Below are 72,089 nucleotides of genomic sequence, written 5' to 3'. Positions count from 1 at the left end.
TTTGATTCCTTTTATTTCTTTTTCTTCTTTGGTTGCTGTGGCTAAAACTTCCAAAACTATGTTGAATAATAGTGGTGAGAGTGGACAACCTTGTCTTGTTCCTGATCTTAGTGGAAACGGTTTCAGTTTTTCACCATTGAGGATGATGTTGGCTGTGGGTTTGTCATATATGGCCTTTATTATGTTGAGGTAAGTTCCCTCTATGCCTACTTTCTGGAGGGTTTTTATCATAAATGGGTGTTGAATTTTGTCAAAAGCTTTATCTGCATCTATTGAGGTGATCATATGGTTTCTTTCCTTAAATTTGTTAATATGGTGTATCACACTGATTGATTTGTGTATATTGAAGAATCCTTCATTCCTGGGGTAAAACCCACTTGATCATGGTGTATGATCCTTTTAATGTGCTGTTTGATTCTGTTTGCTGGTAGTTTGTTGAGGATTTTTGCATCTATGTTCATCAGGGATATTGGCCTGTAGTTTTCTTTTTTTGTGACATTTTTGTCTGGTTTTGGTATCAGGGTGATGGTGGCCTCGTAGAATGAGTTTGGGAGTGTTCCCTCTGTGCTATATTTTGGAAAAGTTTGAGAAGGATTGGTGTTACTTCTTCTCTAAATGTTTGATAGAATTCGCCTGTGAAACCATTTGGCCCTGGGTTTTTGTTTGTTGGAAGATTTTTAATCACAGTCTCAATTTCAGTGCTTGTGATTGGTCTGCTTATATTTTCTATTTCTTCCTGGTTCAGTCTTGGAAGGTTTTGCTTTTCTAAGAATTTGTCCATTTCTCCCAGGTTGTCCATTTTATTGACATATAGTTTCTTGTAGTATCTCTCATGATCCTTTGTATTTCTGCAGCGTCAGTTATTACTTCTCCTTTTTCATTTCTATTTCTATTGATTTGAGTAGTCTCTCTTTTTTTCTTGGTGAGTCTGGCTAATGGTTTATCAATTTTGTTTATCTTCTCAACGAAACAGTTTTTAGTTTTATTGATCTTTGCTATTTTTTTCTTCATTTCTTTTTCATTTATTTCTGATCTGATTTTATGATTTCTTTCGTTCTGCTAACTTTGGGGTTTTTTTTGTTCCTCCTTCTCTATTTGCTTTAGGTGTAAGGTTAGGTTGTTTATTTGAGATATTTCTTGTTTCTTGAGGTAGGATTGTATTGTTATAAACTTCCATCTTAGAACTGCTTTTGCTGCATCCCATAGGTTTTGGGTCATCGTGTTTTCATTGTCATTTGTTTCTAGGTATTTTTTAAATTTCCTTCTTGATTTCTTCAGGATTTCTTGGTTATTTTGTAGTGTATTGTTTAGCCTCCATGTGTTTGTATTTTTTACAGATTTCTTCCTGTAATTGGTATCTAGTCTCATAGCGTTGTGTTCGGAAAAGATACTTGATAAGATTTCAATTTCCTTAAATTTACCAAGGCTTGATTTGTGACCCAAGATATGACCTATCCTGGGAATGTTCCATGAGCACTAGAGAAGAGAGTGTATTCTGTTGTTTTCGATGGAATGTCCTATAAATATCAATTAAGTCCATCTTGTTTAATGTATCATTTAAAGCTTGTGTTTAATAACACAAGCTTATTTATTTTCATTTTGCAGGATCTGTCCATTGGTGAAAGTGGGGTGTTAAAGTCCCCTACTGTGATTGTGTTACTGTCGATTTCCCCTTTTATGGCTGTTAACGTTTGCCTTATGGATTGAGGTGCTCTTATATTGGGTGCATAAATATTTACAATTGTTATATCTTCTTCCTGGTTTGATCCCTTGATCATTATGTAGTGCCTTTGTTTGTCTCTTGTAATAGTCTTTATTTTAAAGTTTATATTGTCTGATATGAGAATTGCTACTCCAGCTTTCTTTTGATTTTCTTTGCTTGGAATATCTTTCCCCATCCCCTCCCTTTCAGTCTGTATGTGTCCCTAAGTCTGAAGTGGGTCTCTTGTAGACAGCACATATATGGGTCTTGTTTTTGTACCCATTCAGCCAGTTTATGTCTTTTGGTTGGAGCATTTAATCCATTTACATTTAAGGTAGTTATTGATATGTATTTTCCCATTACCATTTTCTTAATTGTTTTGGGTTTGTTATTGTAGGGCTTTTCCTTTTCTTGTGTTTCCTGCCTAGAGAAGTTCCTTTAACATTTGTTTTAAAGCTGGTCTGGTGGTGCTGAATTCTGTCAGCTTTTCTTGTCCGTAAAGGTTTTAATTTTTCTGAATGAGATCCTTGCTGGGTAGAGTATTCTTGGTTGTAGTTTTTTTCCCTTTCATCACTTTAAATGTGTCCTGCCAGTCCCTTCTGGCTTGCAGAGTTTCTGCTCGAAGATCAGCTGTTAACCTTATGGGCATTCCTTTGTGTGTTATTTGTTGTTTTTCCTTTGCTGCTTTTAATATTTTTTCTTTGTATTTAATTTTTGATAGTTTGTTTAATATGTGTTTTGGCATGTTTTTCCTTGGATTTATCCTGTATGGCACTCTCTGCATTTCCTGGACTTGATTGACTATTTCCTTTCTATATTAGGGAAGTTTTCAACTGTAATGTCTTCAAACATTTTCTCAGTTCCTTTCTTTTTCTCTTCTTCTTCTGGGACCCCTACAATCCGAATGTTGGGGCATTTAATGTTGCCCCAGTGGTCTCTGAGACTGTCCTCAATTCTTTTCATTCTTTTTTCTTTATTCTCTCTGCGGTAGTTATTTCCAATATTTTATCTTCCAGGTCAGTTATATGTTCTTCTGCCTCAGTTATTCTGCTCTTGATTCCATCTAGAGAATTTTTAATGCCATTTCTTGTGTTGTTCATCATTGTTTGTTTGCTCTTTAGTTCTTCTACGTCCTTGTTAAACGTTTCTTGAATTTTTCCATTCAATTTCCATAATTTTGGATCATGGTTACTATCATTACTCTGAATTCTTTTTTCAGGTAGACTGCCTATTTACTCTTCATTTGTTTGGATTGGTGGGTTTTTACCTTGCTCCTTCATCTGCTGTGTGTTTCTCTGTCTTCTCATTTTGCTTAACTTACCATGTTTGGGGTCTCCTTTTCGCAGGCTGCAGGTTCATAGTTTCCATTGTTTTTGGTGTCTGCCCCCAGTGGTTAAGGTTGGTTCAGTGGGTTGTGTAGGCTTCTTTGTTGAGAGGACTGGTGCCTGTGTTCTGGTGGATGAGGCTGGATCTTGTCTTTCTGATGGGCAGGACCACATCCAGTGGTGTGTTTTGGGTGTGTGTGACCTTATTATGATTTTAGGCAGCTTCTCTGCTAATGGGTGGGGTTGTGTTCCTGTCTTGCTAGTTGTTTGGCATAAGGTGTCCCACACTGTAGCTTGCTGGTCGTTGAGTGGAGCTGGGTCTTAGTGTTGAGATGGAGATCTCTGCGAGAAGTTTCGCCATTTGATATTACATGGATCCAAGAGGTCTCTGGTGGACCAATGTCCTGAATTCAGCTCTCTCACCTCAGAAGCACAGGCCTGACACCCAGCCGGAACACCAAGACTCTCTCAGCCACATGGCTCAGAAGAAAAGGGAGAAAAAAAGAAAGGAAGAAATAAAATAAAATAAAGTTATTAAATGAAAAAATTTTAAAAAATTGTTAAAAACAAATGTAATAAACACAGAAAAAAAGGAAGAAAGGAGCAACCAAACCAAAAACAAATCCACCAGTCATAACAAGTTCTAAAAACTATACAAAACAAAAAAAAACTCAAAAAAATACCCAGACAGACAGAACCCTAGGACAAATGGTAAAAGCAAAGCTATCAACACAAAATCACACAAAGGAGCATACACATACACACTCACAAAAAGAGAAAAAGGAAAAAAAAAATCTTTTGGGAAGTCTGAGGTCTCTGCCAGTGTTCCGCGTGTGTTCTGTAGGAGTTGTTCCACATGTAGATGTATTTCCGATGTATGTGTGGGGAGGAAGGTAATCTCCATGTCTCACTCTTCTGCTATCTTGAAAGTCTCCGTCACTTCTCGCTTTTTAAAAACACACTCACATCCATTATTTCATATTATCCTCCCAAGCAACCTTGTAGATTTCAAGGCTCTCCTTCAAGGCTCTGTCCTGAGGATGCCAGGTGGGGACTGTCCAGGCCTCCCCATTTTCCCATGGATGCTCTTGGAGGTGGTGTATGACTGCCTTAGAATCCCTGAGCTTTGTTTTCCTCTCTGACGTGGTTAAATTACTGAACCCACTTCATGGTATCCACTGCAAGAGTGCTGCCTGGGAAGTGGGTGAGCCTCAGTCATTTCTTCAAGGTTTTACCTTGTGGAAATAAATGAAGACCACCCAAATGGGAACAAGCAGAGGCTAGTTATACAGAATTCGCTATTGCAAGTGAGTTAGCCACCATCACTTGAATTTAGCAGAGGTACAAAGACCGGCAGAGGAGAGAAAATATTCAGTATATTTGGCTTTCTCTGGTTGGTCATGAGTTGGGAGCTAGGCAAAAAAATAGGGAAGCTGGCAGTCATCAATCAAGTCTTCACTACTCTGGGCCAGTTGCTACAGAAACTGTGTTTGGCTTCTCAAGCTGGTTGCCGATGAGGTTGTGGGTTCTTTTTCTCTTGTCATATATGGTCTTGGCATATCTATTTTCTCAACCTCTAGAACGTATGTTTTCAGAAACAGATGTAAAAAAAAAATCAAACCTAGCAAAAACAATGCTTTGTACTCTGCTAAAAAGTCACTGGGAACTATTTATATCTAATGGTTGGGCTGCAATCTCTTTATTTCTTCTTTCTTTTTTTTCCATAATGAGTTTGTGAAAAAATAAAAAGTACTTGACTGAGAAAGTGCATTTTATAAATGGCTCCTGTGAAATGGTTTCTCTCATTTTAGTCATGCTTTTGTAGTATACATGGCCTTGAAAAAGTCATTCAGTCTCCAAAATGTATTAACCAGATTGGGGAGTGTATAATCATGTTATTCATATACTTTCATTCTTTAAAATTGCTAGGTCATTGTAATCTCATAGAAATAAGAGTGAGAAAAATATCTAGAAAAAAATACACAGCTAAAAGTCATTAGGGTTTTCAAGGCAGTGTAGAATTTTTAGAGAAGTGATGAATGTAAATCTTTCCCAGACAGGAAATCTTGTATTATATACAGTACAGGGGTAGGATGTGGATGAGCATCTCCATGCGCTGTCAAATGTTGGGAGAGCAAGCAGGAACTGGAAAAGGTTTGCTTCTATCCATCACTTACGTGTTCAGATAGAATACCATTCATTTTGAGTAGAAAGTGTGCCCAAGTTTTAGGGGTCATCTGTGAGAAATGGAGAGGTGATTACTAAGAAAAAAACTGTGTGCTATATAGTATCTTGGATTCCCCCCCCCCTTTTTTTTTTGTCTTGCTCATTTTTACTGGCTTTGCCTTGATGTAAAGGTATATTTAAAATCATTATATAAAACATTCTTTTGCTTCCTTAATCATAGCTTAGACATGACTCTTGATTAAAGTGTTTCTAAGGGTTGACTGCTCTGCACTTCTTATCCTCATCCTCCTCCCTTAGATAAACAGTTACATTACACTATTACAAAATAACAGAAAGTAGCAGTAAAGTTTTTTTTAATTGAAATGATAACCATTGTATTTATTATGTCTGGGTTATTCTTTATATGTGAAGAAAAATGTCATAAGTGATTAGCAATATTTGACAGGTGATGAAAACTCTTATACAAAAATTATTTTTTCTATTGGAAAAAAATTTATTCTCAACAGACAATTAAACTTAGCATGGATTACGTATATTAAGAATATTTTTAACTGAAATTTGAGCAGAGGCAAAGGTTTATTGTGCATTTTTGTATACTAAGAATGTAATTGTACATGTTTACATATATATATATCTTATTGGCAAATTGATTTTACTAATTGGACAATGAAAAATATTAAGGAATGGATAGCTGAAGATAAACTGTGTAACAGATATAAGTTTTCAGTCACTTATATTCTTCCAAATCTTAAATAAAATGAGTGAATTTTGGTCACGGTGGCCATTGTCATTCTTTCCATTATGTTTGATTACAATGGTAGGTAGGAAAAAAAGACATTCTTTTTTTGCTGACTGAAATGTACTGCAGGTATAAAATAAAGGTGCCAAACTTAAGGCCTTTTAGAGCAGAAAACGTTCCAGAGTGAATGCTCCAAATATATATAGACCATTGTATTCAGTGTAAGGATCTAACATTCTTGGTACTTTTGCACTCGGATTGGACTATTGATGAAAAAGGGGAAACCAAAAAAAAAAAAAAAAAAGGACAGCAGTAGAGTAGGAAAGATGCCCACAAAACGAGCAAAATAACAGAAAGAGGCTTGATTCTGAAAAGCCCACAGCCATGGAAAGAGTCAGATTCATGCAGTGACGCTTAATCTGAGCCCTTTCTCTTTGTTTTCGGTTCCTTTCTGGTTCAGCCATTTTGATAAAAATCTTTTTGACTTCTTTTACCTTCCATAGGTTGATAATACTCATTGGCAGAGCTAGACATCAACAATGGACCTGATTTTTGTTGCTTTCTGTTTAACTAGGAGTAATTCTCACCTTGAATGTAGAATATACTTGTCTTATGACAACTTCCAAAACATACCCAGAGATTAATTGTACATGCTTAGGACTTTTAGAAATGAGAGATGTAGTCTCTCTCTATATATCTGACTTTCTGTTATTTTATGTTAGGTGTGAAAATTGAGACCTTGCAGTCACACCAGATTAAACTGGGCAGTTTGCAAAACCAAAACCAAACTGAACATGTATTATTTAGATTGACACTTCAATGTGTATTTCTTTCTTACTCCTGAGTTAATCTTCCAGGCCAGACTGCCTTCTTTATCCACCACTATACAAGTTCCAAATAAACCTGGTCCCTGAGTTCCTTGATTAAATACATCATCTAAGCACCTTGGCCAATAAGATCTGAAAGATCTTTCTGGAGCCTTCTCATCTGCTCCTTGCTGGCTTCATATCTGTGATAAAATGCCACATCCTCAAAGAAGAAATTATGTCCCTTTACACTGTATGCTAGCTCCGGCCTTCACTTATTCGTTTATTCACTCATTAAATCAGTAACTTTCATTAATTGAGGACCTTCTATGTGCTGGGCTCAATTCTAGACACTTGAAGACATGAGTGAACAAAACAAAGATACCTGTGCTCATGGAGCTTAACTCTGGGTGAGGGTACAGAAGAAATAAATAATAAGCCATAAACATTTTAAATAAGCATAATGTCAGAAAGTAAAATACACTATGAAAAAAATAGAGCAAGGGGGGTGAATGAGGACGTGAGGTGGGGCCATGTGTGTACTGCATTCAATAGTTTGACTCACACAGGATTCAGAGAGAGTGTGAGATTGTAGAAAAAACAGGAAAGAGTCAGGGAAGTAGAATTGATAAGACAGAGCAGGCAGAGAAAACAGTAGAAACTCTAAGTTGGAAGCATGACTGGCATATCATAGGAATAGCAAGACAGCTAGATGGAATGGGTCAGGGACAAGAGTTGAAAAGAAAGAAAAATCATGAACTGAAAGGAATCAGCCCATGGACAGCCTTGTAGGTCATTGTCCTGACTTTGGCTTTTGATCTGAAAGATGGGAAACCACTAGAGGGTTTTAAGCAAGGGGTGATGTACTCTAACTTAGATTTTAAAAGGCTTGCTTTGGTTGCTATTTAAGAATTAGTTCTAGTGAGGCAAGGGAGATGCAGGAGAGCTGGGAGGAGGCCATTGTGAGCTCCAGAGGAGACAGAAGACTTGGATCAGGGTATTAGTATTCAAAGTGGTGAAAAGTGGTAAGATTCTGGAAGTATTTTAAAGTAGGGTCAGGAGGATTTCCTGACACACAGAATAGGAAGTGTGAGAGAAAGAGTGGAACCAAAGGATGCCTAATATTTCTTCTTGTCATGAACTGCCAACAACTATCCTAGATCAAGTATCTGTCAGTTATTACCAGGGATGCTAAAAAGTTTTCTACCTGGTCTCCCTGATTCCACTCCTACATTGCTACATCTTATTTTTACTACAGCAGCAAGAGATCTCTTTCCAAAACATAGATTACAAAAATTTGCATTGAATTCTTTTATAAATTAGTAAAAATTATAACACCCTTAACATGAGGTTTAAGGTATAAAAAGACAAATAGGATCCATTTGCCTATCCCTCTGACCTTTAATCTCTCTCCTCCTTGCTCACTATGCTTCAGTCACCATTTGCCTTCTTACTATTTGTTGAACAGGCCAATCTTGTTGATCCTTTCAGATCAGAGCTATTCTCTTTGATGAGAAGGTCTTCCCTCAGAGTTTCTCATGTCACATTTCTTTACATGCCTGTCATTTCCTATGCCACTTCCTCCTCTGAACCTGTGATATTAACTCCCCAAAATTCATGTTCTTTTCTTGCTGGACCCAAGACTTTCTTGATTTCGTAGGATCATGATTTCAGAGCAATGGATCATGAGTAGGAGTGGTAAGCACCATTTCCCATTAAATAGTCCCATGTGGGGTTCTTCAGTCTTTTCACTTTCTCTTCAGCTGGAATGCAACAACCCTGTGGTGAATTTACAAGATACACTGAAGGTGAGAGTGCCTCAGTCAACCTTGATCTCTGAATAACATGGAGAAGTACATCCTTCCTAACCATTTACCTGCACAGTACTATTATGTGAGTGAGAAACACATTTTATTATGTTCGAGAAATTATACTTGCTGGAGTTTCCATTATACTTTTTGGTGTCTATTTACTACAATTAACCTACCAATATTATGCACAATTCAAAATAGTACTTGTTTTGTTATGTTAGTAATTATTATCAGTTTATCTTTTTGTTTGTCTATTGTTGACATATTAGTCTTTGTCTTCCCCTTAGAAATATAACTTCATAAAGGCAGAGACTAAAATATTGGAACTGAAACATTCTGAATATATAAAAACTCCTGAGTCCACAATGATAATCAATACATGAAATACAACCTGGTTTATCATTATTGGAACTGCCTATTCTTCAACATTTTTTTAAAGAAAATTGAAAATAAACATAAAGGGTTAAGCATTTTTATTGATATTCCACTAAGAAGTATATTTCAGGGTAATAAAATAGCCTCAATTGATGAAGAAACATTCTTCTTTACAGAAGATAAATATAGAGGAAATTATAGTATCAGGAAATCTCCATAATGTAATCTTAGGGAAAAAAATGGATTCAGGTAAAAACTGTCAATTTATACCAAAACATGCAATGAAAGGTTGATGGGAAACTTAGCAATATACATAATTATGTCAGGGTATCAATTGGCAGGTTACATGCCGGTAGAAAGGGGAGAATGTATGACTTTACAATGAAAGTATCAAGCTTTCATTACTTTAAACTTGTGACCAAAATTATTTCTCTTTCAATATAATGAGTTATGAGGAATATAGTATTACTTATGAAGTTCTCTTGCCAAAATACTTAATATTATCCTAATAAAGTCTTTAGATATAACTTTATGTGAAACATATTGGATAGATTAGCTAAATAGATGCCATCAGAAGGAAACAATCACAAATCTAAAGTCGAGGATCCTAAAGGACAACTGTCCTAGTCTCTTCAGTAAGTCAATATCATGAGAAAAAGATGTAACTATTCTAGACTAAAAGATAATTAGGACAGGTGTTCCACCTGTATCAATGGAACCTATAGTTCAGACTAAACCAATCACGAAGAACAACTAGAAAATATGAACAACATACCAAAAAGATTGTTGCAGATGTCACAGAGCTACCAATGTGATGAAAAATTGCAGAGCCGTGGGGAAGAAGGAACCTGGCAGCCTAGAGGCTGAGAAGCTAAGTGTAGGTTTTGGTACATTCATGAAAAATCAAAGTTCTTGGCTCACTAATGAGGACAGTCCTTAGGAAACACCTTAGGTTTTTAGGAAGCAACCTTCCCATGAGTAAGAATGAGCTATAAAGGCCAGTCCTTACAATAATTGAAGATGGGTTAAAATTTCTTTCATCTTAATCCTTGACTGGATTAATGTAATCTGAGATTGCTCATGTCATTATTTACCTGTTTGTAGAAAGTAAAACTAAAATTATAACCTTTCTGGAGGAAGATGACATCATGCAGAGCCTTCAATATCTGTGTAAGTATTTCATGTATAATTTCTAATAATAAATTAAAAATAACCAGTTGTACACACACAAAAACATTCAATTTAAGGCATGTAAAAAAACAAACAAAAGCAGTAAACAACCAAAACCTAAAGTGGGCACAGTTTAGTGGGTATAGGTAATTAAGTTATCATACAAGGACTTTTAATGACTATGATCATGTTTCCAAAGTATTAAAAGACAAGATTGAGACTTTCAGCAGAGCCATCAAAGCAATAAAAAGGAGCTGAATGGTAATTATCATACTGAAACAACAATATATAAAATTAATATTTTATATTAATGATAACACATTCATCACAACAGAAAAAACATATTCAACGCAACAGAAAAAAATTGGTGAACTGAAACCTAGGCAAGAAGAAAATTTGAAAAGCAGCATATAAAAACAGCAAAATGAAAGAAAATTTAGAAAAGGGCATGATAAGATCTAAAAAAAAGTATGCTTGTACTCCATGAAGGAGAAATAATAGATAATGGGGCAGGAACAATATTTGAAGACATAATGACTGATAACTGTTCATCAAGCCATTGATTTAAGAATCTGTGTGAATCTCGTAAAGAATATATACAAAGTAAATTACACTTAGGTACACTACAATAAGACTGCTGATGAAATTCAAAGAAAGATATTGAAGATAGAGAATAAAAAGGCATATTATCATCAAAGGGACAACAATAATAAGACAGATAACTGACCTCTTAATAGAAACAATGGAAACAAAAGACATAGAATGATATTCTCCAAGTGGTGAAAAATAAACGTAAACGCCTACCTAAGATTCTACCTTCAATGAAAATATCTTTTTGAAAATAAAGGAATACTTAAGGTATTTTCAGACAAACAAAACTGAAAACTTGCTACAAGCAGTAGACTGCCCTGAATGAATTACTGAGAGTAGTTTTTCAGGCTGAAGGACAATGATCCCAAAAGGAAGTCTGAAGACTAAAGAAGTAATCAATATTGGAGGAAAGAATGTCTATGGGAATAAATCTGAATGGATATTGACTGTACAAAATAATAACAATGTCTTGTGGGGTTTAGAATGTACATCTACAATGAAATTATGCAGCAAAATAGCACATAATTTGTGGGGGGGGGGGCGGATAAAAGGAGTTAAAATGTTCTAAAGTCTTTGCATATCTAAGTGAATATGCAAAGTAATAATTTATACTAGAATGTAATACCTCCAGGATGTATGTCAAATAAATCTCTAAAATAATAATGTAAAAATGTGTAAGAAAAACTCTAATTGAAAGGAAAATTGAGAAATGAATAGACTAGAAATAGAATCTTTAAACCTAATAAATCAGTGTTTTCATTAAATGTAAATGAACTAAATGCATCAAAACAATAATATCATACAAAGTGCTTATTTTTTAATATGCTATTTATAAGAGACACACTTTAAATTTAAGGCTAAATAAAAAGATTGAAAATAAAAGAAATGGAAATATATATACTATGCAACCAAATGAAAGTTGCTGGAGCTGTATTAACATAAAGCATCATTAGAGATAAAGAGGGATTTCACTGTGCTAAAAGTTCAGAAGATAAAATTATTCTAAATATTTATGAAAAATATATGTAAAGCAAAATCTATAGAACTAAAAAGAGACAGATGAAATCCATAATCAAGGTTGGAAATGTGAATACATTTCCTTCAGTAACTGATAGAATAAGCAGACAAAAATCAGTAAGGATATAGAAGATTTGAACAACATGATTAGTAAAATTTAACTGATGTATCTATTACTGCATCCTAAACCTGTAGAGTATATATTCTTTCCAGGGTATTTAGAAGTTCTTCCAAAATTGACCACAAGCTGAGCAATATAGCAGATGTTTAAATGTCATATATTTGGAAAATTACAGTCTATTTTCATAACACAATTGAAATAAATAGAAACCCATAATAAAAGGATAATCAGAAAATACCTATATTTTGGAAAATTAAACAATATACTTTAAAATAACCTATGGGTTAATAAATAAATCACAAGGAAAAATTAGAAAAATATTTGGCCTTATGATAATGAAATCCCTATGTATCAAATTGGTGGAATAAAGCTAATGTCATGCTTAGAGGAAAATATATAGTTTAAATGGAAATGTTAATAAAGAAGACAAACTAAAATGCAGTTAGCTAGGGAGCCATCTCAAAGAGCTAGAAAAAGAATTTAACCCAATGTAGAAAGAAAATGGCAAATATAAGAACTGAAATTAGTAAAATAAAAAAGCAGACTATAGATATGGCAATCAGAGCCAAATGCTATTTCTTTGATAAGACTTATATAGTTGATAAAACTTTGTGAGACTCATCAAGAAAAAAGAAGAGAGGGAATTCCCTGGCTGTCCAGTGGTTAGGATTCCGCACTTTCACTGCTGAGGGCGCCAGTTCACTCCCTGGTCGGGGAACTAAGATCCTGCAGCAAGTTGTGTGGTTCAGTCAAAAAAAAAAAAAAAAAAAGAGAAGAAGAGAGAAAGAATACCTAAATAATCAGTTTGGGAGATGAGAAAAAGGGAATACGACTACAGAGCCTACAAACATACAAAGAGAATATCATGAACAACTCTACGCCAATAGATAAAGTGGATAAATTCCTTACCAAACTTTATGCAAATTAAATGTAAAAATTAGTGTTCCCTATCTGTTAATTAAACTTAATCTGCAACTATAAACCTTTCACAAAGAAATCTTCAGATCCAGATGGCTTCTCTAGGTCTAGATGTTTATTGACTAGGATTAAACATTTTCAATCTTCCATGAATGCTTCCAGAGAATGGAAAAAAGGGGGAACAATTCCTACCTTATTTTATGAGTCTGGTGCAATCTTGATAGCAAAAGATGGCATGAAGACCATAAGAAACAGCAAAGGTCAATATATCCATGAGCATAAATACAAAATTACTAATGAGAATATTTGCAAATTGAACCCAGAAACGTAGATGAAGAATAACATATTTCAAGAAAAGTGAGTCTATCCTAGGAGTCTAAATAATTTTAATATTTGAAAATGTCTAAAAATGATAATTTATTGTATTAATGAAATGAAGAAAAGGAAACATGATTATCACAATATTTGTAGAAAAAGTATTTGCTTAAACTCAACATCTAAAATATTTCTTAGCAAACCAGAAATAAAACGTTGATAATGGATAACAGCAAAACACAGTTAATATTGCAATTAATGATACCTCTTGAAATATTTCATCTGATATCAGGAAGAAAGCAGGATAACTGCATAATTTCAACATTGTGCTGGTGGTCATAATAATGTTGGGGAACATTAAAATTTTTAAAGTATCAGTTTTTTTTTTAAGGTTGATCTATGTATGCAATACACCAGTAGATATTTCCACAGACTTCTTTTGTGTGTGTGCGAAAGACAAAGATCTATTTCTGAAATAAATGTATATGGTTACGGTTATTCAAAGGACCAAGGAAAGCCACGATACTTTGAAAAAGAACAAGAATGAAACTCTCAACATGGTGTTAGGAGATAGGATAGCAGTTACATTTAAAGGGGAGGGTTAGGTATTTGATTGAGCGAGGACAGGCAGGGATACTGGCACTTCTGAGATACGAGTCTATTTCTTGACATGAGTGGCAGTTAAATAGCTGGGTTCAATGAATGGCAATCCATTGACTCTACACTTAAAATGTGTGCATTATTCTGCAAGTATGTTATGTTTCAATTAAAAAAATATGTGCATTGTTAAAAGACATTACACCTGGATGCTATGTGTGTTCCTTGACTTAGTCCTGGTTTGAAAAAGGAACTGCAAAAACATTTTAATTACTATTGGGGGAATTTGAATACAGTTTTTGCATTCAGTGATACTAAGGAATTACTATTAATTTTGTTATATGTAGCAATGGTATTGTAGTTAGATTAAAAATGTTTTTTTTTTACAGTAATACATTTTATGTATAAAAATGGTACTGTGGTTGGACTAAAAATGTTCTTATTATTTATGGTAATAAATATTTTATGCTAAAATATTTAGAGTTGGAAATATGCCTGTAATTTACTTTATAATACTTATATAAAATAATTGATAAAGAAAATATAGCAAAATATTAACTGTTATTGAAATTCATTTATGGTTATATGTTTTTTCATTGTGCTATTCAGCATGCTCTTTTTAGAATGCATGAAAACATTTATTATAATAATAAAAACTAAGTAAGAATATAGACTAGATTACTTCCCTGTAGAATATTTGCCTCATTTGGGTGATTGTTATCTGTTGAATGTATGTGTGAATGAATAAATGAAAGAGTGACTTAGTTAAAACCAAATAAGCAACAGAAATGTAGTTATTTCTGAAAATTGAAATGAAAATCATTAATCCATAAATAGGACTGAGTACTGTTACAGCAAACTTTTTTAACCAAAATGTTGATGAAAAAGAAATGATCCATTCAACTGAATTTTCTCCATAACTAAAGGCTTTATAGTAGCACTTTTTATCTTATAAATTTGATTTTGTTAAATAAATTTTTTTCATGGCTCAGGTTGGTTTTCCTTGGAGTGGGAGGTGGTTCATTATCTGAACATTAATTATCAGACTTTACCTGCACACATAGAAACTGTGTATGATTGAGTCTTGCCCCAACAGTTCCTGGTTATAACCTAGAAATTAGTACTTTTTTTCCTCCGTAAAACCTGATATTTGGTTATTTTTATTTGATTTGCCTTTTTGTTCTAAAATACCGCATAATCGTTGTTGGTGTCAAGTGGAGCGGGGAAATACGTCAATTAATTATTGGTTTCTGGTTATTTGGAGTAACATGACTGTAGTAAAGGAGAGTTTTTTGAACATTGGAGGCACCTTGAGTGGAAGCACCTTGGATGGAAGGAAATTTGTCTAATTCCTCCAGTTCTGACTAAAAAGATACTTTTTTATTGAACTGTAAACTCAATTTCAATACTTTTCAAAATGTTCTCTGTGTGTGTGTGTCTGTGTGTGTGACAAAGTCTGACTTGAGGCCAACTTAGATGTAACTCTTTTTTTTTTAAATTAAATTAATTAATTCATTTATTTTTGGCTGCGTTGGGTCTTCGTTGCTGCGTGCGGGCTTTCTCTAGTTGTGGCGAGCGGGGGCTACTCTTTGTTGCGGTGTGCAGGCTTCTCAGTGCGGTGCCTTCTCTTGTTGCAGAACATGGGCTCTAGGTGCATGGACTTCAGTAGTTGTGGCACGTGGGCTCCAGGAGTTGTGGCTCACGGGCTCTAGAGCGCAGGCTCAGTAGTTGTGGCACACGGGCTTAGTTGCTCTGCAGCATGTGGGATCTTCCCGGACCAGGGCTTGAACCTGTGTCCCCTGCATTGGCAGGTGGGTTCTTAACCACTGTGTCACCAGGGAAGTCCCAATGTAACTCTTATAAAAGTTCAGTAAATAAGAGGAAGGCAGGCAGACACCTAGTTCCTCCAAAGCTTGTAGATGTTGTTGTAGCAGATGCCTTCAAATCTCTACCTATAATTCACACTAGAGGTTTAGGAATTGTTTTAAATTAACATTGAACTCTTTTTCCAATAAGGATAAACGTCCATTAGAATATGATGCTTTCTGTAGGCTGCACTTACTTCCAGACAAGAAGCTTTATACAATATTTACATTCATCCCCGTTCTTGTAATTATACCTTTCCTTGAAGCCATTAGCAGTACTGAGAAAATGATTCTTTCATTGGAATTTGTCTTCTAGCTAAGTCCCAAATTGTTGCCACAGAATAGGCTGCATTCTCTCCCCTCCACTAGCAGCACATTTAGGTCTAAGAATTTAAAGCCTAAGAAATCTTAAACGCTACCCCAATAAACATAATCTTCAGTTTAGAAACTCTTAATTGTCTGTAGTAATGGAGGTTTACATAGCCCAGATAAATTGAAGTGGGGGGAAAAACTGAAGCTTCACTTAGCTTCTGATTGTAACCCTAATTTTCTCATCTTTCTCTCCTCCCTCTAGCTAAATCTCAACATTTTAAAATGAGCAGCAGAATTCAGATGAATTGACCTTTTCTGTCTTCCTTGCTTTCATCATCCTCTTATTGAGTTGGAAGTCAAAACAAATGGAAGTGAGGAGTGGATGCAACAGGGTAAAGTTGTTTCCTACAATGGATAATGGAGATTTCCTTAGTTAATTTACATCAGCATAAAACAAATGTTTTCTCTTTTGTACTATGGTCTAGTCCACTGATCAGTAACACTGATGTGTGTGCGTGCATGTGTGTGTGTGCATGATTTGCTTTCGATATTTTGTCTCGTCAGAGAAAAAGAGAGTAGAACACAAAGTAGTACTGAACATTGTGTCCTTAGCTTCAAGAGTCGTATCCAAACAATGCAATGACATTTCCGTTCCATAATAGATAGAGAGAATCATTATCAGTTATTACCCATCAGGATGATGAGCTGTTTTAATGCCTCATTCATAGCCTTGCAAACAAATATTTATCCTGCACTATTTACATCCTAAGGCAACAGGTGGTATATGGGATTGATTTCTCTGTCTTAATAACAGAACATTTGCAAAGATGATCCCGGAAAATTATCCTGAAATAGCTGATTCATAGTATGTTATTAAAGGCTACAGAGGCAGTTACTGTAAAGACTCTGTGAATAAATTTATGTTTTGTAGGACTCTTCACACATACCTGAAGACATTTTCAAGTATGTGGACAAAGATAGTTATACTTACAGTGATAAGTACAAGTATCCATTTTTGTCTCTGGACCATCCTCTGGTGCCATGCACAAGGCCATGTACCAGTCACTTGGGATAACTTAGTGAACAGTATAGATAAGATCCAAGCTCGATGGAGTAGGGACATTTATAGAAGGCTTAACATGTGCCTAACATTGATCTAAATGTCCTAAATGTATTAACTCATGCCATACTTAGCACAGCCCTATGAGGTAGGTATTAATATTAGACTTATTTTACAGATGAGGAAACGAAGGCAGCAAATGGTTACATACTGTTGTACCCCAGGGCTACAGAAGTGGTGAACCTGGATTCAAACCCTGATAGATGGTCTATGCTCTTTACTATACCATGCTATGTCTCAGTGTGAGCACAATGGGGCTTATATTCTAGTGCGGTGACAACAATATATAAGAAGATAAGTGAAAAAGAAAAATAAATATTTGAAAGAAAATGATACTAATTCTGATCCTTTACAATGTTACCAACTTTGAAAATCATTAGAAGCAGCAAGAGGGATGACCATTTGGCAAAGAGAACTTGAAGGATTGTCTCATACAGTACGGGAAGACAAACCAGGTGATCTCAGGACACTTGCAGTGATTTGATGAGGTGGTTCTCTGCAGACCCTTAAAAGGGGGAGCTCTGGCTACCTCGGGATGAGTGCATTTATCAATCCTTCTGATTTATATCATATTGTATTGCCAGTTTCTCAGGATGCGTAAACTTTAGGAATAAGGGCAGTTCCCTTCTCATTTTTCTTTAAAGGACATCTATGATAAATCCACACTCACCTTCATCTCATCCAGGCACCCCTAAGGCAGGGAGAGGATTGGGTTGCAAACATCTTGGAAAAATGCTTTCTTGGAAAGTTCTGAAAAACAGCCAGGCAGAATTCTAAGTGCTGTGGGAGCCACATTCTGTACTGCATTTGTGTTAGAAATAATAGGTTAAGTAGTACTGTGGTGACACCTAACCCCCAAATCCCAGCATCTTAAAAAAATCAAAAGTTGTACTTTACTTAGTTCCTCAGGGACCCAGGCTGATAGAGATTCCATCATTATGTAACTACACCATGTGAAACAGAATTTACTCGGTCACCTCAACAAGGGAAAAGTTATGACACTTCTATTTTTTGGCTTAGGGGTGACATAGGTCATTCCCCCCTCCACCTGCCATTAGCCAAACCTAGGTGTATGGCCCCTTAAAAAAGAGTAAAGAAACTGGGATGTCAGATGGCAAATTTGGTGAGAACCACTGTCTCTGCTACAGTACACTCCCCTGGCCACCAAATATTCCTTTTCTTCTTTCTTTCTGCACTTATAGCACACACAGCCCTCTCCAAAGGAATCCAGTCAATCCAAAGTCAGTCCAGTCAACATTCTGAGCTCAAAGCCCAGGATCTCTGGGTGTTATGTTGTGCATTGTTTTCTACATCCAGTTTGGAAATAGTGTCTCTAGGTCTAGAGACTGATGAACTCTAAAGACAAGTTATTTTCCCCTTATAGTATAGTGGATACTACAAAGTGGTAATAGAAGGACAAGGCCCACAATAAACATTATTATGTGGGAAGAGGAAGAATGAGTACCACAAAGTAGTCACTGGTACATGTATTTCCAAAGTCCCATTGAACAGATACTGTGAGGACTCCCTGCTCTGTGGGTGAGAAATGTTCCTTAAAGGGGACCTAATTTTGCTTACGTGTCCACTCTTCTTAATGGTCTCTGGTTCTACTGCAGGGATATTGCTTTGTTTCCTTGGCTTCATCTAAAAAGAGCAGAGGGGAAAACGAGCTAGTTGGTTGCTGAGCAGCTTTCTCAACTCTCTGCCTGTTGTATGAAGGTTAAGTTTTGAGCAGTTGCAGGACTTTTTAGTTCAGACTTTTGTGCTTTGTTTGGCAGGTCAATTCTCTCAAACATAATTTTCTTATTTTTATGATTCCAGTCCATTCCAAGTGCTAGTAACAACACTACCATGTTTTCCTAGCCATAATTCTCAGGTCAAATCTATTCTCCTACCTTCCTGCCTTTATGTCTGTCTCTCTTGACATATAGAGAGTTGCCTTGAGTGTGTCAGGATTTCTCTTAATCATATATTTCCCTGAGCTAAAAATTTCAAAAATAGAAAAAATAATCTATGGTTTTTAAAGTTAGGACAACGGTTACCTTGGGGGGTAGGCACACAGGGAAAGTGAGGAGAATTTTTTCAGGTGCAGAATACATTTTATTTCCTGATTTGGTTATGTAGGTCTATTCACCTTTTGAAAATTAATTGAGCTGTATATGATTTGTGCACTTGTATCTATATATGTAAAGTAAATAAAAATTTACTTTAAAAAAGTTACTTTAACTAAAGTAAGTTAATCTTCCTTTACTGATAGACTAACTAATTCAGACCAGCAAATAGAAGATTCAGTCCCTACCACACTGGGAGGGGGTGGGATCTTCCTTACTGGTTCATGAGAATGTTCAGAGGGGCAGCTGAGCAGCCAGGAATGGATATACGCTTTCATTTCTCTTATGTAAATACATAGTAATGGAATGACTGGGACCCATTGTTGATGGATGTTTAACTTTTTAAGAAATTTCCAAACTGTTTTCCAAAGGGACTATACCCATTTAAGCATTCCCAGAAATGATGTATGAGAATTCTACATGGTCCAAATTCATGCCAACATTTTGTATTCTCAGCCTTTCTAATTTTAGCTATTCTAATAGGGTGTAGCGGTATCTCATTGTGGTTTTAATTTGCATTTCCTTAATGACAGACAATATTAAGCTCCTTTTCAAGTACTTATTTGACATCCATATACCTTTATGATGAAATGTCTGTTCAAATCTTTGCCTAGTTTTAATTGGACTTTGGGTTGTTGTTGAGTTTTGTGAGTTCTTTATATATTCTGGTTATAGGCTCTTTATCAGATTTCATTTGCAAGTATTTCTGCATTCACGAAGGCTACTACTTATACAGCAAGAGCTGTAGTTGCCTCAGAAGAAGACTGCCTTTAGTAACATGCTAAAAGAAGAGTGCAGACAAACACAGAAACAAAATAATATGAGTGACTTGGGCAACATGGAGGCCACATGCAACACTATTAAGAAATGCTCACAATGTCCTTAAAAGCTGCCTAGAAGACTTCATGGACAAAATGATACCTGGATTAAGCCCTATTGGGTGGATAAAATTAGTGACCCCATGCATTCATTTGTATCACTATTTTCTTAAGGTCCAAGGATCTTTTCAAGGAAGGGACAGGGCAGGGTCCTGACCTCTTCCTTTTTGATGTTCAAAGGTATTATAAATGTCTGATGTACTGAGGCAACCCAGATTGAGGAACTTCTGGAAAAGACAGTGATGGTCTCCAAGTGCAACCCAATCTTAGAGGAAAGGAAGGTGGGACTGGAAATGATTATCTTCTCTCACTTCCCGAGGGACGACTGCATCACGTGTAGCCTCACGGAGGAGGGTTTTATACAAAGCTAGCAGGTGGCTCTGATTTCCTCAGGCTTCTTAGCAATTCATTTAGGTATTGGAGTGTTATGGCTGATCTCAGAATGTCCAAGGGCAAAACCATGGGTCTACTTAAAGAGTAACCACAGGTATTGCTGAAAAAAACCAAAAGTATAGAGTTGTCCAGCAGTGGCAGAAAATGAGCCTGAGCTCTTGCTTCCACCTAGCATGTAGAAGCAGCAAGCACCAAGGAGGACTGATTCAATAGACCACTGTAGGCAGTCACAGGAATCCTGAAAATACTTGGATGGAAGAACCCTTGGAAAGGTTAGATTTCTTATCATGTTGGCCTTGACACTGCTGGGGGAGTTATGTTAGTTACACGTAGACATATATTTGTAGGAGAGGTTCTTTATCAAGATCTCCCTCTGGGAATTCAAATCCAAGTTCCATCCAAGTTTCATGTATCCATGGGAAATTACCAAGTTTCTCCGTGCTCTAGTTCACCCATATGCAAAATAATAAAATAATAATAATAGTACCTATTTTATAGGGCTGTTGTGAGATCTAAGTAAGATAATACGTATTAAATGCTTAGAAGAGTGGCTGGCACACTGCAAGCCCTCAGTAAAGCTTAGATATTTCTGAAGATGAAAAAAAACAATAAAAATATATTTACCAAGATTTTAACATTGTGTTTCTTTGGTTAGTAGTTATTGAAATTTTTTATTTTCATCTGTGAACTCTTCTGTCTTTTCCAACTGTCTAATCATAGGCATATACAAGGAGTGAGTGACAATATTTTCAGGGCAGTATATTATCATCATGATAGTCTGATTCACCTAGTTAAGTATTCCTGAGGGCGGATATTGTGTGGCATGGTTGAAAGTAACCCTCTCTCATACTGGATTATGCCCGGTATTGTAAAGGTGAAGCTGCTGGAAAGTACTGATCTGAGCATATCCTATTCCACCATGACTCAAGGAGGAGTCTCAAAAGCTCACACCTCCACAATCGAGGGAAATTTACCTCCCGTCAGTGCAAATTAGAAAACACTTCTGGCAAGTGGCCAATACAGCCCATCCATCAGTAAAGTGAGGATGGGCTCTCATTTATTAAACAATTTAAGTGCCAGTTCCAAATTGCAGTCCTCTCGGAGTTTTGGTGATCCACACTTCCCCCATCACGTTCAGTACCGCTGTTGCTCCCGCCACTGCTGCTCCACACCACCCCAGTTGACGTGAAACGGAAGTGGCGACCCTGTATGATATCAGGCCACTTAATGGTTAATTAGTGTCTCTCTCATGCAGCACGTTAGAAGGATGTTCTTTCTGGAGTCATGATTAACTTCAGAGCTGCAGATGTTGGAATAGTTCCCTCATAGCAATGCTGTGTTGTCACATGGTATGTTCAGGTATCGTCATGATAGGTGATTTAATTGCATTGCCAGAAAGTGTTTGCTTCCTATTGTCTTTAAAACAACATCCTTATGGAAATTTTATAGATGCTTATGGGAAAAATCGATGCAAACACATGCAATGTAAATGTACAAGTGTTATTTGTATTCATGTATATGTAAATATTCATGCACTTTTCTAGCTTTCGCTAGAAATCCATTTGTGAAATCTATTTGAAGAAATGCAAAACATATGCATATATATTCTATCTCAGTTTTTGTGTGTGACAACTATATTCCCAAAGTATAGACAAATTAAAAAAATCAGAAGCAAGGCTAAAATCTTATAACCCGAATAGCTGAGACTAGCTAAAAATTGGACTGGTTACAAGTATAAATGATAAAAACCTCTCTTCATTCTCTCCTCAAGTTACTTTCTTTAGTATGTTCTCAAATGTTTGGGTTGCTGTGACACAAATTCTAATAACCCGTATGATATTGAAAATCTGATATTGTGAAAATATATTACAATGCATATGGCTTCAGGGAATAGGTCACTCAGAGGTTAGTTCATATATATGACTTTAAAAAACATATGGTTCTTTAGTTTCCACCTAGCCTTAGTTATGACATTCTTTCCCAAGTTTTAATACTTGCTTAGGACAGCATTACTAAATTTGTGTGTGTAACTTTCTGTGTTTTAGTCAAAGTACAAAGGTAACTTTTGTTCTTAGTGCTTAGGTACTTTTCTCTTAGTTGTCATGCAGTGGGAGTATAGGACATATTGATGATATCAATTAGTTCCATCCTTATTGCTGATGGTACTATAAATCATTGTTAATGACATGAGATTCTACTAGGTGATAGATTGCAGGGCTATGCAATGGAAATAAAGCAGAGGAGGCAACTTGTTGACTTATAGTAGAATTCTGTTAAAGCACAAACGATTCAGGTATACACACAAATTTCTAGAGGTGTGAGGAGTAAATGGGATCACAAAAATAAAATGACTTTTAATATTATATATTACACAAATCTAAGGTGGTATTACTATCCTTGATATTATTGTTTTTATGATTATGATTTTGATATATCTTTATAAAATCATGTCTCCAAAACTCTAGTTAATATGTATAAACTTCTATTTGCCTTTTCCAGAATGTCACACAAAAGGAATCATAGGGAGGGTATAGGGATAAATAGGCAGAGCACAGACAAGTTTTAGGAAAGTGAAAGCCCTCTATGATACCGTAACGATGGATACATGGAATATACATTTTTCAAAATCAACAGAACGTACAACACCAAGAGTGAACCATAATGCAAACTATGGACTTTGGGGGATTGTGAGGTGTCAATGTAGGTTCATCAGTTATAACAAATGTACCATCCTGGTAAAGGATGTGAATAGTGGAGGAGGCTACACATGTTTGGGGGCAGGGAGTACATAGGAAATCTCTGCACCTTCCTCTCAATTTTGCTGTGAACATGACACTGCTCTCATATAAAGTCTTAATTTTAAAAGCAAACAATGAAAGGAATCATAGAATATGTATCTTTCTGAGACTGGCTTCTTTCACTTAGAATGATGCATTTGAGATTTATCCTTGTTGGTGGTGTTTGAATCACTTGTTCATTCCTTTTCAGTTGTTCATTGGAATTTTCAATTCCATTGTTTGGATATACACAGTTTATTCACTTGCCAGTTGAAGGATATTTGGGTTGTTTTTAGCTGTGGTGATTACAAATAAAGCCACTTGAAACATCTGCATACAGGTTTTTGAGTGCACATGACATTTCATTTCACTTGGGTGATCCTTAAGTCAGATTGCTGAATTGTATGGTTAGCATTTGTTTAATTTCATGAGAAACAGCCAAAATATTTTCCAAAGTGACTATCATTTTGCATTCCCACCAGCAATGTCTGAGATTTCTAGTTGTTCCTAATCCTACTCAGCATTTATTATCAACACTTTCTTTGATTTCAGTTGTGTGGTGGTATTTAATTCTGGTTTTAATTTACATTATTCTGATGTACACTTTTGCCGTTTTATATATCTATATATCTATCTTCATTGGTGACATGTCTGTTTAAATTTTTGCCCATTTTTTAATTGGGTTGTTTGTTTTCTATCTTTGAATTTTGAGAATGTTTTCATATAGAGTCTGGATATAGCACCTTTACCAGTCTCATTTGTAAATATTCTTGCCATCTGTAGCTTGTCTGTTAATTCTCTTATTTACCACTACCTTTCAAAGTGCGGAAGTACTTGATTTTCACAAACATCAACTAATCAATTCGTTCTTGTATAAACCATGCTTCTGAGGTTGTATCTCAGTATTGCTTAAATCCTGGTCACAAAAGTTTTCTCCTTTGCTTTTGTCTATAAATTGTAGAGTTTTAGATTTTACATTTGGGTCTAAGGTCAATTATGAGTTAATTCTTGCATTGCTATGAAGATGATCCATTTATTTGCCTATGAGCGTCCAATTGTTCCACCGTCTTGATGAAAAGTCTACCTCTAACTATCTGTTGCATCACTTAGAGAGAAATCTAAATTCTTTCATAGTTCTCCTTTGAGTACTGCCTGGAAAATGGCTCCTTAGCACTTAAGAAAACATTTCTTTAGTTATCATTTCCTATCCTGCGTTACCATTTGTCCTTTCAGTGTAATTAAAATATGTCTCTGCAAAATAAAATAAACCCTGCCTCACCAGAATTTTACAGTTTATTTATTTAACAGTCCCTATGCATTACACTCATTTTGACACCAACTGGTATACTGCAACTCAGTTTTGGCACTAACTGGTGGTAGGTAGTGCAGACTCCAGAAGTTAAAGTTCACGTTACCCAACAAGACTGCCCTAACTTTAGATGCCAGACACAACTGGGGACCCCATCCACACTCTTGAACAACAGGCTACAAATTCTAGGGGTTCCCTAGACCACCCCCCAGATTTGATAGTTTGTAGTATGATTCTCAGAACTCTGAAAGTTGCAAAACTCATGACTACATTTTTATCATACGGATTCAAATTAGGAACAGCCAAATGAAAAGACACATAAAGGAAGATCTGGGAGGGTCCTGAACACAGAGCTTCTATACTCTTCTCTGCGGAGTCAGGACATGTCACCCTCCTGGGACATCAATGTGCTCATCAACCAGGAAGCTCTTTTGAGCTTCAAAGTCCAGAGTGATAATGGGTATTTCATTACATAGGCACGATTGATTAAATCACTGAGTATTCGATAGAATTAAGTCTTTAACCCCCCTTCCCTCCCTGGAGTTTCGGCTGGCTCAAAATCCCAACCTTCTACATGATTTGCCTTTCTGGTGGCCGGTCCTACTCTGAAGCTATCTAGAAGCCCTTCTTGAGTCACCTTATTAGCATGAACTCAGTTGTGCTCTAAGGGGTTCATGAATAACAAAAACACTGCTATCACTCTGAAAATGCCAAGAGCGTAGAAGTCCCTCCCAAGAACTAGAGACAAAGGCCAGCCAAGTTCTTTATTATATAAAAACAACCTACCACCAGCATTTATAAGGTGCTTGCTCTGTTTAAATATTTAAATTATGATAGAGTTAACAAAATCAGTTCTAAAAGATTTTCAGCGAGATTTATTAATACATTGAGGTATAAAGCAGTAAAATATTCGTTGTTTCCTTTAAACTTCCAAAATAAATCTCAAAGGAAGGAAGCTGCATAATACCAAAGAAATAGAGGCTTAATTTAGTAGTTTTATTACTTCCAGCAAAGTATGGTCCAAAGTTACTAGGAAGAACGCTTCAAAGACAGAATAAGTCAAGGTACAGAAAATGAAAGCACATTTAATTTAATGTTAATCTCATAGAGATAGCCTCATATAATCTCATAGAGGATAACAGTGATTAATATGTAATTACAACCTCACAGAAGTATCCTTAATATTAATTTCATAGAGCTATGTGAGGATAATACGTGGAGATATTGGTTGCCTTCACTAGTTTCTCCTGTCTAAAAACAAATGAAAAAAGAAAAATGTTGGTTTGCTGCCTATATAAAATACTAACTTCAGTGTGTAGAAGCTACCTATGGTTTTTTGGAACTTCATACAATTTTCTAAAGCAACAGTCTTATAAATGCCTTTCTTTGGAATTGGCACATACTACGATCAAGAAGAGTGAAACTTGATGAGTTACTTTCTACTATAGCTACACTGAAATTCAGTCTTGCAGAACTATCATTTCTCATTTAGAAATTCAGTCTCTGCCAATTCTATTTTAGGGGCTTTACAAATAAATTATGGCAGCTTAATATGCTCCTTCGCTGCTAATGCTCCTGGGAAGTATTGAAAATAAATGGCCCTCTAGCAGTACTGACTCTAAGACTATCTCAGAAAGAATCTCCAGGGTAGTCCTCCTTACTACCTGAGGTCAAAATGTTGCTGAGCATGTGTTCTGTTTCCAAATGCTGTATTAATGGTTTTGCTGTAAGCCTGCAACATATTTTCATGTTCTTCTAAATTCACAGGAAAATTTGCAGTGCTCTTAGCATTCTATTCCTCCCAGAAAACAACATTTTCCCAAGACGTTCCTTTCTGAATGGCGTTCGATATAATTACAATGATGTAGTTTCCCAGGACTTACACTGTCAGAAACAAAAATGTGTGGCACTAATTCCCAGCAAGTCACACTGAATGTGCACTTGAGTGAATCAAATTAATTATGAAAATAAACACACAGGGGAAACTGAACAGTGAAAATGGCTAACTGATGTTTTTAACTTAATGGATTTGTCTATAAGTTATGCAATATCTACTACCATTATTCAGAAGAATCTTCTTTCCTGTTTTTAATGGACATATAATATCTACTGATCAAAAATCCTACCTGGATTGTATTTCATTACTTTTAAAATGAATTAATCTCATTCTATTTCTACACATAAAATGGATTCCATCAATATATCTGAAAACAAGGTCATTCTAACTTGTGTAATAGTTAATGTACTGCAATACTGCAAATGTTACTGTAAAATACCGTGCTCAAAAATAGGAATACTTTCAGATGCTTCATCAGAAGAGCCATGGATGTTTAGGTTATTTACAAAGGGTTCTACTGCAGTCAATTGGATAAAAAAGATGGTCCTTGCTTTTCAATGTAATTTTGCAGCTCTCATAAAAGAAAATATCTCTATTAAATTTATCAGTAACTGTTTATCTCTGATCTGTGAGAACTGAGCTAAAACCAACAAGATAAAAATCACACACATAAACTTGCAGGCATGCATGTGTGCACATATACTCAAAACAAAAAATTGGGGTTGGGGGAGAGTAAGTAAATTTTTCCCCCTCAACACTATGTTCATAAACAAATGCTCTGGGAATAGTTTGTCTCTCTTGAGCCAAATTTCTATTTTTAAAATCTTTCTTCACATAGATCATATGATGTTCGTGAACTCTAAGAATGTTCTGACTTATTGCCTCACTGATAATTTAATTGAAGCCACTTCTATTTTTAGGAGAGAGCTTAGTCACGTATGTGGGATTTTACTATGCTTCAGGAAAGTTTTTAGTTTCACAGTAAAGTGACCTAAGCTAAGTAAACCATTTGATCTTATATGAGTGGGTTTTTCTTTCGTACAATCAATATCGCCATTGTGAAGTCATGGGATTTTCTAAAACTCTTTTTAATGTTGCTTAAAAGTACTTCTACATTATCATAACAATTCCTTGTTATTTATAGTATATTACAGAAAATATAGGAATAAGTTAAGGATATGTGCAGGAAAGAATAGACATTTTAGCAAATGAATCAGATCAATTTTTCATTTTTCCAAAAGTTGCAGTCACTGTGGCTAAAAGATATCAACTATGTCATGCATTTTCCTCTTAAAAGACAATTGTTCTTAGGAAGGGAACTGAAACTATTTCTAAAAAATCATGCATTTGGGGAATTTAGCTTTGTCCATCTGGTATGATCTTTTAACCTCTGAAAATCAAGTAGTTTTTGCTTGTCATAGGTAAGAAGCTGATGACTTCATTAGGATGGGTGTCTGGCTGGAAATGAAGGAGGTGATCAAGTTGAGAAAAACGATGACACATTTTATTCCAGGTTATTCCTTGTTCTGAGTTTTCAATCTGTGACACGGACATACACAATTCCAATATGAGTGATAGCTATTACTTGAAACTTTGTTAACTGATAATAGCACAAAACTTCTTGTGGGAGAAGAGGGAACCAGAAGTTCTGTTACCCATCTATCTACCCCTGTAAATGTTCACAGGATGAGTTCAAATATTATGTAACACCTACATCCACTGGTCCAATCAGCACCCTAGCAAATAGTCAATTGTCAAAATTACCATATACCGCCCACTCACATCCCTCCCCCTACACATGCAAATGTTTGCCGAAACAGTTATTTTAATATTTTATAAGAAAATTATTTGGTAGATTTTCTGACCAGACATTTTAAGATTCATGGTTCTTAAGTATCTATTAGACATTGTCATTCTAGAGGAATTAAGGTGATAGCTTTTTCTATTCTGCCATGGTTTTCATAGATTCACTGTAGAGCCTAAAACAAGACTGCATATAGCTGCATAATTTGTAAAGAGAAGGAACAGAAATGGAAAGCAGTCACTATGATATAAATTATTCTTTTCATTCTAAACATTAATCATGGACTTGAAAAGTGTAATGGACCTGTTCATCACTTTTGTTTTTCTATATTGACTCATGCAGACATTTTAGTGCAATATACAAATTAACTGAGTGCTAGTCAATCTGATCATATATAGAAAGACTTCAGAGTCCTTTACCCTGGGGACCTCCACTAATTTATTTCATGACTAGAAGTTCTTCAGTGTAGCGACTTCATTCACTTTAATCAAAATAATATTTTTCTTTTCATTCACAATGGCAATATAATCATGTTTGAGTTGCAGTAGGATATGTCTTGGAGTTTGAGAATCTCATGAAGAAAATCTTATTTCTATTACCAGAACATTTGACTCCCTTCAATACACCCACATTCTTCAGGTCAGATTTTTTTTTTCTAGCTTGTCAAAATATAACAACAAAGTCGTCAATGTACATTCTGGGCGAACTTTGCAGATTTTATTTGTAAGGAGTCTGCTTTTATGGCGGAATTGTGTAGAATATGTACATAGATAAGCAGATTGAATAGTGCAGAAGAAAACATGGCCTGATTCAACATAGCATTGCCTTTGAATTCCAGGAAGCAAGGTGGGCGGTGCTTTGGTCACTTTGAGCTGCCATATCAAAGCACTATAGACTAGGTGGCTTATAAACAAGAGAAATTTATTTCTCAGAGTACTGGTGGCTGAGGAGTCCAAGATTAAGGCAATGGCAGATTTGGTATCTGATAAGAGCATGCTTCCTGGTTCACAGCTGGCAATCTTCTCTCTGTGTCCACACACGGCAGAAGGCATAAGAGAGGACTCTTTTACAAAGGGCACTAATCCCTTCCTGAGGGCTCTGCCCTCATGACTTAATCACCTCCAAAAGGCCCACCTCCAGATACCATCACATTGGGGATTAGGTTTCAACCTATAAATTTGGGGAAACACATCTATTATTTTCTTCTTCTTTTTTTTTTTTTTTTTTTTAACATATTGTCTATAGTAACCATTCTATAAAATGAAAGTAAGAGCAAAATTAAAACTCATAACTTTTAAAAAATGTTTATTGGAGTGTAGTTGTTTTACAATGTTGTATTAGTTTCCACTGTACAGCAAAGTGAATTAGCTATACGTATACATATACCCCCTCTTTTTTGGATTTCCTTCCCATTTAGGTCACCACAGAGCATTGAGTAGACTTCCCTGTGCTATACAGTAGGTTCTCATTAGTTATCTAAAAACTCAACATCTTAATCATTGATAATCTGAGTTGCTAATACAGTGGGCTATGGCACAGATAAAATTTGTTTTTGTTCTTATAAATCCATCCCAATTCTCTTTCATTCAGATAAACATATAAAATGTGAGTAAGGGTGATGTTATTTATTATTCTGGAGGTACAATCAAATCCATTTTAGTTTATATATTTTAAAGTATATACTGTTGTTCTTAGTCATATACAGATTCCTTAGGGTCCATTTCTTTAGTAAGAGCTTTTAAAATTTACTCTTTCTAAATTCTTATGAATCACTTTTATTATGTTACTAAAATATAAAGGCATGAAAGTAATACTGTTGTATCCTTTCAAGTCAGAACTTATGGCACAAACCCTAACAAATCTCTATCCTCCCAAAATCAAACCAAACATTTTCATCTCTCGAATTCTTAAAGTCCCTTGAGAAAATATATGACTGAAGCAGAAGAAATAAAAACAAAAAGCAAGCAAACAAAAAGCACTGACTAAATCAGATAAACTACCTGATCTGAATTTTGCAAATAGTGAACTTTTATTGATCAAATGATAAAAAATAACTTTAGGAAAAGATGAGGGCTGAAAATTAACAAAATGGATGAAAAAATAGTTTCAGAAGTTAAGGATCTGTCTCAAAAGGTCCTGCCATAAGTGAGTATAAGTGAAACTTGTGTGTCCTAAAAGCTGAAAGAAAAAAGTTATCTATTCCCATGAGGCAAGACAGGGATCAGATCCAGGTGACTGAAGAGAAGTAAACTGTTGTTAACAATAACAGAGACGGTAGCAGTAATTATCGCACTATTAATTTTTGTTCATAATTTAAACATTTTTTGTATATAAATACTCTATTTCTTTGAAGCATAGAATGTTTTACATTTTCCCATCATACTTGGACACTTCCACCTTCTCTTTCTACCCAAATCACTCACTTCCTGCCTATAACGCACATCACTATGTCCCTCTATTTTCACTATCTTCATAATATACAGATGTACGTATATATACTTTCATATATACAAAAGCAGTGTTTTCTTTATTTTTTTAAAAACATAGAATAGTATTAAACACAGTTTTATGCATCTTGGTTTTCGTACTCAACCATACTATGTAGAGATACTGAATCATCTGATATATATAGCTCTAATTAATGTATTTTATTGGCTGCATAATATTCAATTTTATGAATGTTCTGCCATTTATTCAATGATTCTCCACTGATTGGACATTCATTTTGCACTTTCCCCCTTAAATAATACTGTGACAGGTATCTCTGTATACACATTTTTACGTACTGTGGTTTTATTATTATGGGATGGACCCATAGTTGCTCAATTTCTTGGTTGAAGGCATATGTATTAATTATTTTTATTGGACTCTGATAGAGACTTAAACATATCAGATCCTAAATCATCTTCCATCCCAACCAACAATAGGTGTTATCGTTCTTGTTTTTAAATCTCACCACTTTAATGGGTAAAATTAAAGTGGGTGCTGCACTTTTCCTTTTTCGTTTATATTTATATGACAGATACAAATCCTTAATCTATCATCTGAATTAAGAACGTTTTTTGAATTCAAATGTTATCTATTGACATTAGTTGAGGTAACTTTTAGTATAATATTTAAAAAATTTGCTTCCCATACATAATCTAGATTTCCAGTCTTAATTAAAAATATGTAACCTTTATGTAGGTTGTACATTCTACTCATAAAATGTTCCACAATTTTTTAAAATAAAAATTTCAGATTTTAGGGTTGTTTCCAAAATGTTCGCTTACTATACTAGCACATAAATCTGAGTAAATCATTAACATGTTTAGTCCTAGTTTTATCATTTGTAAAATAGAAGTGATAATATTTCAGAGCTATTGTAAAAATCGGCTTTATCATAAAGGTCACATCTTACAAAGTATGTAAACAAATAATATGGTAGACTATAAATCTTACAGTATAAATGCCAGTTATTTTAATAAAGTAATAGGAAGATAATCAGGAATCATAAATAAGCAACTTTCAAAGTGTTCTTCAATTTTTATGCAAAAGCTATTAAATTATAGTATAATTTCAGAAGACAATTTAGTGCCTGATGTATTTGCTGATCAAATTGGTATTGCTGCCTCAGGATTTATGTTTTGAGTTATTATAAAGTTATAACTTTAAAATCCAGTTGACTCTATATGAATTTATGACCTCATTTAAAAATATTCTAAGCCACTTCAATGTTCTTAGGCAGTGGTGAATTTCATGAGTTAATGATACACTGGCTTAAGAAGAATTTCCTGTTTTCTCTTTTGGGTGCTTTGCTGTTTTGTAGTATGTCTCCAATTTTATGAGAAAGTTACATGGAAAAAAAATGTGACAGTGTAAGGCTATGCACCAAAATATCTTTGGGATAAACTATCTAGCATATAAATAATTAAATTTTTTTTTTCAGAAAGCAAATATTTAAGAGGAGAGGCAAGCAAAGCCCTGTTTGAATGAATAAATAAATATCAATGCTTTTAGTCATAAAACCAGCAACACTCTTCTGTTACTGTTTAGACTTCGTTCATGTTTTTTTCCTGACTGATCAAAATTAGGAAAGGAAATCTATGAAAATTACCCTTGTTGTGAAGTTTTAGTCTCCTTAGGATGGTAGTTATAATTTGGCCTCAACCTACTCAATCTCCAACTGCTTCCCTCCCTCCTGCCTGGAGTTACCAGAGATCAAATTCCAACAGAGACTCTTAAAACCCCATACCCAGACACATACCATTTCATGGGCCTGGAATTGCCTTTCCTGCCCATTTTAGCTTGAAAATTCCTTTTCTTTCTACTTCTGATCCTTCACGCAATGTCGGCTTCTCTGTGACATCTTCAAGAATTTTGTCGTCTTAATCATGACTCATTTCTCTGTTTTTCCATGCTTCTTTGCCTTTTATATTTAGCTAAGTTATAGCCTTTAGGTATGTCTGGAGAATGGTGATTTTTTTTTTTTTTTTTTTGTTAGTTTAAGAAGTAAAACTTGTGCAGGCTATTTTTCTTCTCAGTGAGTGAACTTTATACAGAAGCAGAGACACATATGGAATGAAATAAAAATAGAGAAATCTTAATACCCTTTCGTTTTTCCTCTGTAAACCAGTGGGATGAAAATAGGAAACTTTCAAGCCGGAGAGTTAAGATTTCAATTCCTGACCACTTTATGCACAGTAGGGGAACAAGACCAGCTGAGAAGGGGCAGGGTGTGCTGTCTTGACAGCGATTGTTCTGGAGAAAGATGGAATCTTTTCATTAAGTGATAGAAGCCCAGGAAACTTCTATCTGTATGGTTCAGGATGCACAATAGCAGTAACACGGCCAAGGATGAGACCTGTGTTTTCAGGCTGCCCTGGAAAGAGGCCTTAACTAACCTTCCTCTCCTCATAGAGTCCGACTCTTATTGAAAGTGATCAAACTGGCAGAGACCAGGCCACCTGCTTGCTTCAAGGGTGGCCAGAAGGGTGCCCAGAAATTTACATGTTGAGCCTCTCCAAGTAAAAATACCATTTCTTTTAAAAGTTAAAATGAAAGCCAAAACACATTTACATTTTAAACCATCAGTAAGGAAATCCATCTCCAAACTATAGTATTAAAAGTGAGTTTCTTGAGCAACTCTGACTACATGCACATTAGAAGAGATTCTAATGATTAAAGGAAATTATTTTATTAAATGATACTTCTTGGATTTATAAGGGTCTCAGAGAAAGAGGATATTTTGAGGGACTTTATAGCAAAACACCTTCTTGTGCTGTATTTTAAATTATTTATTTGGTTGTACATTTCCTCCACTAAACCAGGAGCTCCTTGAGGTCAGTGGAATGGAATGAAAAACAGATGGACTTTGGTATGAGTTGACCATGTGTTTAACTACTGGCTATGTGACCTTGGGCAAGTTATTTAACTTTTGGAGCTTTGTTTTTGTTTAATTTCTAAAACCTCCTGGAAACTATTCTGCGTAAGCCTGCCACATTCAAGACATGTGGTACATATTTGTGGAGTGAATTAATGGAATAATTAATTAATTAATGGTTCTACATATGAAAGGATTTTCAATGTTATTTATTAGTAGCTGTATTATGGTGAGTATAAATGGAATACACTTAAATATAAGATGTTCTGTATAGAATCATATGATGATAGAGCTAAAGTTTGTTTAGAAATAATTCTAGACCAGTTAATCTCAATAATGAAGGAGAGGGGGCATTTCAGAAACATCTAGTTCTATGTATGCTAGTTTATCTCCCGAGGGGCTCCTGTTATGTTTGAAGTTTGGTCATAAGTCATATTATTGTCCTTATTTCTCTGCTATACCTTTATATTATATTAAGATTGTTAATTATTTCTCTCATAATCTCTATCCAAGTAAAGAGCCAATCTTTCAGCCAAATAACTCCATCTGTAGAGGACAAAACTGATCCAAGTTTCCCTGCCTTTGGGGGCATGCAGGATCTGACACTGAATTTGCAATATAGTGTACTTTCCCCCTAAACTTTATGCTTGGAAAATGCCAGAGGTAGAAAGATGGACCCTGGTCACAGAAATAATTAAAATGGACTGAGAAACAAAATAAAGAGAATTCATCACCTTAAGAAGTAAATTTTGTCTCATTTGAAATTAATGTCTTTGCTTATTCAATGTTTAGTGAGTTAAGGAGTCACAAGATGGAGGAATCAAGATACACAAGGTGCCTTCAGACCTTGAGTGTTTTATAGTCAGCTGGTGTCTGTCTGGTGGTTAATTTAAAAGAAAAAAGAAGAAGGAAAAAAAAAAAAAAAAGTGGGACTAACTTCAAGCTGGGAAGATATATTTGCTGACAGAAGCTTGTGAAAGAGACAGACTTAAAAAAAGGAGCTACTTGTTTGGAGCAAGGAGAAGTAGCTTGTAAAGACAAATATTGCCAGAGTGCAAGGCCTGTGGTTAAGTTCAGATGAATGAACACAACACTTTTGCAATCATAGGAAGAGTAAGCATAGGAAGACTAAGCAGTTTTGTCTGAGAAGTAGAAAAAGGAATAATGTGTGGAAGGTTTATGACAGAGAGTGAACACGTTGGATGAGATTTTTATTACAAAGATAGGTTTAACTTCTAAATCTAAAGATTTAGAAAATGTTGTCTTCCACCACTTTCATTTTGCTCTATCAGCAGACCTGGTGAAGCATTTTGATAGTCAAGAACTTGGTACTTACCCCCAAAATCCATCAGGTAAGATAGCTGCAGATAGTAATCACAACTTCATGTGGATTGCATTATTTTGATGCATAGTGCCATATTTCCTTACTGGTTCTGATACATTAGTGACATATGCAAATTTTCTTATCTTTAGTTTTGCGGTCTGTAGAATTATCTTGAGACAAAGAAAAGTGCATTCACACACACAAATGTATGTGGATATTCTCCAAAATGCCTACACCAAACCCTTCTTTCTGTTTTAAAATTTGACCTATCCTCATTTTGATATATTCAGAGTTGCCCATGCAATTAACTAAAACCAATTTGATTTTTAAATTTTCTTATCTGACATTTCACAAGGAGAGCTGCCTTATTATTAAACATAAAACTTCACTGTTTCTTTACATCTGATGATAAATGATATATCACTGAAGGGAAGTGTCATGATTTTTTTTACAGTTACAAAATTGGATGAAATTTGAACTTTTATTCCTAAAAATAAAATGATTCAATTATAATAATTGTCTCATAAATTTTAGATAATATCCTCAAATGGCAAATCTGTCATTGTCAGACACATAGCCCCCAAATCCTTTTATGGAACAATTAGGAAGCTGGAACTCCATCTATTTTTTTTTTCCATTATGTCATCTCTCCTGGCATGAAAATTGAAAGAGCATTGAATCTCTGAATACAGTTCTGTATGTTGGAAAGAGCCCTGAAATGAAAATTAGGAGAGCTATGTTCTAGTCCTTCCAGGACTAGACAAACAGCTGCAAGACCTTGGGCAAATCACTTAACATCTATGTACTTTTATCACTTATAAAATCAAGAGGCTGCACTAAATGATGCATTATATCTAAAATCAAGCCATCTTTTATCACCTAGGTCAGATTTCCAGGCATCAAACTCAGGAATCTGGGACTCATTCTAGATGTCAAATCCAATATATCACCATGATCTACTGACTTGTCTCGCTTTAGGGGTGTCCTACATGTAATTGTCTTTTGGTTCCCAGTTAATTGGTATAAACCTTCATCTCTTGCCTGCAGTACTGGAAGGTCCCTTACCTGCTTTTTTATCTGCTTCCTTAGTGTTGCTGACATCCAGTATCTCGTTTTCAATGCATCTGGGGAGATCTCTTCCAAACAGAAAACTAATGATGACACTACCTTATCTAAAATAATTTAATAGTTCCACCTAAATCCTTAGCATGTTATTCAAGACCATTCATAACTAGTCTTCCCTCTGCCTCTATTTCTAGACTCAATTCTCACCACAATCTTAGCTCCTGACTTGATCACCTTGACATCCTTTCCCCGTATTCACTAATTTACATTTTTCTGAAGACACAAGAGAGGATAAATCTTGGAATTTTGTTCAAGTTACTTTCACTCTCTGGGCTACTCTGCTTCCTATGGTGAATCTTAGTGAACTATATCCCTTTATAGTTATCTTAAGCATCATTCTACTCAAGGGGCATTCTTGCTTCTTTCCTCACTCCACATTACCTCTTCAAAGTAGAATCGATCACTTTGTTGTGCCCACTGCCTTGTACTTATATCACAGCACCTATTTCATTTCATGGCTATATATGTACTTATGTGTGCCTATAAATGCATTTATTCCAGTTTTATTTTTATTCTCAACTCTTTGAGCGTTAGAGCTGACACGTTTGACATTCACATTAAAATTCATGAGAATTGCCTTTGTAAAGGTAAACTGCTCTTTAATTCATAGACAGCCTTTGAAGGCACCTGAATTTATAGATATTTTTTTGACTGCATTTTTTTGTATGTATAGAGAAAATAGTTATGTGATTTTAATATCAGGATCTGAAAGTACTGGTTGAAATGTACCTGGAGATGTGTATCTGATGATTTGAAGAATTAGTTATCTACTTTGTTTCTCTCAGTAATCTGGTGTTGTTTGGGATAAATTTGGGGTTGTCTTAGCACAGGTTAAGAAAAGGGAAAATTTTTTTCATGTGAAATTTTTGAAATTCCTTTATTAGCTGCAAATATAATAAGAGATCTAATGTTTCCTTGGCTACTACAACATACTTATAAAAACAATGATACATGTTAATTTTACAATAAAATTAATTTCTCACATGCTCTTTCTCATGACCCTAGACTCCAACTATCTTCCTGCATTCTTTCTTTCTTATTTTCCCTTTAAACATTTATTAAGCAATATATCTGCCATTCACTGTATTAGGAACCTGATAATCAAGCATAAACACACACACACACACACACACACACACACACACACACACAAAGGGCCTGAACTTCTGGGGTTTATATTCTAAGAAGGGGAAAAGAATAAAGAAACATTTATTGCAATATGGTAACTATTACAATACCAGAAAAAGATGCAGAGGTCTTTTTTTGTGTGATGATACTTTTGCAGGATTTTTAAGACAAATGTAATTCATCAAGCAGAAAAAAAGGAAGAAAGCATTTCTGGTAAAGGAAGGAGTAGATACAAAGACTCAATGTAAGAGAATGCTACCTTCAGCTTGTCCGAAGTACAGAGCTTGTGTTGGGAAGTGGTAGAACATAGGAAGAAGAGCTGGTCATGGGTGAGTTTATAAAGACTTGCTGCTATGTTAAGTAGGGCTAGAGCTTGATAAGGTTTACCAAAAAAAAAAAAAAAAATGGGAATCATTTAAAACATGTTGATAAGGAAGGAACACATCAAATGTGCCTTCTAAAATAGTTACCTAGGCTGTAGTATGGAATGGAAACTGAAGAAATGAAGGGCAGCTAAGGGACTCCTGCAATAATTCAAGGGAAGTTTGAGGACGGTTCACATTGTCAGTGGTGATAGGAAACGAGAGAATAGGTGGACCTAAGGGATTTTTTAAGAGGTAAAAATAGGATTTAGTGATTCATTAGGTGTAGAAGATGGAGGAGTATAAGACAACATGCTGGTTGTAAATTAAGAAGAGTCTGTGGAAGTTGATGCCTATAAGGAAGCAAAAGTTAAAAGAGAAAAAAAAGAACAGAATTGAAGGAGGAAGAAGAGTTTAGGTTTAAATTATGCTAAATTTGGGATGCCTTTAAGGCAATAAGCTATATTCTGAAGAAAGTAAGAAATATGGGTCTGTATAAGTTAACATCCTATTTGTCTTAGTTTCATAGAAAACCCACACTCTGTGGCTTAACCACACAGTGGTTTATTTTTCTTATATAACAGTAAATCCAAAGGTGCTGACATTGCTCTGCTGCCCAATAACACTAGGACCCACGTTTCTTTCATTATCCTTTTTTTTAATCTCATTCTGGTCACCCAATGGTCACAAGATGGCTGCTCCATCTCTATCTTACATTCACATTTTAAGCAAGATGAAGAAGGAAGGGAAAGCGATGATAAAATCAGAAATAAAATCTTCTCAAAAACTCCCCAGAAAGAGGAAAATTTTCAAAATAGTGGCATAAGGAGTTCTGCAGGCATACTCTCCAGAAAAATAGCCAAAACTGATGATAATTATTTCTTTAAAAAGCCTCCACCACTTGAAGTCTTTGGAAATTATCTTAAAGGCATGCTGCAAATGAATTTTCTTGAATTATTTATTCAAGAAAATCAAATAAATCTGTAAGAAGAGCAAGAGTCTGTGGTACTAGAGCCACAATCTATTCCCTCTCTTTCTGAATACCCAGCTCATCACGATGGAGACTATACTCTGAGAGCATAAAACCAAGAAGATGTGGCTCCTTCTTCCCCCAGCTTCAGTCAAGGGCTATGGTATCTCCCCAGGTGAGGCAGGCCACGAGCATTTCTTATCTTTCCCAGAACTATATTGCTGAAGCTAAATTCTGAGTGAATGTATGGATCCCTCTTCCTCCTTTCAAACCTCAGATTCTACCGCATGGATAGCAGACCAAGAACAGTGAGGGCCCAATCACCTTTGTCCCAGTTTTCATTTAGAGACGAAGTTCTATGCTGGTGTATGCAACTTCAGAATACCAGAAACACTGTCCCAGCCCAGAATGCTTCTCTTAAAGTAGGGATGTCACCCCAACAGAAGTTGGCCACTATTCCCACTCCCAGTTCTGAACAGTGGCTCAGAGATTTTGTCTAATGGGAGAGGAAGGATATAAGAACAGAAGACTATGGGGCTCTCCTCAAAGTAATTGATTTTTTTGAACAGTATGTGGAGAAGTTCAAACCTAAGGTTGCTCAGTAAAAGAAAGGAGTTTTGGTGATAAGCAATTAAGAAAAGGCCAATTTTTCTATGAGCAGTAGGTTAAACTTTAGGCTAGTTAGTTTAACAGAGAGAACAAGGGGAAAATGCAGTAAAGAGACGTCCTCCTGGAGTCATAACAAACCTCGAAAACTGGCATCAAAATATACTCTGCAATTTATGTCCTAGGACATTGTCAAAAACAATAGGGAAATAACCTGGCAGTTAGTTGAGACTAAAGCTAGGTGTAATACCAAAAAAGGCAGACAGACCAAAAAAGGCAGGCAGATTAACATAGAAAGAAGAGAAGGAGACAAAGAGAGCCCGGCTAAAACTACTATCATCCCAGGGTGACAATGCCCATGCTCTAGTCTATGCTTTCTGAGAAATGACATTAGAGGTTTCACACTTCAGGGGAAATGGACTGCTTTAAAATAGTCCAGCTAAATCACTGAGTAAATACATAAGCAAACAACAAGTCCTGAAGAAAGGGGAAAGTCTGACTCAAGCACAGGATCAAAAGCAGGTAACAGAAACTGCCTGTAAGAGGGCCTAGATGATGGACTTACCATATAGACTTCAAAGCAACCATTATAAATATATGTAAAAACAAAAGGAAAACAAGTTCAATGAAATAAAGGTATGATGACAATGCCTCATCAAATAAAGAATATGAATAAAATGATAGAATTTACTTTAGCCAAAATTAAATTTGAGTTTAAAAGTACAATGATAATAAATTTAAAAATTCATTAGAAGGGCAAAAGAGTATATTTGAACTAGAAGAAGAATCAGAAAACTTGACCATAGATTGACAGAGGTTAAGAAATATGAAGAACAGAGAGAAGACAGAATGAAGAGAAATGAATGAACTTCAGAGAAATGTGGGACACTGCTAAATGCAATGGGAATACCAGGAGAAAGGAGATAAAGAAAACAGCAAAAATAATATTGAAGAACAAATGGATGAATCTTCCCAAATTTGATGAAAATTTCATCTACATACCCAACAATCTCACCTTACTCCAAGAAGAGTAAATGCAAAAAATCCACACCAAGACTCATTATAGTAAAAAATGTTTAAAGACAAAAGCAAAGAAAATATCTTGAAAGCAGCATGGTACAATTATTCAATATATATAAGGAATTCCAGTAAGATTATCAATTGACTTCTGATTAGAATCAATGGAAACCAAAAAGCAGTGGGATGTCATATTTAAATGCTAAAATAAAAAAGAAATGTCAGCCAAAATGTTTATGTCCAGGAAAGATACCTTTCAAAAATGGAACTTAAATAAGGCATTGCCAGATCTAAAAAAAAAAAAAAGAGAGAGAGAGAGAGTAGGGATAGGTTAATAGCATACCTGCCTTCCTGCCTTAAAATAGTGTTAAAGTAAATTCTTTAGGCTTAAATTAAGGAATCCCAGACAATATTTCAAATTCATAGGAAAAAAAACAAAGAACACTGGTAACGGTAATTATATAATTATAAAAGACAATATCAATGCATATTTGTTCTTTTTTCCTTTCACTTATCTAAAAAGAAATTCTATAAACAATATTTATATAACTGTACTGTTGGGCTTACAACACTACAGAAATACATATTTGACAATAAAATGGCAAATAAGGTGGGTGGGAGTAAAGCCGTACTGGATTAAGGAAATGATACTAGATGGTAACTCAAATCCAGGTACAGCGAATAAGAAGGCTGATATGGCAAACTCTATAAATACACACCTGTTCTTCTTTCTTCCCTCAGCTGCTTTATTTTTTGGTAATATTTATTTATTTTATTAATTTTTTTGGCTGTGTCAGGTTTTAGTTGCCACAGGCAGGATCTTTCGTTGCGGCATGCGGGCTTCTCTCTAGTTGTGGGGTGGTGTGCAGGCTTTCTCTGTCTAGTTGTGGCACATGGGCTCCAGAGCACATGTGCTCTGTAGTTTGTGGCACCTGGGCTCTCTAGTTGAGGTGTGCAAGCTCAGTAGTTGTGGTGCACGGGCTTAGTTGCCTCATAGCTTGTGGGATCTTAGTTCCCCAACCAAGGATTGAACCCACATCCCCTGCATCGGAAGGCAGATTCTTTACCACTGTACCCCCAGGGAAGTCCCCCTCAGCTTCTTTAAAGGGTGTAAAATTATGCTAAGTAATATATGCTATATACATATATATATATATATATATATATATATATATATATATATATATATAGACAGAGAGAGAAAGAAGAGAGAATATGCATAACATTAATAGCACAAAAATGATGAAAGGACAGAACTATAAAGTGTAATTTTTCTGTCTTACTGAATTAAGATAGTATAAACCTGAAGTAGATTCTGAAAAGTTAAAATGTATATAGTAAGTCCTAGAAAAACTACTAAGAAAACAATTCAAAAATAGAGTTAATGAATTATTAAAAATTAGCATGGTCAAATAGAAATATATATTTAATGCAAAAGAAAAGTATAAAGGAGGAATAGAGAAACAAGAGACAAGAGATATAGAAAACAAAAGTAAAACGGCTTACATAAATCTAGGTGTATGACAATCCGGTCAAAAGATAGAGGATGTCAGACTGAGTAAAAATGAACAAACAAAAAATTATCCAACTATATTCTGTATAAAGTGGACACATTTTATATTCAAATATACAAACAATTTGAAAGTAAAAGGATGCAAAAAAAACCATATCATGCAAACAGCACCCATAAGAAAGTTGGAGTGGCTATACTAATATCAGACAAAATACAGTTTAAAACAAAAATATACAGCTTGAGGGACTTCCCTGGTGGTCCAGTGGTTAAGACTCCACACTCCCAGTGCAGGGGACACGGGTTCCATCCCTGGTCAGGGAACTAAGATCCCACATGCCGCAGGGCGCTGCCAAAACATACGTACACAGCTTGAGAAAATAAAACATATTTTATTATAAGAGTGGTCAATTTCATCAATAAGGTATATCAGTACTACACATATTTTTAACTAACAACAGAACCCCAAAATACATAAAGCAAGAACTGAAAGAATGGTAGGGGAAAGGAGACAATTTAACAATAATTGTTGGGGAGGTTCAATTTCTTTGGTTCTTATTCTGTTTTCAGTATTTTACCATGTGTGGTTGCGGAAAACAAGGCAGCAAGGCTGACACTAAGGGCTTCGCAGGCCTAGCTCCAGTTGCCCCAGGGCCCAGTGCACTGCCTGCTCCGCAAAGGCAATTGTGCCAAGGGGGCTGGAGCTTGAGCGCCGGTGTACCTGGCAAGGTGCTGGAGTACCTGACGGCTGAGATCCTGGAGCTGGTGCGCAACATGGCCCAAGACAAGAAGAAGGCCTGCGTTACTTATAATAGCCAGAAGTGGAAATGACTCACATCTCTGTAAACTGATGAACAGGTAAATAAAAGACTATCTATTCACACAGTGGGATATTATCAGCAATAAAAAGGAATAATGAACTTTGAGTGATATTACATGACATTCTTGAATTTAATTATGCATTAACACCTTGTGCTATATGAAAATCCAGTAACAAAATGTTTCAATACAAGAGGAAACAGAGCATGTAGAAGGAGACAACTGTGGGAACAAATGAGTACTGGGGGGCCAGATGGGCAATAAGAAAATAAACATGTGATTTAGTGAACTGGTACAGCATATGAAAATGATCTTATGAGAAACAGATTCAAAGTATTATTACCCTGTTTGAACTTATGAGGTTTTTTAGAGCTCCGCTCATTTTCAAAGGGAAAGCGTTCCAAACATAGGCTTCTGCCACCTTTAGAGATTAAAATATTCATCCCAGTGAGAGGATAGAGCAGCTTTGAACAAAATCAACCACTTGTGGTTAGCAGAGAGGATACAGAGGTGTTGGCCTTGTTTGCTTAGGGTACCATGTTCATTCAGCCTTCCAAATATTAAAAACAGGAAAAATGTCAATTATATGTACGTTTAAAAAATTCATTGATACGTGCCTCCCGGGACCAGATATTACTTCCAGTATTTTTCCAGTCATTCTATGTTTCAAAACATTATCAACAATGGACTATTACTTAAGTTCTGTTATACTTAGTAATTTTCCTTGCTCACAACAGTCTAGACCTCACATCTGGATAGCTATAGGATGATGGAAGTCTTTTAAAAACAGCTATTCTTAAAAAAAATAAAATTAAATGCAGCTGTGGTACCTACAGTACTATATTGTTCTTGTGAAACATGGGAAGAGGAGAAACTGTTTAAAGTCATATGACAGGTTCTTATTTTGGTTAATGTGAAATGTTCACCTGACAAACGTATTGAGTTTGATTTGTGTGCATATCCCCACAGCAAATTTACAGTTTATCTGATCTCCCTCCCCTCCCCCTCCCACAGTGGCATCAACAAATGTGCCATCTGAAAAAAAAAAAACCAAAAACCGAAAACCAAAACAAACAAACAAACAACAAGAAATACACCTGGAGTATTAAAGTGTTTTAACCAGTATGATTTATGTTAATGGTACAGAAGAGAATATTTTTTGGTTCTCAAAAATATAACAGGCAACTGCTATGCCATATTGCAGTATGATTTTAGCTATCAACATGTCAAGATTTAGTTTTGCTGTTAACGTTTTATGATTTAGAATGCTATAAGAATATGTGCAGTGTAGCAACAACACAGGTTTCATTCCCTCAGCTCTATTTGTTAGGCTCTCATTTGTTCCCCTTTTTATAGAAAAAAATTGAAAAAGAAAGAGGGCAGGAGAGACAGACAGGCATCCACTCAATATATTTTATTTTCTTTATTATGTCAAGTAATGAGAAATAAAGAGACGGAAAAACCGAGTTCTTAATAGCCTATGCTCAGACCAAATAGGATTCTAGACGGAGGAATCACAGTATATTTTTATTGGTTTATTATCTCCAACAGATAACCAGGTCAAAGAATGTACTACTTGATCCCAGACTTTCATCAATTACAAGAGCCCCAAGGTTAAGGATGTATTGTGCAAGCTACTTGATTGGACGTTCTTGGTAATGGTACCATATAGACAAGTACCAGTGAGTGAGAGGCAGGGGAACATCACCAGAGGGCTCTACTATTGTTCTTCAAGGTTAATTGTCTACTAGACTATGGCTTCAAATGAAAGGACACGTCTGCAAGGCTGTAGCAAACAGGGCTAAGTTGATGCATAAAGAGTAAATTAGTAGAAAATATTAATTTATTACATAATCAGGGCTTAATTTGTGATATTCAGAACAAGTCCACCTTTGACTGCTCATTATTTTCTGGCTCTACACAGATAATGCATTTCTAATACTGGTGCTCCTTGAGAACACTGTCAATATCAATATTTATGTAACCATTGATTCTCAAGCTCAATAGCAGACAGACTTAAATTAATGAGATATGTAATCTATGTACACATATTTATTTCATGACCAAGGAAAATACTTTAGACTCAGCATACATTTTTAAATGATATTCCACAATGAGCCAGATGGAGTTATTTTTAAAATAATTCTATTTTACTGCTTTTTTGAAAGGAAGGATTTTCCTTTTAAAATGGAATCAGCTATTCATCAAAAACAGAGAACATTATGTTCTTGGCTTAGTTTTTCCATGGAGAACTCAACATAAACAGAAGAAAGAAATTCTAGAATGTGTGTTTTATTTCCCATGCATGCCAAATTGGAGTGCATAGACTTTAGAGAGGAAAAATACTTGAAAAAAAAAAGTGTGCATGTGTGTGTATGTGTGTGTGTGTAGACACCATTAAATGCTATTAAATGCATTTTCACATATAAAATTAATACCTTTCTTATCAGCTAAATAATCCACCTTTTTGATACTTTATATCTTACTCTTTTTCAGCATACGCAGAAATATATTTTAGAGTATTTACATTAAGATAATTAAATGGTGGCTATGTCAGTAATCATCATGTTAGTCTCAAAAATGTCCTAACAATAAACAGGAAAACTTGTGTCTTCATGTGTGCTTATCAGAGGGAGGGTTAGGGGATGAGAAGAAAAAAAGAGAGAGAAGGGGAGGTGGAGAGGGGAGGGGAGGGGAGGGAAATGGAAAGGAGAGAAGGTGAATGCTTAGGATCAGGGACATATATTTTGAAATATGTTAAGAGCATAGATTTGTTAATGTTGAATATTCTTACCAAAAAAGCAAAAACAACTCCCTCGACCCCGGCAAAAAAAAAAAACAACAAAAAACACACACACAAGAAAACTTTTGGAGGAGATAGATATGTTTAGTACCTTGGTTGTGGTGATGGTCTCATGGGTGTATGCATATATCCAAACTCATCAAGATGTAAATATTAAGTATGTGTAATTTTGTGTGTGTCAGTTATACTTCAATAAAGGTAAAATAAATAATAATGGAATTTTTCTCCCACACAGGGAGTGGAACAAACAGGAGAAAGTGTTAGCCTTTACTTGGCAAGCTACTCAGCTGAGCATGTCACTGGATTTGGGGTATAGATTGCTCCAAAATAAATTGAAAACTTACAGGGTAGAATAAGTCATTCCAAGTATTGGCATGTTGATTGTTGCCACTCAGTCACCTCCCTTATTGAGTGAATAAGGGAGTCACTCCAAGAATAGTCCTTTCAATGACCCCATTATCACTTAAGGCAGAGATGTTCACTTAGCCTCTACGAAGTGTTGGTATTCTTTCAAAGATGTTCTAAGTAAGTATTTCCTTGGTGTTAAAACAGCAAAATATACTTTTTTGTTTCAAATAGCACCACGATTGTGCCTGGCCCATAGTTTATGAGTTTCTGAAGCTTTGAGACTAGGAACTTTGGGACAAGGTCTTTTTCATCTTTGTATAAATATGATAATAAATGTGAAAGTGCCGGTACATACTAAGCAAATCTTCTACTTCAAAAACTTAGAACAGGTGGGGTATAAATAAATAAAATAAAACATTTATACTATATGTTGAGCTCAACTGAAAATGATACCAAATGATATGAAGTCCCAAAGTAGTAACTCTTGGTAAACCAATATATATATATACATATATATATATATATATCTATATCTATATCTATATCTATATATATATATATATATATATATATATATGTATATATATATATATATATGTATGTATAAAGATATATGGCAAGCTGTCTTTCAAATATAGAGATTAAATATATACCTGAACAGATCTGATATATTTTACCGAGTTCGCCATACTATACAGTACATAAAAAAGGTCATTGTTAAATTATTTACAAATGATAAGCCATTAGAAAACCAATATGGTGTAAGAAAATATTATTCCAATGTAAAACAAAATTCTTCAAAGTGGTTATAATGAAAGGGCTAGCAATAACCATTCCATAAAATGAATTCTATCTAACAGCATGGCAGCCCATAAAATGAAATTATGTTCTCTCTGTATATGTCAGCTCTGATGATATCTAATCAATAACTCTGCTGCTGTCAAGTTCAGGTTGAATTTGTAGGGAGGAAAAACATGTTACATAGTCCACCTATATTATTTCATAAAGAAATGTTCATTTATTTTAACCAAAAAATCCTTTCAGAAAAGGTAAATAGAGACAGTTATTCTTTTAGGTGAGTTATACTTTTACTGACTTGAAATATTTTTAATATATCTTGAAATAGGCTGAATGAGAGATTAAAATATTTTCATTTATGTCTCAACAACAGTTTAACAGCCTTTTATTTCACTTGATTTTGTAGTATTTACAGAAGAAAGAAAAAGTGGGGAAAGCAATTCCATTTAATATATAGCCATTTTAGTCAATTAGAATGATCAATTCTGGTATTTCTTGAAATTAGAGAGCAACACATTTTAAAAATCTATAGTCTTTTATTAGAACCAAATATTTTTTTTATTTTTTATTGAAATATAGTTGATTTATTACATTATTACAACATTAGGTTCACTGTACAACATGGTGATTCTATATTTTTATAGATTATACTCTATTTAAAGTTATTATAAAATATTGGCTATATTCCCTGTGGTGTTCAATATATCCTGGTAGTTTATTTATTTTATACAGAGTAGTTTGTACCTCTTAATCCCCTACCCTTATGTCCCCCCCCTTTCCTCTCCCCACTGGTAATCACTAAGTTGTTCTCTATAACAGTAGGCCTGTTTCTGTAGAACCAAATATTTTTAATGTGTTAATAACAATAATACTTTTACTTGTTTAGAGCTTTCCAGTTTACAGTGCTTTTATAGAATTATATTATTTTTTTCAGTGCTTACTAGGTACCATGTATAAACTGTGCATTATTATCTTCTGAGTGTATTAGGGATCAGCTTTTAAGACTTTAAGAATATTGTTTACATTAAAAAATATAGGAAATGAGAATCTTAATTTGTGCTCAGGCTGTCTTACTCCAATTCTCATGCCCCATAACCTTAACGAGTCTGCTCCGTGAATATTATTTCACTAATGTTTGAGAATGATTCTTCATTACTCAGACACGTGTCCTGGTTCTTGACTATCTTCCATTGACCCGGAAATCTCAATTATACTTGAAGATCCAACAGAAGTTATCTTTTTTGTTAACAAAATGATATTTGATGCCCCCAAGTGGAAATGCCTTCTAACTCCTCTTTTGTCATAATATTTTAATTTCTCTTGAAGAACTCTACCTCAGAAGTCCATTCTGTCCTGAATTTGAGTTATTTGTGTTCATAGCCCCCTAACAGGAAACATAGAAAACAATATATTTGACACTCAAATGCCACATTATTTGTTAACTATAGTTTCTTATACCTCACTTATTTGAAGCCTCCCTCAACCACGTAATACACATCCAAACAATTCAAGACATGAACATACTACTCTAGAACGTCTCTTGATTATTCCTTCTAATCTTTCACCTTTTATTGCTTTAATTCTACTAAATTTGTCAACTCTTTTCCTTGCTACTGCTAAAACACTACAAGGAGACTGTCTCTAGTCTTTTTATCCTTTAAACTATTGTCTAAATTGATGTCCAGACTTACCATTGGAAACTATCACCACCTGGCTACAAACATTCAACAGCTCTCTACTATTCTCTGAAAAACTCAAGATCTCTATCTAATACGACACATGAAGCCCTCCATAATCTGGCTCCTGTGCTGTTTATAATACCCCTCATCTCTTCCTCTCTATTCCTTTCCCTCTCCAGTCTCCTCACAGGATAGGTCAAACCTATTTATGGCTTTGGAAAGTGAAGAGTCATTTTCCAGAAAAGTCAAGGAAGATTAAATATTCCAGGGGGAGGAAGCAACAAGACAGTGATTTGAATTGAAACAGTGTGTACTGTTGAGCGCTATGGGACTGAAATGTGAGGGTTGCTGTTATACTGAGCTTTCCCTGATCTTGGTTTTAAAAAAACTAATTATCACTTCCTTTGTATTATTAAATGTGTCATACAGTTGTGTTTTTTTTAACATCTTTATTGAAGTATAATTGCTCTACAATGGTGTGTTAGCTTCTGCTTTATAACAAAGTGAATCAGCCATACATATACATACATCCCCATATCCCCTCCCTCTCACGTCTCCCTCCCACCTTCCCTCTCCCACCCCTCTAGATGGTCACAAAGCACTGAGCTGATCTCCCTGTGCTATGCAGCTGCGTCCCACTAGCTATTTTACATTTGCTAGTGTATATATGTCAATACTACTCTTTCACTTCGTCCCAGCTTACACTTCCCCCTCTCCATGTCCTCAAGTCCATTCTCTACATCTGCATCTTTATTCCTGTCCTGCCCCTGGGTTCATCAGAACCTTTTTTTTTTTTTTTTAGATTCCATATACATGTGTTAGCGTATGGTATTTGTCTTTCTCTTTCTGAATTACTTCACTCAGTATGACAGACTCTAGGTCCATCCACCTCACTACAAATAACTCATTTCTTTTTATGGCCGAGTAATATTCCATTGTATATATGTGCCACATCTTGTTTATCCATTCATTTGTCGATGGACACTTAGGTTGCTTCCATGTCCTGGCTATTGTAAATAGTGCTGCAATGAACATTGTGGTACATGACTCTTTTTGAATTATGGTTTTCTCAGGGTATATGCCCAGTAGTGGGATTGCTGGGTCGTATGGTAGTTCTATTTTTAGTTTTTTAAGGAACGTCCATACTGTTCTCCATAGTGGCTGTATCAATTTACACTCCCACCAACAGTGCAAGAGGGTTCCCTGTCATACGGTGTTGTATGTATTTATTTCTCTAGTAAAACTGTACCTCCAGGATTGCATTTGTTTTATGTTTGTCTTTGCAAAACTACAGCCAAGCACAGTATATGACTTATAGTAGGCACTTACATGTTTTGTTAAAAGACTGAATTGTTGAGAAATGATTCAGGAATTTATTAATCAATTTCAGGATCTCAGCTCACTGAAAGTTTTAGAAAAAACCTTGATAAGATTTTACATATCACACAGTGGTGTACCCTGGTATTTCAGCAATTGTACTATGTCTATAAAGTGTTTATGCTGGACTTTGTGATTATAGTGGCTACAGGGACAAGGATCTCAATAAATATTAACTTTCAAAAAGCAATTGAAATTAATTGCAGGCCTCTTTTGGCAAGTTGTATGGAGGAACTAGAGGAGAAATCAGACTGAGCAGTCACAAAGGAGGGTGGCCCATACCCTGGTCCAAGGACATCGGAGGCAGGGGGCTATTGTTTTCTTATTGGAATGGCGGGGGACAGCTTTTTCATACTAAATGGGAAGATTTTTTTTTCCTCCGGAATTCCTCTTCTTTTAGCTTTTTGCATTTGTGTGAAACTTGAACTTTGATTAATGGTCAACTGAAAAATAGGACATTAAAAGACAAAACAAGATTGTTAAAAAACAAAACAAAAACCCAAAATAATTGTTAGGCACAAGAGAGCCTCATGGGAAAGTCCAATTAGACAGTGGTTAAGCACAATTCGGGGTCAAGCCTAATAAGGCAGATTACCAAAGTCAAGTAAAAGGCAGGAGTCATGAAGTATACAGGTAGTGGATATCAAATGAGTTGTATTCCTATAATAATAGTGTAATCAAAGATCATATTTTGAAACAGTGTGTTATATCCAAAATTAGTACTTACAAAGGATAAGAAAAGTAGTAGTAACAGAATTGAAACAGAATGAGGTAGATTCATAAGTACTTATAGTACACATATCCAAATTATTTTATGAAATGAAAAATGTCCATTTGTTGAATAGTGTCTAATCATAATTTTGAATAGTAATAATAGTTCAGCTTTCTTGGATCCCACCAAATTATGGCAAATATCTCACATTATTTACCTTGTAGTGTGATATACCTTTCCTTCCCAACAAATATCAAACTACATTTCAGCTTTATGAAAATCATTGTTGGATAATACAACTTCCTTATTGCACTGGATGTCCATGTGAGTAGGGGAAATGTCTATCATTTGTCATTCATACGTGTCAAGAGTCTAGCACAGTGTGGGGCGGGGGGGGCGGAGTTAAAAGCTCAAAATTTACTAAATGAATGAAGTACATACATGGAAAAATATTAAATGAGTACATATTAACATCATTATATTAATATGGTGATTTTACTTGTTGCTCGTTTTTCCTACACTACGCATTTCATCACTGTAAAATTTCAATGTGCATGTACGTATGTTTTGTAATAAACTATTTTTGTGTGTGTGTGTGTGTGTGTGTGTAATAAACTATTTTATTATTCAGAAATGTTTACCCTGACCAATATTTTGTTAATTCATGATGAAAAAAAAGTTGCCTGTGACTGAAGTCTCATTTTGTTCAAACATAGAATCCTTACCAAAAAATAAACTGTAATAGTATGAAATAATCATGTCAGAAGAGGATGAAATCCCTAAGAATTTTAATCTAGTAAATTTTCTAGAATATTCATCTTTGAATAGTACAGTTAAATAAAGTAAATCCAGGAGTTGAGCCGATGCTTTATTCATAGGCGTTATTTAATGCAAATGAGGATTTAAAGCTTCAAGATCAAGAAGTGAGCCTATTATTTAGTAAATTATAAAAAATTTCTGCTTTTGTCTACTATCTTTTTTATGCTCTTTATGTATCTATTTACGCAAAAGATAGTAATATTTGTAATACAGTTTTTTTATCTATCTACTAATAGATTTTATTTTTTAGAGTAGTTTTAAGTTCACAGCAAAATTGAGCAGAAAGTACAGAGTTCCCTCGTACCTTCTGCCCCCACACGTGCATAGTCTTCCCCATTTTTACCATCCCCTACCAGAGTGGAACATTTGTTGTGATTAGTGAATTCACACTGACACATCACGATCATCCACAGTCCATAGTTTACAGTAGGGTTCACTCTTGGTGCTGTGCGTTCTATTGGTTTGGGCAAATGCGTGATGACATGTATCCATCATTACAGTATTATACAGAGTACTTTCATTGCCCTAAAAATTCTCTGACCTCCTCCAATTCATCCTTCCCTTATCTCTAACCTGTGGCAACTACTGATCTTTTTATTGTCTCCATAGTTTTGCCTTTTCCAGAATGTCACGTAGTTGGAATCATACAATATGTAACCTTTTCAGATTGGCTTTTTTCACTTAATAATATGTATTTAAGTTCCCTCCATGTCTTCTCATGATTTGATAGCTCATTTCTTCTTATTGCTGAATAATGTTCCATTGTCCAGATGTACCACAGTTTATTTATCCATTCACCTGCCATTGGCATCTTGGTTCCTTCCTAATTTGGCAATTATGAATAAAGCTACTATAAACATCCATGTGCAGGTTTTTGTGTGGACATACTCTTCAACTCCTTTGGGTAAATACCAAGGAGCACAGTTGATGATGGCTTGTGTGGTAAGAATATATTTAGGTTTGTAAGAAACCACCAAATTGTCTTTCAAAATGGGTATCCTATTTCGCATTCCCAACATCAATGAATGAGAGTTTCTGTTGCTCCACATCTTTTCCAACATTCAGTATTTTCATTGTTTTGGATTTTGGCTATTCTAATAGGTGTATAGTGATATTTCACTGTTTTTTTATTTGACCTTTCTCTGATGACATAAGATTTGGAACATCTTTTCATACGCTTATTTGCCATCTGTTCATCTTCTTTGGTAAGACGTCTGTTAAGGCCTTTGGCTTATTTTTTCTTTTAATTAAGTTGTTTATTTTATTGTTGAGTTTTAAGAGTTGTTTGCATAGTTTGGATAGCAGGCTTCTATCAGATGTGTCTTGTGCAAAGACTTTCTCACAGTCTGTACCTTTTCTTCTAATTGCTATGATATTGCTTTTTGCAGAGCAATTTTCTTCTAATTTTGATGAAACACAGCTTGTTAATTATTTCTTTCATGAATTGTGAGTTTGGTGCTGTATCTAAAAGGTCATTGCCAAACTCAAAGTCATCTAGATTGTCTCCTGTTATCTTCTTGGAGTTTTATAGTTTTGTGCTTTATATTTAGGTCTGTGATCCATTTTGAGTTATTTTCTGTGAAGGGTTTAAGGTCTATGTCTAGATTCATTTGTTTTCTTTTGCATGTAGATGTCCAGTTGATCAAGCATCATTTGTTGAAAAGACTATTGTTTCTTCATTGTATTGGGTTGGCTGAAAAGTTCGTTCGGGTTTTCATAAGGGAGCATGGAAAACCCGAACGAACTTTTTGGCCAACCCAATACTAAGTTTATTTTAAATATTTTGTTTTAAAAAAATTACAGCACTCTAAATAATACTTGTAAAATGTTGAATGAATCAACTCATTTCTTCTCCATGTCTTCTCATCCCCAGTTCTATTCCTTGGAAGATTTTAACTGACTGGTATCTTTTGCTAGTTACCTCTATATTTCTAAAATAATAAGTTTATATCACAAAATTTCAATTTTGAAATTACCTGTATTTCTTATTTTGATACTTGAGAATATAACATTCTCTACCCTCAACCAAATTATCAGATATAGATGCTTCTATCTCTTTCTAGAGTTTTTGTGATGAACAAGGTTATTCTAAGTACTGTATAGATATCAATTTTACGTAACAGTCCCATGAGGCAAGGGTTGTTATTATCCCATTGAAGTGACTGAGGTGCAGAGAGGTTAATGATCTGCTAATTATCAACAGCCAACAGATTGTGGGTCAGAGATATTGAGTACTAGAGCTCTCTCTTCTTCTTGTCATATCTTAATCCATTACATCTCTTAACTTCTAACCATGTAAGATGAGAATTTTCATTCATTCTATAAATATTCATCTCCAAATTTAACTTTTGCCTATCATTGCTCTGAAATACAGTGGTCAAAGCCCTTACAATCAGGAATTTTTATTCCAGTAGAGAAATAAGTATAAATAAACAAAAGACCCAGAGTATTAAGGGACTTACGATAGAGAGTAAGTCAGCAGCTACTATAAGAAGGCCTGTCTCAGAACTAGACAAAGATCTATAGTAAGAGAAGATAAAGTCTTTTAGGCAGAGAGACAAGCTTTTGCTTAGGCTGGAAAGCAGAAATCAGCTTATGTGTTTATGAACAGAGAGAGGTCTGAGCGGCAGGGAAAGAAAGAATATGAAAGAAAAGTTGAGATCACAGTCAGAGGCAGGTCATGCTGTTCTTTGTAAGCCAGGTGTAGCAGACAACATTAAATGTCATGTCTCTTTTACACTCACCATCTCTATATAGGTGCACAGTGCCCAACTAAGAATCTTCTTTGCTGAGAGTTTTTCCCCTCTGAAGACCTGGGCAGTCTGGAAGCATCTGAGTGCAGCCTTTGGCCAATGAGTGATGGGAATGTCTTAGTTAGTTAGGGATGCTATAACAAAACACCATAGACAGGGTGCTTAGACAATAGACATTTATTTCTCACAGTTCCAGAGGGCAGGAAGTCCAAGATCAAGATGGTGGCAGATTCACTGTTTGGTGAGAGCCCTCTTCATGCTTTGCAGAATCCTGCTTCTTGCTGTATCTTCTCTTGTTGGAAAGAGGGATCATCTCTCTTGTGTCTCTTCTTATAAGGACACTAACCCATCATGAGGACTCCACCCTTATAACCTTATTACATCCCAAAGGTCTGACCTCCAAATATCATCACATTTGGATTAGGGTTTCAACATATGAATTTTGGTAGGATGCAAACATTTAGGCCACAGCAGTATATATTCCAGCTTTCTTGCCCTGTGGTGAAACTATCTGAACCACATTCCACACCATCTTTCAGAAGTCTCAAGATCTGTTTCTGGGGAAACCCAATCTAAGAAGGATTAAATCTGAAAACTTGGATTTTATTCTAAGTTTGTTAGGAAGCAATGGGAGACTTCTTAGCAAGGAAATATCATAATTCTGAGTTACTTTTTAATTAAAAATGTCAGGTTAGCTGCTTCTTAAGGAATTGAGTTGAGAGGAAGCAGTGAGACTGGCTAGACAAATATTCCAGTAGTCTAGGCCAAATTTGAGGGTATAGTGAACTCCCTTAATTCATACAGAGGAAGAAAACATAATGAATTTGTAAGTCTTGAGAGCAAGTTAACAAGATTTAAGGCTTGAATGGAACAATAGTGTGAAGGAAAGGGAGAAATCAAAGATAACTTTTAGATTTTAGCTTATTGGATATTGCTGCCATTTAAACAGGATAGAAAAAAACTGAGAGGGGAGCAAGTTTGTAGGTAAAATAAAGACTTTTTGCCTATGTTAAGAGTATGCCAAGTATTCAGCCAAATAGATATTGCAAGATGCATCTGGAACTCAGAGAAGTTGGTACTGGAGATCCAGCTTTGAGAGTTACTGGTACACAGAAGATATTTATAAGTCATGGATCCAAATGAGATCACTTGGCAGAAGTGTATATGGAAAAGAAAAGGGTGATTAGGATGGAATACTGTGTCCCTCATAAGATCACATGACTGCAAAGGAGACTAGGAAAAAGGACTATAGGAGTAAGAGCAAAACCAATAGAGTATCAGGGAATAAAAGCCTTTCAGTAAGGAGAGAGTGTTCAAGCAGCAGAATAGACACTGGTGTGTGTTAGGGACATTATGGTTTATCTTTTCAAGATCAGGCTCAGTCAAGTTTGGTAAACAAAGCCTGATTGAAGAGGCTTGAAAAATAAACAATGACTACAATGACATGAGGTGGGAAATGGAAACAGGGATTTTAAATCTCTCTTTCAAGAAGAATTTGTTGTAAAGCAAAGAAGGGAAATGGGATAGTGCGTGTCCGTGTATGGTGATGCAGTCAAGGAAGAGCATTTTTTCTTTTAAAATGGAACTTGGAAGATGGTTGAATTCTTATAGAAAATATCCAGTTTTTAGAAGTCCTAACCTTCCACATAGTTCTCCTTTCTGTATATGACTGTTACAGACTGAACGTTTGTGTCCCCTCAAAATTCATATGTTAAAACTCTACTCCCCAGATGATGGCATTATGGGGTGGGGAATTTGGGAGATAATTAGGTTTAGATGAAGTCAAGAAGGTAAATTCTCTTCTCTGCCATGTAAGGGTAGAATGAGAATTTGGCAGTCTGCAGCCCAGAAGAGGGCCATTACTAGAACCTGACCATGCTGGAACCCTGATCTCAGACTTCCACCTTCCAGAACTGTGAGAACTAACTTTCTGTTGTTTCTAAGCTACTCAGTCTATGATACTTTTTATAATAGCACAAACTGACTAAGACGACTCAATATATTTTTACTTTCACACTATGTCTATCAGTTACTATAAGCATAACTGAGTCTTTAATGCTTGGTTTCAGGTTGAATTTTAAAACTAAAAAAAAAAAAATCACAAATCAGTGCAGATGTTACTGTGACTATACATTATTATTAATTTTATAACTGAGTACCATAGTTTATCATTTTCTTCCTTTTATACATATTTGGTTTCTCTGAAGAATAAAATTGCGTTTCCTATTTTCTTACTCTACTTGTCTTTATCCTTTATTCGTTTTTTTCAGATCTGTGTCCAATTGGGTACTTTTTTCCCTGATTACCACCCATAGTCCTCTGCCTTCTGCCCCTCGGTGGACTCACAGTTTTACTACCAGGACCTCTTTCCTAGAAACATCCTAGGACCTCCCTCCTCTCTTTTCCCAAATTTGGATCTGTCGTATTTTGTACCCTGCTTTATTTTGACTAACTCCTACATCTTCTTATGTGTCTTCCTAGAACACAGCAAGGAGTACCTATTCTGAATTTTGCATTACAATTGTGTTTTTATTCTACATTCATACTAAAGGATCACTCAGCGGTATATAGAATTCTAATATGGAATCACACTTATTCAGAAATCTGAAGGGATTTTTCTAGTATCTTTTAGCATGAAAAGATAGATAAAAACTGAAAACAGATCCAAGGCTAGGCTTGTTTCTATCCTTATAGGTAAGAAGTAATGTTTTCCTTTTTTTCGTCCTCCCTGAAAGATTTTAATGTCTTTTGTTTACTGTTATTCCTTTTTTAATTTAAAAATTTTTTTATAGAACAATTTTGGATTTATAGAAAAATTAAGCAGGTAGTACGGAGAGTTCCCATATGACCACCCAGCCCAGAGTTTCCCCTATTTTCCCCCTATTTTAGTGTGGGACATTTATTACAAGGAATTCACCAATATTTATTCATTATTATTAACTAAAGTCCATAGTTGACATTGAGGTTCACCTTTTGTGTTCCACATTTCTATAGGTTTTGAAAAATGCATAAGGTCATGTAGCCACCATTACAGTATCATACAGAAGAGTTTCACCACCTTAAAAATTGCCTGTTCTTCATCTGTTCATCCCTGTGCCAGCCCTACTTCTCCACCCCACTCACCGTACTTCCCTGGCTATCACTACTTTTTTACTATCATAATGATTTTGCTTTTTCCAGAATGTCATGCCGTTGAAATCGTACAGTTTGTAGTCTTTTCAGATTGGCTTCTTTACCTTAGCAGTATGCATTGATGCTTCTTCCATGGCTTTTTGTGGTTTGAAGTACAGACCTTTTATTTTTATTGTTGAATAATATTCTATTGTATGGATATACCACGATCTATTTATCCATTCAGTTACTAAAGGATATCTTGGTTGCTTCTAGCTTATGAATAAAGCTGCTATAAACATTCAGGTGCAGGCTTTTGTATGAACATAACTTTTAACTGTTGGACTCAATCATATCGTAAAACTATGTTGAGCTTTGTAAGAAACTACCAAACTGCCTTTCAAAGTGGGTAGCACCGTTTTGCATTCCTACCGGGAATAAATGAAAGTTCCTGCTGCACCATACTCTCTCCAGCAGTTGGCATTTGTCAGTTTTATGGATTTTGGCCATTCTAATAGGTGTGTATTGGTATTTCATTGTTGTGTTAATCTGCAATTCCCTAATAAAATATAATATTGAGCACCTTTTCATATGCTACGTATTTGCGTATCATTTTTGGAGTGGTGTCTATTCAGCTTTTTTGCCCATTTTTAAGTCGTTACATGCTGGAACTGAAATAGGAAATATGAAGTATTTTTAATAATTTTTAGTGTGCTTGTTATTCTCTTAAAATTTGACAATGGTATGACTAGGTTTTTTTTAAAAAATTCACTTTTCAATACATTCCATAGGTTCCTTATGTACGTATACTCATGTCCTTCATGGGAAATTGTATTTTATTATTTTTGCTTAGAAAATATTCTTCAACACTACTAAATTTACCCTATTCTGCTGAAAGTTGTATTAGCTGAGTGTTGACCCTTTGTATTAATCATTTCTGTCTTTTATCAAACCTCTCATACTTTCAAAGGGATTTCTTTGAATTTAACTTCCTATCCTATTTTTCTAGCAATTATCTTGTTCTCTTAGTATTAATTTTTCACAGTATTTTGTTCTTGTTTGGTGTGTGCAATATCTTCTTAAATACCTCTTAAGATACAGTATTTAGATTCTCTTCTTCTAAATATGCATCATTTTTGTTTACTCCAGAATAATGTTTCTCCTTCTTCATCTTGATCTCTTTTCTTCTTGTTACAGGATTCCCTGAAATGTTCAGTGAAATTGCTTTTCTGTCTGTATTGGAAAAAATGAGGCAGCAAAAAACTGATGGAATCTCTTTCTATGTGGGTGGAAATTGTTTTACCAACAGACTTAGCTTTGTATTAGTCAGAAAGTTGGTAATTATATGAGGAAGCCCTAAATGTTACAGTGTGAAGATTTTTCACTGGATGTTCTTTACTCGTGGTAGTAGTAGTTGTGGAAGGGAGTTTATATGATCAGGATTTCAATGACTTCCTCCTTTCAGCACTCATTTTACAGTTGTCCCCCATTATAATTGGAATTTGCAAATTTTAAGCTTCTCCCAGAGCCAAAAAGAAGACTCTCTAGGCTGAAACTCCTTCCGTCTGCTCTTTGTCCTTTCATACTTTAATAAATATATTCATCTGTGTCTATATCTATGTCTATGTTTATTATCTATAGATATATTCACATCTATCAGTCCATCCATCTGTCATTCTATCTATCTATGAGTGAAAATTAAGAGTCTGAGATTTGAAAAAAATAACATACCTAATAAAACTCTTATTTGTATACGAAAACTTCCAAGAGTAATGAATAGAAAGAAAAGCAAACTAGTTGCCAGGATTAAAAAAAAAAAGGTTGGTATTAAGCAAGAGTTTATTGGATTTGAAAACACTATACCCTTCCCATCAAGGATCTTTAAGTCAAGCTTGCTTCATGAGTACTGAGGAGGCGCAAAAGCATATTAGAAAAGGTTTATTTCTGTGAGCTACAGAAATAAAGAAAAGTGGCATCTCCACTACTTAGGGAGGGAGATTCAGTGTATTCAGTGCTTCATCAGAAAGCTCCATTGCTTTCTGAGGAGTATGAAATGTTTGTAAGTTGGAAAGCAAACATCTAATGTGGGAGAGGAATTTGGCGGGAGACAGTAAACTTACTGAAGATCTTTTCATGTCAGGACTTTACTTTGCTGGCCGTGGTTATGTAAATATTGCAACGATCTTAATCTCCTACCTCTCTGCCAACCAATGCCACCATTACTGTCCTTCTCTTCAACTCTGTAACCACATGTTGGCACACTCCACTTGAGCTGTCAGTGAGGAAAGTGAAGATATTACTTAAGTTTCTGATAAAGCAAAGAGTTAATGTAAAGTAAGACAAATGTTCCCCCTGCCGTTCTGGTACTTCAAGGCAAGCCTTCCCCATAACGTACCGAGGAGGAACAAAAGTTTATTTGGAAAAGTTTAATATCTGTAAACCATAGAAGTCTAAGCTGTTACCTCCCTCAGTGTTCACTCCCTGGCAGTGACCAGTGTACCACCTCAATCCATTTCTCTTCTCTTCCTTCAACCCTCTTGTCCTGTGATTAGGTTCTTCTGTGCCTGGCTGTCAGCTTTCCAAAATCAAAACTCTTATTACATATAATTTATTTCCACTGGGAAGGTTGAAGCTTCCAGTGTTACTTCTGCCAGCATATTTGGCATTTTTGGTAGGGATTTTTCAGGAATTACAGATCTTTAAAAAAAGGGAGGCATCACTAATGCTGATGAGAAAGGCATTGTTACGGACTGGCAGTAAAGATGTTATAGCTCCTCTGAAAATATTTTCTAAGCACTTGGGAGTTGGGTTGGGAGGATTTCTCAGCTGTCACTTGGAAAGCATATCACATAGTAATTAATACTTACATGTAAGGCTGGCCTTGACTAAAGTAGCTACAAGTTGAACACTGCTGATTCGTGTCTTACTTAGTTGGGACCCCTGCCCTCCTCCTATTATGTTTAACATAACAAGAATGACAATTAGATGAAAAACATACAGCAGAACTGACAACCATTAATAGAAGCACTAGTTGCCAATAAAAAATGTTATGATCATACTTCAGATGATACTGTGGACCACCTGTGTGTACTTTATGAAACATTATATCAAGAAACAGTAAATTATAACTAATATGTTGGCTTTGAATTTCAACCTCTGATTTAGACCACTAATCCTAGGATCCAAGGTCAAACTGAATTTGAGAATGGATGTTAATTTGAAGCAGTTAGAAAGAGCATATTTATTGGAGCCACAGAGCTGCATACATTTCTGGCCTAGGAACTGAGGGAGCTGGCCAAGGAGATCCAGGTGAAGCTGCAGGAGCTGCTGCCCAACTGCTGCCCACACTTAGAAAATGAACCCTCGGATCAGTGACACCGTGTGTGAGAGGCAGCGGCTGAGGTACCTCTCACAGACCTTCAGAGTATAATGCCTGCTGCTTTACTTCTATTTCTATATTCTGTACTTTGCACCAAAGCTTCTTGTGGCTAACCTTAACTAGGAATGATGCAGGGAAGGAAATTCTGGGGAAATGTAGTTGCAGCTGAGCTAAGCTGAAACAGTACACCACCACCACAACTGGTAATAATGAAAGTGCAAAATCGCCCATGATGTGCACTCTCTCCTATTTATGCAGTTGCTATACTGAGCAGTAGCTGAGTAATTAAAATCTCACCTTCAGAGGTGTCATTATTAGAACCCTGTTGGGGCTCTCAGATGTAAAGTCAAGCATGGTTCTTTATTATACAGCATCCTGTGAATGCCTGCACCTTATCAGCAGCTAGTGATTCTTTTGATGGCACAGCGATAAAAATATACATTTTATAGTTATAAAATGAATAATACACTTATATCTATGAAAGCTAATACGTCCTCTCTCTTTCTCCTTCTCTACTGCATTTATACACACACACACACACACACACACACACACACACACACGCACAGCACATAGCCTGAAGTAATACCATAAATTACCTCAACATTAAAGAGAAAAATTGCTCTGGGTGAGTGTATGTAAGGAAAGTACTGTGAATGCACATAGAGATGACACACGTGCAAATAAAATGAAGAGAATTTGGTTTTGATCTAATGGTTTCATCGATTTTTCCTAAGCAGGATTGTAGTTACCTGCACAGGAGCTTAAAATCACATGTGCAGTAAGTTTCAGGAGTTATCTTATTAAATGAATATGTTATTTGTATTCTATATGGAAATGAGCCTTTGTGTTTTGACTTTATGCATGAGGTTTGGACCCCCTGGGTATCCTGTGGGGACCAGGCACAGCTGATTTCTTCATCTGCAAGGCAGAAGCCTGACAGGCACAGATGTGAGCTGCTCCAGCTTTAGATGTAAAAGCTGCGTTGTGAAGCCAGAATTCAGGCAATTAAGCAGGTCCCCCTCCTGGTAAGCTGGTAGTTAGCCAGGCCACTCTCTGTGCTGCCCACACTGCTTCAGGCAGAGGGCTTGGTGAGGTGGAACACCTGAAGTTTCTTGCTGGAAAAGAACAAAGACTCAAAACCCAAAATGTTAAGGACCTCCTTTATGAAATTGCTTTAGCCTTTGGCTCTGCATTCTATAGACAGATTCAAATAAAATGTAAAGAACCCAGGACCATAGCATCAATAATCAATATAACTTCTTAGAATTACCAAACACATGCATTATTCATTGCATACGGTTATGTATGAATTATGTATATATACAATTTAATTTTTACAGCAACCCTATAAGTCTATATCAGTATTGCTTAGAGATTAGCAAACTGTGACTCAGAGTGGTTCAGTGCCTTATGGCAGGTTATACAGACTGTAAGTGGCCAAGACAGGACAGAAGCACAGATTTCCCTGCTATCAATCTCAGGGACCACTTTAAATCCTTTCTAAGCAGACAGGACATACATGAGTTAGTAAAATAAATAACCAGTTTAACTGGGCTCTCTAGAACAGCTGTCTTAGATTATTCCATAGTTTTCATGTGTCACTTATAAAACTAGTTCTACCCTGTCTTTATTTATCCATTAGTTTAAGAGTTACTAGTAGTTGTGAATTGGCACCTAACACTTTGACAAGTTTTTCAAATAAAAGTTAAAATTGTGAATAGTCACTAGAATACAAATACTAGTTTATGTTCTAGATGAGGAGGAAGTAAAGGGAAATTGAAATCTTCAGCAGCCATATTATCAGGGATTTTGCCAGGTGATTATACATTTTGTCACCAAAAATGAGATTGTTGTCTCCAACAATGAGAGAGAGATAGTGTATTAGTCCCTTCCAAAAGAGGAGACCAAAGTCAAAGTTAAGGATCTTTTCCCAAGGTCAAGGAGAAAGTAAAGAGTCAGCTGGAATTTGAACACTGGCCTGATTCTCAAGATGAAAGGAGAAAGTGAAAAAAATGTGTTGAGTGCCCCCTCTATGGCATGTACTCTCATCAGTACCTTTCAAGCATTGTTTTCTATCTTTACAGCAACGCTGTGAAGTTAGTAACTATTCACCTCATTTTACAAATGAGGAAAAAGATACAAATTAACTTAAATTGCCTAAAATCCCAAAGCTAGTAGTTGGCAGAGAAGGAAATCGAATGTCTGACTTCAATGTTTGCATTCCTTCCACTAACAGATCCCCCAGATTGCTGGGTATATACATGGAAATGTAAACAACACAGGGAAATAAATGACTTTGTTAAGACAATAGAATAAGAACAATTCATAGAACAGCTAAAGACTGCTGAGCCTTCCAATACCTGCTACTAAAGTAGGATACAATTTCGTGAGTTCTTTTTCCATTAAGCCTCAAAGAATACTGTACTTTAAGAGAGCACTATTTCATCTATTTTTTGCCAATATTCTCATACGCACAAGCTTACATGAAACACTCATCAGGAAAAAAAATGCAGTAAACAGGAAATGTAGCTACGTACAGTGAATTGTGAATTGCTTCCTGGGTTACTCTAAATGGAAGGGAAAAAAACTTCAAGGAGAACCAAATTAAACATACACATCATTATCAACAAAAGTAAATGGAGGGGGGCTTCCCCGGTGGTGCAGTGGTTGAGAATCCGCCTGCCAATGCAGGGGACACGGGTTCGATCCCTGGTCCAGGAAGATCCCACATGCCGCGGAGCAACTAAGCTCGTGTGCCACAACTGCTGAGCCTGTGCTCTAGAGCCCGTGAGCCACAGCTACTACGCCCGCGTGCCGCAACTAGTGAAGCCCACGCGCCTAGAGCCCGTGCTCCACAATGAGAGAAGCCACTGCAATGAGAAGCCTGCGCACCGCAACGAAGAGTAGCCCCCGCTCGCCGCGAACTGGAGAAAGCCCGCGTGCAGCAACGAAGACCCAACACAGCCAAAAATAAATAAATAAATAAATAAAATTAAAAAAAAAAAAAGTGAATGGAACAATATTAATAGATTTATTTAAATATGTTTTTCATTCAAAAACTTCTACACTGACTAAAATCAGTTATTCTTACCTAGGGTTATGTTAGTTAATGTTTAATACTTTACCACTTTAATTGCTCCATAGGACTAAAAGTTGAATAAATAATATTAACTAAATACTTCAATACTAGTTTTGATTATAACAAAGTTTAATTAATGGAAATAAACTATTCGATCCCACCCTATGAGAACTGTGTAGCTTTAATCATAATTGTCTCTCAAAATGAATTATGTATGCATAGATACTCTCCTTTTCAAGAGGTGGAACTTAATTCCCTGCAACTTAATGTCCCTGGGCCGGACAACCTCCTCCCCCCAGGCCACCATCACCACACTGGAGGGTGGGGTAGATTTATTTACTCTTCACTTCCAAAGAATAGAGTAGGGAAAGGAAAAAAAAGTAAACAGTACAGTGGAAAAATCTGTGAAAAACTATCCTAATCAAGTGATGAAACAACTCGGTGAATCAGTGATGCCATATATCATGTAGCCCTGATAGGATGCGAAGAGAAGGGTACTTCACTTCTACACTATTCTTTCCCAAACCCCACAGCCCTGGTTTAATCATAGGGAAAACATCAGACAAACCCAGATGGTAGGGCATTGCAGAGGCTACCTGGTCCATACTCCTCTAGACTGTCAAGTTCATGAAAATCAAGGAAAACTGAGACCAGGGGAGACCAAGGAGAGATGACAACTAAATATTTTTAAGCACCCTAGATTCTATCCCCAAACAGAAAGAGACCATTATGGAAAAACTGGTGAAATCAAAATAAAATCTCGAGTTTAGTTATTAGTAACGTGCTGATGTCAGATTCTTAGCTTTGAGAGATGCACCAAGGCTTTTCATGTCACGAATACACCTGAAGCACCATGTTTCGCCCTCCCCAATTGCATCTTTCTTCATTTCATAGTAGTAAATGTTAAAATTAAGTTTCTTTAATATTTCCATGCCTATTTTTATGCCTTCACTTAAAGTGCATTTATCTTTTCATATGGATTTATATTTAGATTTTATATTTATTTATATTTGAAAAGTGCATTTTTAAATGTCATATAGATAATAAAATATTTCTACAACTTTATTTTGCATAGTGTATAGTGTTAAAAATTCATTTATGTTTATATACAAAGCTTTAGTCAATTTATTTCACTGCTCGAGTACCTCAGTGGTACATGGACAAAGGTTGTAGAGATGGAATAAAGTAGTGAAGTCAAGCTCTTTGGTCTCAAATTTGAATTACAGTGTCATAAGAAATTAAGGTATTTTTATCTCTGGGAATTAAGTTAGCCTCTTGGATTACTCTCATACCATGAAACTAAGGAAAGGCTTTCTGTGAAAAATTAGTATTCATATTAGAATTTCTAGTAATGTTCATCAGCCTTATTTCTTTTTAAAATGGCTTTTTATTTTAAAACAGTTTAGATTTAAAGAATTATTATGGAGATATTACAGTGAGTTCCCATATTCTCTCCATCCAGTGCTGTAGGTTAAATTGCATTCTCCCCAAAATATGTTCAAATCCTAACATTGATACCTATGAATGTGACTTTATTTGGAAATAAGGTCTTTGTAGATATAATCAATTTAAGATGAGATCATACTGGATTTAGGATCATCAGTGTCTTTATAAGAAGGCCATGTGAAGACACAGAGATACAGACACAGATGTCAGAACATAATATGAAGATGAAGGCAGAGATTGGAGTGATGCATCTACAAGCCAAGGAACACCAAGAAGGTAAGAAACACCAGAAGCTAAGAAGACACAAGGAAGGAGGCTTCCCTAGAGTCCTCAGAGGAAGCATGGCTGTGTTGACACTTTGATTTTGTAATTCTGGCTTCTTGAAACGTGAGAGAATAAACTTTGCTGTTTTAAGACACCTCGGGTGTGAGGATTTGTTATGGCAGTCCTAGGAAACTAATATACCCAGTTTCTTGTACTACTGCGTCTTATATTAGTATGGTACATTTGTCACAATTAATGAACCAATGTTGATTTATTACTTTTACGTAAATTCATACTTTATTCATTTCCTTAGTTTTTCTCTAATGTCATTTTTTTCTCTTCCAGAATTCCACCCAGAATTGCACAATACATTTAGGAATCATGTCTCCTTAGGCTACTCTTGGTTATGACAGCTTCTTAGACTTTCCTTGTTTTTGATGACCATGGCAGTTTTGAGGACTACTGGTCAAGTATTTTGTAAAATAAACCTCAATGGTATGTCTCTCTTTTAACTTAGTGTCTTTCACAGAGCAAATTTTTAAATTTTACTGAAGTCCAAATTATTTTTTTTCCTCTCATGGATCATGCTTTTGGTTATGTATTTGCAAACTAATCACCAAATCCAAGGTAATGTAGATTTTTTTGTCCTCTGTTTGTTTCAAGAAGTTTTATAGTTCAGAAATTTACATTTAGGCCTATGATCGATTTCAGGTCAACATTTTTGAAAAGTATAAGGTTTGTGTCCAGATTCATTTTATTGTGCACGTGAATGTCCAAGTTTTCGAGCACCATTTGTTGAAATGACTATCATTTATCCAGTGACTTGCCTTTGTTCTTTTATCAAAGATCAGAAGACTATATTTGTGTAAAGCTATTTTTGGGCTCTCTATTCCTTTCCATCATCTGTCCATTCTTAGCCAATATTACATTCTCTTGTTAATGTAGACTTACATTAAATCCTGAAATTAAGTATTGTGTGTTCTCCAAATTTGTTCTTCAGTATTGTGTTGGCTATTTCTGTTTCCTTTGACTCTCCATATGAACTGTACATTAAGTATGTCAATATCTGAAAAATAACTTGCTGGGATTTTCATTGGGATTGTGTTGAATATATAGATCAAGTTGAGAAGATTTGACATCTTAACAATATTGAATCCTCCAGTCAATGAATGCAGAATATCTCTCAATTTATGTAGGTCTTTGAAGATTTTTTTGTTTTTTTTTTTTAATCAGTGTTTGTAGTTTTCCATATGTGTGTTGTATACACATTTTGTTAGATGTAGACCTACTTAATTCATTTTTTGGATACTATAGTAAATGATTCTGATTTTTATACATAGATACTGATTTATAAAGATATAGATTTTTTGAATAGATATTTTATATATATATATATATATATATATATATATATTTTTAAATTCCAATTGTTCATTGCTGGTATATGTAAAAGCAATTGAATTTTGTATATTAACCCTTGTATTCTGTGACCTTGCTCTACTTACTTAGTTCCAGGAATTTTGGGGGGATTCTTTGGGATTTTCTATGTAAACTTTCATGTCATCTGCTAATAGAAGCAGTTTTATTTTTTTCTTTCGAATCTGAATGGTTTTATTTCCTTTCTTGTCTTATTGAATTAGGTAGGATTTAGAGTACAATCTAAGTGTGGTATGACTATGAGTGGTAAGGGAGTACTTTGTTCCTGATCTTATGAGGAAAGTGATCAGTTTCTCATATAAATTATGAGGTTGATTGGAGATATTTTTGTAGATGTTCTTCATCACATTGAGGCAGTTTTTCTTTACTCCTAGTTCGCCGCAAGCTTTTATTATGAGTCAGTATTGGATTTTGTCAAATGAATTTTTTGCATCAATTAATATGATCACACATTTTTCTTCTTTAGTCTGTTGATGTAATAGATTGTATTGACTTATTTTCAGATGTTGAGCTTTGCACACCTGGAATAAATCTCTTTTGACTATGGTATATAATTTGTTTTATACATTTTTGGATTTGTTTTGCTGATATTTTGTTGAAAATTTTTGTGTCTATGATCATAAGAGATATCAACCTCTAGTTATCCGGTTTGGTATTAGGATAATGCTGGACTCCTAGAATGAGTTAGAAATTATTCTTTTGGCTTCTAATTTCTGGAAGAGATTGTGAAGATTTGGTATCATTTCTCATATTAAATGATAGTAGAATTTACAGTGCTACCATTTGTGCTTGGTGATATTTTTTTGGAAGGTAATTAGTCATAACTCAATTTCTAGAACAAGTATAAATCTATTCAAACTATCTTTTTCTTCCTGTGTGAAGTTACGTAATTTATCTTTCAAAGAATGTCCATTTCATCTAAATTCTCAAATTTGTGAACCTAGAGTTGTTCATGTTATGCCTTGATTTTCCTTTTAATGTCTATGGATTGAGTATTGCTTCTCTTTTATTTGTTGTGCAAATAATTTGTAACTTCTTTTTTTCCTTGCTTAGCTTGGCTAGAGGTTTATCAATTTTATGGATCTTTGCAAAGTCTCATCTTACAATCTTACAGTTTTGCTAACTTTCTCTTTTTTTCTATTTACAATTTTTGTTTTCTACTCTAATTCTTATTGCTTTATTACTGCTTATTTTAAGTTCAAATTTCTCTTCTTTCTCTAGTTTCTTAAGTTGGAAGCTTAGGTAATTAATTTTAGATGTTTCTAGTTTTCTAATATACACATTCAATGCTATAATTTTCTGTCTAAATATTGCTTTGCTGCATCTTGATAAGTTATATTTTCATTTTAATTTAGTTAAAAATATTTTAAAATTTCCCTTGAGACTTTTTTGACCCATGTGTGATTTAGAAGTATGTTGTTTATTTTTCAAATATTGGAGATGTTCCAGCATTTTTTCCATTACTGATTTCCAGTTTAATTTCATTGTAGTATGAGAACATGATTGCATGATTTCTATGCTTTTAAATTTGTTCATGTGTGTTTTATGTCCAGAATATGGTCTTTCTTGGTGAATGTTCCATATAAGTTTAAGAAAAATGTGTTTGCTGTTTTTGGATGGAGTCTACTATAAATATTAATTAGATAAAGTTGATTGGCAGTTCTGTTCAGGTCAACTATATCCTTATTTTCTGCCTGTTTGATCTATCAATTACTAATGGTAATGATAACTTATGGTAATTAAGAGAGTGGATATGCATATTTTTCTTTTCAATTTTATCTATTTTTGCTTCATGTGTTTAGATGGGTGAGTGAAAACACATTTAGCATTGTTATAACTGATGATTTTACTTACTCTGAAGTGTACTTTGTCTAGTTACTCCAGCTTTCTGTTGATTTGTGTTAGCATAACATAGCTTTCTTTAAAATATTAATAAATTTATTTATTTTTTGGCTGCATTGGGTCTTAGTTGCAGCATGCAGTATCTTTCATTGTGGCGTGCAGGCTCTCTAGTTGTGGCACGTGGGCTTAGCTGCCCCGCAGCATGTGGGATATTAGTTCCCTGACCAGGGATCAAACCAGCATCCCTTGCATTGCAAGATGGATTCTTAACCACTGGACCACCAGGGAAGTCTCACATAACATATCTTTTTCTACCTCTCTACATTTAACCTACCAGAGTCTTTATATTTAATCTGTGTTTTATAGATAACACATGATTTTGGCTTTTTAAAAAATCTACTCAGATCATCTCCCATCTCTGGTTTTCAACTGATGTATGTTGACCATTCACATTTAAAATGATCATTGATATATTTTTTACTGTTTTATATTCATTGCCAGAGACTCCTTTTTCTGCCTGCTCCGATTTTAATTGAGAAGTTTTTATTATCCCATTTTATCTCCTCTCTTAACATATTAATTTTACCTCTTTAAAAAAAAATAGTATATAGTTTCTCTAGAGTTTACAATATACATTTACTAATATCCACTTTTTCTAATCTAAGCTTGTATTCAAATAATCTTATTCTGCTTTATCTGTAGTACAGGCATCTTATATCAGAGTGTTCCTTATTCCTCCCTCCTACCCCTGTGACTTTCTGTCATTCATTTCACATACCCATATGATAATAAATTAACCAACACATTGTCACTGTTATTGTCTTAAATGAACAGTTATATTTTAGATCAATTAACAACAAGAAAAATAGAAGATTTTATTTTACTTTCATTTATTTTTCTTTTTTATGTAGATATAAGTTTATTATCTATATTATTTTTCTTCTGCTTGGAGAATATCTTCTAACATGTCTTGCATGGTAGGTTTACTGGTAACAGATTATCTCAGTTTTTGTTTGAGAAAGGCTTTATTTCTCTTTCAATTTTGAAGGATAATTTTGTTGGAGGTGGACATGGTCAGAGAGAAGAACAACCTCTAGATGTGCCACAGATTTAAATTTCTTAACTTTTCTTGTAATTTTTTGGGGGGAGTGCAGATGTTTATATCAACTTACTTTTTCCCAAATAATATGGAACATGCACAATTTAAAAGTATTATATTCATATAAAAAAGATATCAGGGAAGTCAATAGAAATAAGAAATAGTAAATTATAGCCTCAAAATATTCCCTTTTAGTAGTTCAAACCAACATTTCTAATATAATCAATTATATTTCTGACTAATATTTTTTTAACTTTTGAAAACATATCACATACCCACATTCCTCAAACATTAACATTTTACAAGGTTTAATTTTCTTCCTCACTCTCATATAAATGTTACTACTTTTCAGAACTATTTGAGAATATGCTGCAGATCTGAGGCCCTTGTATCCCTAGATACTTCAGTATGTATTTCCTAAAAACAAAAACATTATATATCTCTACAACACAATTATCTCTATCAGTAAATGTACACAGGTGCAATATTATTATGTAATCCATAAATTTAAATCAAATTTTATCACCCAGAGACCAGCACATGCCTGTGCTGCATTTTCTTTCCTGTTCTTTAGTCTTTTTTAATCTGAAACAGTTCCTCAGTCTTTGTCTTTTATGATCTTGGCAGTTTAAAGAGTACAGTCTACTTATTTTGTGGAATGCCTCTCAATTTGCCTCTATTATTTTATCCTTTCCAGTGCATCCTATCAATTTCTTTGTTCTATTTTTGCTGCTGTTAGCATCAATCTCTTGGTTAAGAATGTTATCTGCAAAGTTTCTCCAGTGCACATTTTCTCTTTGGAAAAATAGTTAGCACTTTGTGGGAAAGATACCCTGAAATGTTTAATTCCTCTGTTCCTCCTCCCACTCTACTCCCCCATCTCATCAAAGTTTCAACACATTTGCCTGACTATAGCTTAATCTTTCTTTAGGGTGCAAAAATCACTTCTTCCATCCTTTGGCTAAGCTATACTCTCCTGTTAATAATGATAGGTTACAGCATCATCCAGACTCTAGCTCCAGCCTCGCTGATTTTGCTGGAGCAATAAAGAGATAGATCTCCACCTTCACAGCACATGGATGGGGAAATCCAAGAAAATGTCCTGACTTTTGTGACATATTCTTCCTATCAACTTTCTTCAGAGGAATCATTTTTTAATGTCAAAGAAAAAAGGTGCAGAGGTACCATGGTCATTTAAATAGAAAAAAACAAAGGCTGCCCTAAAAGTTGAAGGGCTTGCAAGTGAGGTTGTGGGTTTAGAGGAGCAACATGCTAAGTGGTGTGAGACTCAATTCACTATCACGTTTCAGCCATTTGATGAGAGCATCTGGTACATGACCTCTAATAAGCCCTGACAGGGTCAGGGCTCTGGGGTTGAGTGCAGAGAGCTGCATCCATACAAGGCATAATTGTGGAGAGCCTGGAATTTCTGGAGGAGGTTGGAGATTGAGAGAGTTAGTAAACACTGGGGTATTATTTGTGCTGGACCCCCTGGGTTCAACCAAATTTAGACAGAATCAGACTCTATCAGAACCAAATTCAATTTCATCATGTTGTCAACTGAGGAGGGTGTAATGTTTAGCCATTTTCCTTAAAAGCACATTCTGTGCTAGCGGATATCTTCAGAGAGACGCTTAAAGGTAAAGGAAAAAAAAAAATTCTGGGAACAACATCTGACCCACCACCCCTGCCAGGCACAGAAGGGCTTAGTTAAGAAGAGAGGCGGTGGAGAATGAAATCATTCTACCCCCCTGAGGTTAAGTGACTTGCTCCTGTCCTCATGACCCCAAAGCTGGAGCTCTGAATCTCAGAAAATGCACCCTCACTAGAGTTCAGAGCTCATAACAGTGTTAAGAATGTGGCAGGAGCTCAACTGATATATATACAATCAAAGGGAATGATATATTGGAATATAACGGAAAGTTAAAATGAAGCCTCCATATTCTAAGATATGCACACTCGATAGCAGAAAATCATCAAAGAATTTGGATCCTCTATGAAAATTCAAAAGTGCTTTTCTCAAACCACTGTTCATTTTTATATTTCAGAAATTATGGATCTAAGACTGTGTTTCTCTCTTTGCATTTTTTTTGATTCAAAATTTAGAGCTGAAACTAAGACTTGCCCCATGTGACATATTAATGCATAGAGCCGTAATTCTGCGTACAAAGCTTGCCCATGGTTTTATTATTCTTCTATTAATATTTTTCCATTTATATGGCTCTCAATTTTTCTAAATATATATATATATATATGTCAGAAATTGTCTTTTGCAAAGACTTGTTTCAGAAAATAATATTTGCCCTTAATTTGAGATTCTAATCTCAAATTTTAAAATTCTCTTAACTTTAAGAATAACTTAATATTTACGGAAGACATACCAGGCAGAAGTTAATTCAAAGGTAGCTGTATAGGATCCTACAGATGACTTGACAAAATCCAAAAAAAAAAAAAAGAAAGAGAGAGAGAAAGTGAGAGAGAGAAAGGTTAGAAATTTAATAAATATCCAATCAGTGTTCATAAAAATGGAACTAAATAATTATAATGAGATCATAAAAATAAACCTACAGGGCAAATATTTTAATAATTGTTTAATGCTTACAATCACGTACTTGTAGTTTAGGATAAAATTTCTAGGAGAACATCATACTCGAATTCAAAAAGTATTTTATCTTAAATAATATGAATAATGTGCTAGATGTCTCAATAGATGCGTGGGATGATGGTGACTTTGTAAATTAAGAAAACAAAATGTTTGAAATTTGAAGGGTGGTAAATGTATGTCTGAATTACAAGAATACAAATAGGTGCATGTACCTAAATTAATAAAATTAATA

The sequence above is a fragment of the Eschrichtius robustus genome, chromosome 9 (genome assembly GCF_028021215.1).
Source record: "Eschrichtius robustus isolate mEscRob2 chromosome 9, mEscRob2.pri, whole genome shotgun sequence".
Taxonomy (NCBI): Eukaryota; Metazoa; Chordata; class Mammalia; order Artiodactyla; family Eschrichtiidae; genus Eschrichtius; species Eschrichtius robustus.
The sequence above is the reverse complement of the archived record's forward strand: the minus strand, read 5'-3'. Positions refer to the sequence as shown.